The 72089-nt window shown below is 45.4% G+C and overlaps 3 protein-coding genes across 4 annotated transcripts; 2 read left to right on the forward strand and 1 right to left on the reverse strand.

Moving 5' to 3' along the window:
• The first annotated feature begins 6919 nt into the window (after positions 1-6919).
• Positions 6920-12247, forward strand: LOC121009575 (gastrula zinc finger protein XlCGF26.1-like). Its single transcript, XM_040442794.1, has 2 exons — positions 6920-7087; positions 9968-12247. Exon 2 carries the CDS (start codon positions 10117-10119, stop codon positions 11599-11601), a length of 1485 nt encoding a protein of 494 aa, XP_040298728.1. The 5' UTR covers positions 6920-7087; positions 9968-10116; the 3' UTR covers positions 11602-12247.
• A 10305-nt stretch (positions 12248-22552) lies between these two features.
• On the forward strand, positions 22553-38321 carry OVOL3 (ovo like zinc finger 3). The gene is made up of 4 exons (XM_040406343.1): positions 22553-22652; positions 30626-30684; positions 32578-32740; positions 38002-38321. The coding sequence occupies exons 1-4, from the start codon at positions 22553-22555 to the stop codon at positions 38319-38321; spliced, it is 642 nt and encodes a 213-aa protein (XP_040262277.1).
• A 133-nt stretch (positions 38322-38454) lies between these two features.
• POLR2I (RNA polymerase II subunit I) lies at positions 38455-47887 on the reverse strand. Of its 2 annotated transcripts, XM_040405809.1 has the most exons (8): positions 47758-47887; positions 44372-44426; positions 43317-43355; positions 42713-42778; positions 42104-42177; positions 41623-41697; positions 41193-41244; positions 38455-38601 (listed from the first exon to the last, which is right to left on the reverse strand). In XM_040405809.1, exons 1-8 carry the CDS (start codon positions 47841-47843, stop codon positions 38539-38541), a joined length of 510 nt encoding a protein of 169 aa, XP_040261743.1. In that variant the 5' UTR covers positions 47844-47887; the 3' UTR covers positions 38455-38538. The 2 variants fall into 2 exon arrangements, with proteins under 2 accessions (XP_040261743.1, XP_040261744.1); XM_040405810.1 differs by lacking the exons at positions 42713-42778; positions 43317-43355.
• Between the last annotated feature and the right edge of the window lie 24202 nt (positions 47888-72089).

Genomic DNA, 72089 nt, shown 5'->3' on the forward strand with positions numbered 1-72089 from the left:
ACAGTCAGTGATGGTCTGGGGTGCCATATCAGCTGCTGGTGGTGGTCCACTGTGTTTTATCAAGGGCAGGGTCAATGCAGCTAGCTATCAGGAGATTTTGGAGCACTTCATGCTTCCATCTGCTGAAAAGCTTTATAGAGATGAAGATTTCATTTTTCAGCACGACCTGGCACCTGCTCACAGTGCCAAAACCACTGGTAAATGGTTTACTGACCATGGTATTACTGTGCTCAATTGGCCTGCCAACTCTCCTGACCTGAACCCCATAGAGAATCTGTGGGATATTGGGAAGAGAAAGTTGAGAGACGCAAGACCCAACACTCTGGATGAGCTTAAGGCCGCTATCGAAGCATCCTGGGCCTCCATAACACCTCAGCAGTGCCACAGGCTGATTGCCTCCATGCCACGCCACATTGAAGCAGTCATTTCTGCAAAAGGATTCCCGACCAAGTATTGAGTGCATAACTGAACTTAATTATTTGAAGGTTGAGTTTTTTTGTATTAAAAACACTTTTCTTTTATTGGTCGGATGAAATATGCTAATTTTTTGATATAGGAATTTTGGGTTTTCATGAGCTGTATGCCAAAATCATCAATATTAAAACAAGAAAAGGCTTGAACTACTTCAGTTGTGTGTAATGAATCTAAAATATATGAAAGTCTAATGTTTATCAGTACATTACAGAAAATAATGAACTTTATCACAATATGCTAATTTTTTGAGAAGGAACTGTAAATGTTTGTCTACCTCGTTATGGAACTATTTTAACAAAATTGTTACACGGCCCAACACAAAGCAGACAAACATGACTATGCCAACCCCTGGAGTGGAGTAAAAATCGGAATGTTTTTGCGCCTAATTCATGCATAAAAAACACACACCTACATAAATAGGCTGGAAAAAAAAAATGTGAAAAAAAAAAAAGCAGCATAAGGCCTCATGCACATGACCGTTAGGCTGCTGTGGCCGTATTGCGGCCCGAAAACGACGGGTCGGCAATCCATGGCCACTGGCCGTGTGCACTACGCATCATGGATGCGGACCCGTTCACTTAAATGGGTCCGCAATTCCGGAGTGCTTCTGTGGTGTTTCTTTCCGTTGTTCCACACTGCAAAAAAATATGACCTGTCATATTTTTTTGCGGTGTGGACACACCACTGACCCATTCAACTTGAATGGGTCCGGCCCGCTGCTGAAAATTGTCAAACGAGGCACAAATGCCTCCAGAACAGGCGCACTTTCATTAGTAAATGCAGCTAAAAAAATTAGACTAAGGCCTCATGCACACGAACGTATTTTCTTTCAGTGTCCAGTCAGTTTTTTGCGGACTGTATACGGAACTATTTATTTCAATGGGTCCGCAAAAAAAAAACGGAAGTTACTCCATGTGCATTCTGTTTCCATATTTTCTTTTCGCAAAAAAAAAAAAAGATCATGTCCCATTATTGTCTGCATTACGGGCCAGGATAGGACTGTTCTATTAGGGACCAGCTGTTCCGGACTGCAAAATACATAACGTTGTGTGCATGAGGCCTAAGGTTACTTTCACATATGCGCTTCATTTCAGTTTTGAGATCAAAGAAGATTTCACAACCGGGCCAAAACGGTTCCGTTTTGTCCCCACGCATTCTGAATGGAAAGAGATCCGTCCCGTCGGCATTCCGTTTTGTGACTGCAAGCTGCGTTTTTTTCGTCTGGTCATCGAAATGGAACAAAAACATCTGTCACTAAAAACAATGTATGTCAGTGGTGACAGATCAGGTTTTTTAGGATCTATTTCAATTTCACACAACGGCATCCTAACGGAACGGATGCATCCTGATGTGTAATCAAAATGGAACCGTTTTGGTCAGGCTTAGAGATCCTCTGCCGGATCTCAGAACCTCAATCCAAAACGCAGATGTGAAAGTAGCCTAAAACAGGAGCAAAACCCTATTATCAATGACCCCCCATTGTGGCTTATGTATGTTGGTGTGCAGAGTGGCCATGTAACCTGTAGGCAGGCTGTGTGAAGTGGAATTGGGTCCCCCTGCGGCACCACATTTTCCCATAGAAGCAGCGCTCCTAGATGAGAATACCTCCAACTATACAATTCTGCATGACTCTCCATGAGAAGAAACCTGGCGCTACATGGAAAAATAGTATACGCTGTCACACCGTGGGTCCCTGAGCCATAGGCATAAGGCACAGCAGCTCCAATGTCAGATGTCGCACAACTGTTTCAGTCCATTGGAATACCTTTTGAGTTACATGCAAATATGTATTCATCTGTATTGCCGTCCATGTTCTATTTTTTTGTGGTGCGGAGGGATCACAGACCCATTCAATGGGTTGTATCCGTCGCGGCAGCTGCACGTATGTTGTCTGTGTATTGGGAACCGCAAATTGCAGCCCCCAATGCACAGAACGGCCGAACAATGGCTGTGTGCATGAGCCCTAATACAGTACCATTAAATATGGGTTCTTTAAAATCTCATGTACACAGTGCCAACATTTTCGTGTTGTACCGGAGTGGTTAGGGAATGGCAAGTCCTACTGCCAACACCTACCTGCCATTCCATAAAAATCCAGCCATGTTACAATTTGAAAAAGTGCCTTAGCAACCCAGCTTTTCTTCATTCTTTTATCTTACCCATCTGAGCATTTTGGATGAGATATACACCCCCTCCTGTACTTTACCAGCCATCATGTTACAATACCTACAATTAATAGACCATCTGAACAGAACCTTATCCACAAAGCAAAATCTGGGAAACTACCCTGGAATAAAACAGGAGGGAAGTGATGGGGCACAGCAATCTTCTGTGGGCAAAACCCGCTGCCACACGGTACTACTGGACCCATCAGCTCTTCCAGAACCTACGCATGGATTTCTCAGCTGACTGATGACCTCGGAGGTGTCGACATAGATTTTCTCTAGAATTTTTTTTATTAACAGTACAAAAACGTCAGCAAATATTTTTCTTTTGCCACCTGTGGAATTTTTTTTTTTCCGAATAGAGAAAAAATGCCATGAGCTTCAGCATGCTGCATTTCTGAAAAAGAAGCAAGACAAAAAACGCCACTTAATGGACGTCAGGAGGGGGAAAAAAACTAACTTTTTTCCAAACACCTTCAGCTAACAGCTGGAGCTGGCATTTTTTTTTACTGAAAAAAAAAAAAAACATCACAAAAGTGCAAAAGAAAAAAAAAAAGAAAGCAGACATTTTTTTTTTTAAATAATGGCATTTTAAGTCCCTTGGCACTTTATTTTAAATTGCAGCATGCGCTGGGTGTGGTGTTATTTCATACATTTTACTATAGACATCTCTCTCTACACGTATGTCGGAGAAACACAAGTAAAATGTGTGAATAGAAGACACCACCCCAAAAACAAGCTAGTAAAAAAATGCATAAATTTCATGTGCTTTTAAAAGCCAAAAATCTGCCATGAAAAAAGATATAGTGTGGCAGTGTCCTTACCGGTAGCAAAACCCTCTATATTCTCACATGGGTCTTGGACCTGAGGTGCTGCTCATGGTGTATAGTCAGCTTTGTAAGGGCACCTTTATTTTTTTTCTACTCTTCTTCCATAGTGTTTGGCTGCTTTCTAACAATCTCATCCACACATTTTCTGTGTGTCCATTGACCTGTGGTACAGACTTTGGAATCTGCAGCATGTGATGGATTTTCATTGCTGATTTCATCCTGCATAGGAAATACATGCAGATTTTGTAGTTAATGTAGAAATACTTTAAAATGTGCATCCCCATGTGCATTTGTGAGTTTAAAAAAAAAATTAAAAAAAGTTTGCATAATGGCTGTGCTTCTTGGTACAATTATAACTGTGAAGGAACAGGTCTTTTTCAGGGTTCCCTAATGTTTCTTTCAGCCATATTATTCCCTGTTTCAGCTGCGCAGCTAGCTGCATTTCACTCAGAAGCAGGGGGTGTCTCCCTTCTGCCAGCACGGTATGAGGTGACCTCACTTCCCACTTTGTTTTCTTCTAGAGAGTTCAGAAAGCTGATAAGGAGGGAGAAATCACACGTACAGGAGCTTCTCTGCTCTTCAGAAGCAGTTCTTTTACCCGGCTAAGGATCTCAGCTAGCTCTAACACCCCCCCACTTCCTCTCCAGTCTTCTAAGTCTCTTACAAGGGACAACAGGCAGTGGACTGAAACTTAGGCAGACGTGAGACCCCTAGCCTTTTTTCAGGTGGATGCAGGCAAAGTGATTTAGAAATGTGCTCTATTAAATGAAATTGTGTGAAAGTACAGTGACTCTCCATAGGGGTATTCCAGGCTACTACTGGATACCTGATTGGTGGTGATCCTGCCACTGTGGCCCCTATCAGCAGCTGATTGCCCATAGACCCTACAGGGATATTTCCCGGTGGGCAGATGCCCCAGACGGCCACTCAAGTCCTCCTGTCTGCCTCTGACGGGTACATAATGAGCTCTCGGCTGTAATTAACGCTGTGAGAATCAGGTTGTCATGTACCCGGCCAGTGACCACACATGTCCTCTGGAATTCAACTACTGTGACCCTCACCCTCCAAGCCCCCTTCTCCATAGACAACTGGAGGAGGAGGACAGAAGATGGCAGCTATTGATGGTCAACACAGAGGGCTAGCTTTAGGCCTCTTTCACACGACAGTATGTCTTTTTCAGTGTTTTGCGGTCCGTTTTAAACGGATCTGTTGTTCCGTTTTTTGTTTCCGTTGTGTTTCCGTTCAGTTTGTCCGTTCCGTTTTTCCGTATGGCAAATATAGTATACAGTAAAGTCATAGAAAAAATTGGGCTGGGGATAACATTTTCAATAGATGGATCCGCAAAAAACGGAACGGATACGGAAGACATACGGATGCACTTCCGTATGCATTCCGTTTTTTTGCGGACCCATAGACTTTAATGGAGCCACGGAATGTGATTTGCGGCCAAATATAGGACATGTTCTATGTTAAAACGGAACGGAAAAACGGAAACGGAATGCATACGGAGTACATTCCGTTTTTTTTGCGGAACCATTGAAATCAATGGTTCCGTATACGGACCGCAAAAAACGGCCTGCAAAACGGAAAAAAAAAAATGGCCGTGTGAAAGAGGCCTTAGGGACAGTATATTGTACTACACTGTATTTGGATATGCTGGGATGGTATTTTGCGCTATGGTATTGTTGACCCCGCCTACTTGTGTTGCCCCGCCTTTTGTTAATTTGGACCTGCCTACAAAATGGGGCCACTTTTAGGCCCCTTTCACACGAGGGTGACGGATTGGCTCCGGATGCGTTCAGTGAAACTCGCACCATTTTGCAAGCAAGTTTAGTCACATTTGTCTGCGATTGCGTTCAGTTTTTCCGCGCGGGTGCAATGCGTTTTTCACGTGATAAAAAACTGAAGGTTTACAAACAGCATCTCCTAGCAACCATCAGTGAAAAAAGCATTGCACCCACACTTGCTTCCGGATTCAATGCGTTTTTCACTGAAGTCCCATTCACTTCTATAGGGCCAGGGCTGCATGAAAAACGCAGAATATGGCTACATGCACACGACCGTATGTGTTTTGCGGTCCAAAAATTGGGGATCCGCAAAAAAAACCTGATGCCATTTTTTTTTTTATGCGGATCCATTGTAACAATGCCTAAAACGGACAAGAATAGGACATGTTCTATTTTTTTTGCGGGGCTACAGAATGGACATACGGATGCGGATAGCACACAGTGTGCTGTCCGCATTTTTTGTGGACCCATTGAAATGAATGGGTTCTCATCCTATGCGCAAAATAAATAAATAAATACGTTCGTGTGCATGAACTGATGCGTGAAAAACAACGCTCATGTACACAGACCCATTGAAATAAATGGGTCAGGATTCAGTGCGGGTGCTATGGGTTTTTCAGTGCGTGTGAAAGGGGCCTTCGTTTTTTTTTTTTTTTCCCAGGGCCACTTTAAGTTCCCAGTCCGTCCCTGGTCCTGTTCCCCTTTCAAGCACGCCACTCCCTTTATTCTCTATGGGACTGCTGGAGTACAGCCCTTGCCCTTTTTAGGGCTGTCCCATAGAGAATGAGTGAAGCGTCAGGATGGATGCTCTATATTGGGATGGGCCGATAGTACCCCCAGTCTCCGGACTGGTGGAGGTCCCACCACTCAGAACCCCCCCCCCCCATCAGACAACTTGGAGTAACCGGAAAGCATAAATAGCACCTCATGAATATATTACTTTGATTCCAATTTCCCTACATGTGAAGTCCAGACAAGGCGAAAAAAAAACAAGAAAACTTCTGCTGTTAATTTTTCTACAAGGGCAATCATTTAACCTCTCAGGTACCACGGCATCTGAGCCTTGTGATCAAAAAGTCATACACTCTCCAAAGGGGTATCACTGAAAAGGACAGATCGCCCCAGCGAAAAATAAAGTGTCGCACAGCTCCGTAGATAGAAAAAAAAAAAAAAAAAAAAAAGTTCTATGGAGATAAAAAAAAAAAAAAAATTGTTCTGTATAAAAACACAAAAAAAAACTATATCTCCGTAACGGTACTGATTTTTTTTTTTACAGCCTCCCACTACATTGTATGCAATATTAAAGACTTCCATTAAAAAGTACAACTTTTCTCTCAAAATCCACCTCCTCATACAGCTGTATGCATACGGCTCCGGCAAGGCAGGGGGTGAACATAAAAGGGGGTGAGGAGCTGCAGATTTACATGGCAGATAACGGTAGCCTCCCCCCATAATAACATTACACTGAGGAATTGCTATTTATGCATTTCTATCCACGCAGGGAAAGCAGTGACAATGTGGCAGGCACACACAGAGGGAGAGACTTGGTAAGGGCTGGTACAGCGGCGCCCCCCTCACTGGTCAGCAGCAGCGGGGGAACAGGAACCAGGTCACTTGTGTAGGAAGTAGACGCGTCGTCGGGGGGACAACGGGAGACCTCCGCGCATGCGCACTGCGGGCCACCCCCCGCCGCTGTGTGTTTCCCTCCCGCACTACATGACCCATGATCCTCCGCGAGTTGCAGCAGCAGCAGCTGTCTTGTTGTGATGGAAGTTTAGGGAGCGTGGACGGGCAATGGCTCCTGTGCTGGGACCGGTGGTGATGTGTAGATGTGAGTGCTGCTTGTGTGTGCACTGAGGGTGATGGGGACTGGCTATGTGGACGGGGACGGGCACTGCTGCATGGGTGGCTGGCACTGCAGCCAACGGGACCTTGTGTGGAGGAGAGCAGCAGACGCTTGCAGCATTTATTACTCTTTAGAGGGGAATAATCCTGCAGCAAATAGATATATGCATTCAGTTACACCTTTGAAAAGGATATACGTGCGACCGCCCTGTACTATATATATATATATATATATATATATATCATAAGGGGTGTGGCTAAATGCAGGTTACGAGCGTATACATTGCGTCGTTGCACCCATTTTCTGACGGGGCATTCCGGGACAAGGCTTCTTAAAGGGCTCGTCCGAGATAAGGAAATATTTCCCCAAGGCTAGGATTTATGTTAAATTATTAAAAAAATAAAGACCCTATACCGTGGCCTCAGCTGTCTTGGGTGTGTACAGCAGAGACCAGTTATTGGCTGCAGTGGTCACGCAGGGCTATATATACGGCTGTGTCACCGCCGCAGCCATGTGAACACAGGTCGGAAACAGATGAAATGTGTGAGTAGAGGTTCTTTTATTCATTTAGGTCTCACACACACAAACGTATTTTTTTTCCGTTCAGTTTATTTTTTATTTTTACAGATCCGTATGCGGAACCCTTCACGTCAATGGGGCTGGAAAAAAAACAGAACTGACTCCGTGTGCATCCCGTTTCCGTATGTCTGTTCTGCAAAAAAAAAATTGTGGACAAGGACAGGCAGTGTTACAGTGGATCCGCCAAAAAAACAAATGCAATACGGATGTCACACAGATTTTTTATTTTTTTTGGTGGATATGTATTTTGCGGACCACAAAATACATACGGTCGTGTTCATGAGCCCTAAAGCTAGGGCTACACGACACATAGGGTACAGCTACACTGCAGCATGTGTCGCGGGACATTGATGTCGCGCAACAATTTTTTATAATGATAGTCTATGGTGTCCTACTGCGACACGACAGTCACAGAAAAATCCATCTTGTGTGGTTTTTTTGTGACTGTTGTGTCGCAGTATGTCGTAAGTCGCAGTGCGACAAGTACTTGCGTCCCCCATGTAATAACTATTCTGGAACATCTGACTCTGTGTTGTGCTGTTCCTTTATTATTCCTGCTAGAATTTACGAATGCTTTACTAGCAGTTTGCAATAAAGGTCCAGATGGCTGTTACCCATTGGAGGATGTGTCCCTGCACAGTCTGACACTGTCCAAGCATTGCTGCCAGTGTCAGATTGTGCAGGGACACCCAGCTGGACCTTCATTGCAAACAGCTAATATTTTGTTCATAAATTCTAGCAGGAATAATAAAGGAGTGGCACATCATAGTTATAACAACAGATGCCGCACAATTGTTATTGTTACCAAAAAACAGACATGTTAGGAGAGGGGACAGGTCCCAGATCAACAACAAAAATATCAACTTGCCAAGGTCTTGGGGGTCCCAGGGGCTGGACCTGCTCTGATGACATTTTCCAAAGGTTTTCCAGCACTATATGTGACTTACCCATATATATTACTATAACAGAATAACCTCCACTGTCATACCGGAAGTCCTTGCTTCAGTACAGCACTCGCTGTCCGCAGATATAGGAGCAGGCGACCAGACCCGTCAGACTCGTGTTAGTTAAACTGCACAGGACATGAGACCAGCGTGTGCTGATCTACCTACAGATCCCCCATTATTACTGCTAGTACATATTGCTGTATTACTTCCCCATGTAGCTTGTATGGACACCCCTGTGAGTCTGCTGGGCCGTACTGTAATTCCACATGATGCTGCTACAGAAGCACGCTGAGTTTATTCATACGTTAGAAAAAAAAATTAAATCGAAGTGGGTCCTATCTGATGCCGTATTATTTATTTCCGTTACCTATATGGCGCCAGTGTATTCGGCAGTGTATATTACAGAGCTGTTCTCCTCTCGTAGTGTTGCTTTTAGGGACAGGTATCTTAAAAGGGCATCTGTCAGCAGATTTGTCCCTATGACACTGGCTGACCTGTTACATGTGCGCTTGGCAGCTGAAGACATCAGTGTTGGTCCCATGTTCATATGTGCCCGCATTGCTGAGAAAAATGATGTTTTATTATATGCAAATGAGCTTCTAGGAGCAATGGGGGCGTTCCCATTACACCTAGAGGCTCTGCTCTCTCTGTAACTGCCGCGTCCTCTGCACTTTGACGTGATAGGTGTGATGAAGTTCTCACTGCCTGGCCCTGTCAATCAAAGTGCAGAGGACGCAGAAGTTGCAGAGAGAGCTGAGCCTCTAGGTGTAATGGTAACGCCCCCATTGCTCCTACAGGCTCATTTGCATATATTAAAACATCATTTTTCTCAGCAATGCAGACACCTAGGACATGGGACCAACACAGAGGTCTTCAGCTGCCAAGCGCACATGTAACAGGTCAGCCAGTGTCATAGGTACAAATCTGCTGACAGATGCCCCTTAACATACATCACTGGCAGAGCGGAGCCGCAGAGACTACCCATGCCTCCATACATGTGTTTGTATGTGTCCGTCGTGTGCCCCTTTATCTCCCCGTCAGCAGTTTTTCTAGTCATCATAGTAACCCTGGTTTTGTCCAGCTCCGGAGAAGGTAACAAACATGGCACATTTGGGATACACTGGAACAGGGGTCAGCAACCCTTCAGCTGTGAAACTACAACTCCCAGCATGCACACTTGCTTGGCTGCTCTTGTAACTCCTGTAGAAGCGAATGGAGCATGCTGGGAGTTGTAGTTTCAGAAGAGCTGGAGTGCCAGATCCCTGCCCTAGAGTCTCCATACTTATATATACACAACAATATGCTAATTTTACTTTTTTTTGCCTTTTTTCTCTACTAGACTAAAGATGTCGCCGCTGCTTTTCCAGTGGATCCCATTTATCCTATTGCCTGCAAAGGTTTCCATTACAAATGGAGCTCTGATCCCCTGAGCGACTTTGTTGCCATCACCAAGACGTTCAATTAAACAATATTTTGATCCATCAAAAAATGAATGAAAACTTCATCCCGGCCCCCATAAACCTGACATTGCACAAATATCACTGTAGAGAATGTGGTGAGAGCTTCAATAGTGAGTCTGCCCACCTGTCCCATCAACTGGTCCACACCATAAAAACAGAATCAACGTCTCCCACCCACGTACCTAACCATGAGTATTCACCTCTGGCCCTGCCAAAAACAGAACCGGTACAATGTTCGGAATGCGGAGATTATTTTTCATCCATTTTTCAACTTCACGATCATTTTACAACCCACGTAAGGGAGCGACCCTTTCCTTGTACAAAATGTGGGAAAGCTTTCAGCTGGAAGTCGAATCTTAAGAGACATTTGAAGATCCACACGAAGGAAAACTTTGTGATCACAAGATGTGTCAATGGAGATACATGGGAGGAAATCCAGACTGAACTGAGACCCTTCCCTTGCTCTCAGTGTGGAAAGACCTTTACGTGTATTACATCGCTTAAGAAGCACGAGAAGCTCCACTCATCCCAATCGGCGTACGCCTGCCCCGAATGTGGAAAGCAGTTCTCTTCAAGTTCCAAGGTGAAAAGTCACCTGAAAACTCATTCTGGCGAGAAACCATTTCAGTGTATGAAATGCGGTAAACGGTTTGGCTGGAACTCTAATCTCAAGAGACATCAAAGGGTCCACGTTGGAGGAAAAGGATGCAAACCATTTATTGAACCTTCGAGCTCCAGCATGGACACCCAAACCCTCAACGATTGTGCCGAGCTATTCACCAAGAACGTCTACTATGTGAGCAACGATGAGATCCACACGGTGGTCAAGCTGTTCCCGTGTTTAGAGTGCGGAAATTATTTCAACAGTTATTTACAGCTCAAAAAGCACCATCAAGTCCACACCAAGCAGAAGGCTCTCATCTGCGATGAATGTGGAGTAACGTTCACTTGTAAATTTAAGTTCCGCAGCCATCAGAAGGTCCACACGAGGGAGAAGCCATTCCGATGCCTCACGTGCGGAAGATGCTTCGGCTGGAAATCGAACCTTACAAGGCACCTGAAGGTTCACGCCAACGAAAAACCTTTAGTCTGTCAAGAATGCGGTAGGAAATTTCTGTGGAGCTTAAATCTCAGGAGACATCTGAAAATTCATATAGGACAAAGGATTGCTATGTGTCGTCAAAATAAGTCAGTTCTGACCTACAAGAAGATTGGTCCTATTGCCAACAAAATGGTCCAGACAAGATATAGAGAAGTTGCACAGCTTGGCCAGGACTTTTATTATATATCCATGTCTGGAAAGCAACGGAAAGTTCAGCTAGGAACAAAACTGTATGGATGCGTTAAGTGTGGTAGAAGGTTCCGGTCATATTTTAATCTTTTCCTTCACAGAAGGAGTCATGCAAGGTCAAAACTGTTTTCATGTTCTTGGTGCGGCAAAAAGTTTCCAGCTGAAAGACAACTACTTCATCATGAGATATTTCACAGCGGGGAAAGTATTGTCATTTTATGAGGTGGAAAAAAACTGGTTTTAGGCTCTTGGACTTATGGTCTCGTTATGGTCTCCACGTTAGAAAATCTTTAGGTAGAACTTCTGTTGAAAGACCAAAAAACCTACAATAGATGTTATTTGTACGTTAGGTTGATGTATATATGTATTGTTGGCGTGGTGAATTTAATGATTTCAATATGAGACAGTTATATAAGCTAAGAAACGTCCACCCTGTGTCACCACTAGGAAGGACACTCAGAAGTTGAGTTGGTTTTGCAAAAATCTAAATTTGGATTTTATGAGGTGTCTACATTCAGTATTTTATTTTGCATTTGGGTGCAAACAGTTCCACTGTACCAGCAGACCTTAGTCATTGGTCAATCTGTGGCATGCACCATATGTTTGGCCTCTTGAAGTAGTACTGTAGTATTTGGCAGTGTGGCCCCTGAATACCTTTGCCCTATAGCATTTCTTGCGGTATTACATTAAATTGCATCAGTTAGCAGATTTGTACCTGTTGCCTGCGCTCCTGGCCGCTTACAGGGGTATTCCCATCACAATGATCACTGTTAAATCTGTTAATGATTTGACAGTGATCATTTTTTGTAAATACATTTAATTACCCAATTCCCACCCTTTTTGAGAAAATAAGTCCCCTCTCACCTGATCGTTGTCTTTCGTCTCCCCTGGTTACGGCCACCTCTCCTGTCAAATCCCGCCGGGCCGCGCTTGCGCAGAAGACTAAAGATTTTCTCCCGGCCGGGCAATGTCCTGAATGCGCACGCAGCCGCACATGCGCCATGATGACTTCTTCCTGGCCAGTATAGTACAGAGCCGCGAACGCGCACGCCGGCTCTGTACTATACAGGCCAGGAATAAGTCACCATGGCGCATGCGCGGCGGCGTGTGCGTTCAGGACATTGCGCGGCCCGGCAGGTAGAAAGTCTTCTGTGCAAGGCCGGCCGAAGAATCCAGGAAGTGAACGTCGCGCTCAACAAGAGGAAGTATAAAAAGTGAAGATGGGAATACCCCTTTAAGTCATCTGTGTTGGTCAAATGTTCACATGTGCCCGCATTGCTGAGAAAAATAATGTTTTAATATATGCAAATGGACCTCTAGGAGCAACGGGGGCGTTGTCATTACACCTACAGGCTCTGCTTTCTCTGCAACTGCTGCACCCTCTCCACTCTGATGGACAGGGGCAGGCAGTGAAAACCTCATCACATCTAGCCCGTCAGTCAAGTGCAGAGAGTGTAGTAGTTGAAAAGAGAGCAGAGCCTCTAGGTGTAATGGTAACGCCCCCATTGCTCCTAGAGGCTCATTTGCATGTATTAAAACATCATTTTTCTCAGTAATGCGGGCACATATGAACATGGGACCAAACACTGATACCTTCAGCTGCCAAGCGCACATGTAACAGGTCAGCCAGTGTCATAGGTAAGAATCTGCTGACAGATGCCCTTTGACAATTTTTTACCCCATTTTTATGGCATCTAAAATGCAACAAACTTTTCAGATACCTGCTTTTTCGTTGAGAAATTGGGACACGTGTCTGAAGTGTTTTTGGGAGTAGAAATAGTTTACTAAATTAAAGGGATTGTCCCCCATCAATCTTTGCTTCTTGACCCCTCTCAACTCGTATATTTCCAAAATAGCTAAGAAATATTGCATTTTTGCACCAAAATGGCACCATTAAAACCGCCCCCTCATGTATCATCGGTGGGTGATCCGACTTTCTGCATCCCGTCGCAGCTTTTACATACTTTATGACACACTACTAATTTATTTTAATTTAGGTCAATCGTCTTAAACTTTTTTAAAAATATTTTTTAACACTTATTGTCCCTTACTTTGACATAAGGGAGTGCGTTATTTAATATTGTAGATTGCCTTTCGGTAGTCCCAAATTAGGCTAAATTCACCTGCATTCAGGGACCATGTTGAGTTTACATGTGTGAATAGTGCCGCCAAAGTATAACCCAGAGGTAGGCAGTTATATGCCTATACACACCTACTGATTCCCCTTTGTAAAAGTCAAGTGTACCGCCTGGTATATGTTTTTTTTCTCTATGTCATACATTTGAATTTAAAAGCCAACTGTAAGGGTTATACTGGGGTGTATCGTCCAAAGTCTTGTTGGGTGTATACAGTGGGGCAAAAAAGTATTTAGTCAGCCACCAATTGAGCAAGTTCTCCCACTTAAAAAGATGAGAGGCCTGTAACTTTCATCATGGGTATACCTCAACTATGAGAGACATGAGGGGGGAAAAAATCCAGAAAATCACATTATCAGATTTTTATTTTTTTTTAAAGAATTTTTTTGCAAATTATGGTGGAAAATAAGTATTTGGTCAATAACAAAAGTTCATCTCAATGCTTTGTTATATACCCTTTGTTGGCAATGACTGAGGTCAAACGTTTTCTGTAAGTCTTCACAAGGTTTTCACACACTGTTGCTGGTATTTTGGCCCATTCCTCCACGCAGATCTCCTCTAGAGCAGTGATGTTTTGGGGCTGTCGCTGGGCAACACGGACTTTCAACTCCCTCCAAAGGTTTTCTATAGGGTTGAGATCTGGAGACTGGCTAGGCCACTCCAGGACCTTGAAATGCTTCTTACGAAGCCACTCCTTCGTTGCCCGGGCGGTGTGTTTGGGATCATTGTCATGCTGAAAGACCCAGCCACGTTTCATCTTCAATGCCCTTGCTGATGGAAGGAGGTTTTCACTCAAAATCGTCCTGGTCCATTTGCAGAAAAACAGCCCCAAATCATGATGTTTCCACCCCCATGCTTCACAGAAGGCATGGTGTTCTTTGGATGCAACTCAGCATTCTTTCTCCTCCAAACACTGGAGTTGAGTTTTTACTAAAAGTTCTACTTTGGTTTCATCTGACCATATGACATTCTCCCAATCCTCTTCTGGATCATCCAAATGCTCTCTAGGAAACTTCAGACGGGCCCGGACATGTACTGGCTTAAGCAGGGGGACACGTCTGGCACTGCAGGATTTGAGTCCCTGGCGGTGTAGTGTGTTACTGATGGTAGCCTTTGTTACTTTGGTCCCAGCTCTCTGCAGGTCATTCACTAGGTCCCCCCGTGTGGTTCTGGCATTTTTGCTCACCGTTCTTGTGATCATTTTGACCCCACGGGGTGAGATCTTGTGTGGAGCCCCACATCTAGGGAGATTATCAGTGGTCTTGTATGTCTTCCACTTTCTAATAATTGCCCCCACAGTTGATTTCTTCACACCAAGCTGCTTGCCTATTGCAGATTCAGTCTTCCCAGCCTGGTGCAGGTCTACAATTTTGTTTCTGGTGTCCTACGACAGCTCTTTGGTCTTGGCCATAGTGGAGTTTGGAGTGTGACTGTTTGAGGTTGTGGACAGGTGTCTTTTATACTGATAACAAGTTCAAACAGGTGCCATTAATACAGGTAATGAGTGGAGGACAGAGGAGCCTCCTAAAGAAGAAGTTACAGGTCTGTGAGAGCCAGAAATCGTGCTTGTTTGTAGGTGACCAAATACTTATTTTACCAATTAATTCATTAGAAATCCTACAATGTGATTTCCTGTATTCTTTCCCCCCATTCTGTCTCTCATAGTTGAAGTGTACCTATGATGAAAGTTACAGGCCTCTCATCTTTTTAAGTGGGAGAACTTGCACAATTGGTGGCTGACTAAATACTTTTTTGCCCCACTGTACATTGGGAGCATTTCCCAGCATATACTTCAAATGTAAAAGGTTAACCCTATCAGGACATTTATGGCATATCCACCCCTGGGGCCCGCACCATCTTGAGAATGGAACCCTGTCCCGCGCCACTGGGAATGGAGATGTGGCTGTGCATTTACTGGTTTCTCCATTCACTTCTATGGGAGTTTCGAAAATATGCAATTTAAGGGGTTCTGCCATGATTAATGTAAAAAAAATGAAAATCAGACATCATATAGTACATGACGGTCTCTTTCTAATAAAGCAATAACCATCCCTATACCTCACATGGATCCAGGGATCTCCCCATTCACTGCGCTGCTAGATTTATATGAAGATGATCGCTCAAGGGGAGGGTCTTTTCTGCTGCATCTCAGAGGGTGTGTCCTTTCTTCTGCAGCTCTCTCCCTATCACAGCTCAGGGGGCGTGTCCATGCTCTCCCTATCACAGCTCAGGAGGCAGTTGAAGAATGAAACTGAGCATGTGCGGCCTTCTCAGTGAGCCGGACAGAGAAATAAGAAAAAGAACAAACAGCAGGTGGCGCTATACAGATACATTTTTATTGAATAACTAAGTGGCTATAATTTTTTTTTAATTACATGCAATTACAAAAGTATTCAGATCCAGGTGCAGGTTTGAAAACTGTAGCATGTGTTTTGTGGATCAGAAGTAAATGGAGTCACACATGTGCTGCCACCTCTATTTGCAGCAGCGCGAGAAAGGACTAAGTTCTCGATATAGACGAGGGTCCCAGAAGTCGGATTCGCACTCATTGGACATCTATAGCATAGCCTATCAATTCCCCTTTTAAGAGGGCGGTGAGCAGTACAGTATAATTAATATGTTCTGCCTTATTACCGGAAATCTAAAACTGCTTATTACTACATCTGTCTTATTGCTATAAAATGGTTTCAGTCAAAATGTACAAAATAAGATGAAATAAGCCGTGGTTTACGTAAAGTCACGTCTCTTTGCCATTTCTCAATCCAGTAGCAAGTCCCATCGTGATACGAAGGATGAAGTAATATAAGATAGAGGGTCCAGATAAACTGCACCGATCGGCGATCTGGCCCGATGTTCCGCACTCGTTTAGTGCATTTATACAGAGCAGTGATCATGCTTTATGGGGGATGAACGATAGTTTGCATATTTCCAGCAGCACATCCCGTTTACGTGAAGGACGTGCTGTCAACAGATGATGTCCATATAAAAGGTGCCATCGACGACAAATCGGCATTGTAATCAGCTGAACGAACATTTGCTCCGACCAAGAATAGGCCCATGTTAAATGGCCTTAGAAATCCCATGTATAAAGCTGGCCATAAGCAAGACCTCTGGGACCCGCTCCTGTCTCCAGAACGGGGCCCCGGATGTGAAGGGAGTGCAGCCACACATGTGCGGCAACCCTCTGTTCACTGCTATGGGAATTTTGAAAATGGCCAAGCGCTGGCTCAGCTATTTCTGGCAGTCCCATTGTGGTGAACGGCAGGTGGTTGCTGGGCTAGCCAAGGGCGAGAGCAATATGGAGAGGATGCCAGGCAGGCACAATATGCTGTTCCTCACTTCAGGGGCCACGTTCTAGAGGTAGGACCCAAACCTATATGACATTTGTGGCCTGTCCGATATGCCACAAACGCTGAGATGGTAAAATCCCTTTAAGGGTGAACGATCCCACCCGCACTGTGTCAGACTAAAGGCCTCATGCACACGACTGTATTTTGGATCCGCATTTATTTGCTGATCGCACACGGACCCATTAATCTCTATGGGTCCGCAAGAAAACACGTGCTGTCTGCATCCGTATGTCCTACCCACAAATTATAGAACATGTCCTATTGTCCATTTGCTGGACAAGAATAGCCATTTCTATAATGGGGAATGAGGACTTGCCACCCGCGGTTTGTGCATGATGCCTAAACTGGCCAACCTGGGAGTCTATTGACTCCCTGGTCCTTGAGAAAAAAAATAGTACATCGACCCACATTGATCTTGTAGTTTTCAGTAGACAAGTGTTTCCATTAGTCATGGCAAACTGATTTTTTGCACATTTTTAAATGATGGTTTGATAATTTGAGGCGACTTTTGAGCGGTGTACGTGCCCCTGGAGAATGTAGCTCATCCATGAAAGATGGCTCGGCAATAGTGATGGGAACATCCTCGTGGCAGTAGCCCGTCTCATCCTGTATTCCTAAGCAGATATTTGTAAAGGTGAATTATGGCGGAAAACCTCTAAGTATTAATCGAAGCTCCTGACTTCTCATTACGTGCTCTAGGTTGTACGTTGAAGACCTTTTGTAGCGTTTTGCTGGAATGTTTTAATAAAATGACTAGTTGTTTGGATATAATACTTTGTACTTCTATCACTTTTTCCAATGCCAGGTGCCATCTTCTTATAGTCAGCAGACGACCACACTAGGTTTGTGTCCACCATTTTTTTGGAGAATAATGATAAAGCCAAGATACATTTGATTTGCATCAAAATCTTTTCACAAGCTTCTATCATAGACCTGATGCACACAACCGTATGTATTTTGCCCTGATGCACACGACCGTATGTATTTTGCGGTCCGCATATTGCGGATCCAAAAAATACAGATACTGTCTGTGTTGTATCTGCATTTTTTATGGACCCAATTACTTCCATGGGTCTGTTGTCCACATTAGGACATGTTCTGTCTTTCACAGATCCATCTGTTGCTTTCTGAATCCATATATCCCTTCTGCAAAAAGATAGAATCTATCCGTAAAATGCAGACCTCAACAGGTCCGCAAACAAAAAAAAGAGGACTTCGTCTGTATTTTGCGGATCTGCGGTTTGCGGACTGCAAAATGGACATGGTCGGGTGCATGAGGCCTAAAAGGGGTTGTCCCATGACAAACACGTATCCTCTATCCACAGGATAGGAGATAGTTTCTCAGGCCCCCGCTGATCATGCAGCTGGGGTAACTCGTGTGCTGCCACTGTATTCAGAGCGATGGGACTGGCAGAGATAGCTGAAACAGGTATCTCCAGCAGTTCCATAGTCTTCTGCCAGAACAGACTACCAATATGCCTAAACAGAGATGTGACTGTAGCCTTAGGCCTCATACACGTTTTCGTGTTCATTTGATGTCCGTGAAAAAAACGGTGTTTCGTCCATGAAAGATCAGAGTGTGCGTTTTTTTTTGTATGCCACGGACACTGCTCAGCTGTCAATTCATTTTTAGAGCATCTCTTGCCAATAGTCTGAAAAAGGGAACAAACACTGTTACCATCTGTCAGACCTGTAGGCATGTTTGGTACACATCACGGACCAAAGTGGTGCATGTCTCTGATGGGTACGTGTGCTCTCCATGGAAAATGTGGACAGCACATCAGTGAAAAATGGAAATGTGAACAAGGCCTTATTCCCTGTCCTTGGGACAATTCCTTAAACCCCTTCGCTACCAGTGCGATACATGTACGGTGAAGTGCAAACATGAGCCCGGCCAGCAATATGTCGATCGCAGTCATTAAAGCCTTCAGATGCCGTGATCAAGTGTGATCACAGCATCTAAAGGATGAAAAACCCAGAAGCGCTTCTTACCATCATCCTCTGCAGCCAATGAGGATGCTGGTAATTGATTTCAATACCCTGGGTCTCTCTGAAGAGACCCAGGATATTGAAGATGCAATTTTTATTTTGGACAGCAGGTGGCAGGCCAACATAAGAAATGAGCAATTCTAAAAGACCCATAATTGTTCGGAATTAAAAAAAAAAAAAAAAAGGATTTTGCAGGCTCAAATATGAGCTTCAAAAGCATAAAAAGTAAAAAAAAAAAAAAAAAAATTAAAATACATAACATAAAAAAATATTAAAGTTAAAATCACCCCCCTTTCCGTAGAATAAAAAATAAATACATAAATAACAAAAAATATAAACATCATGGGCATCACAGCGACCGAAAACGCCCGTACTATTAAAATATAAGAATATTTTTCCAATACGGCGATTGGCATAACGGAAAAAAGGGTCAAAATGGCCAGTTTGCTATTTTTTCATTGGTTCTCTTACCCAAAAAGATTTAATAAAATGTGATTAAAAAGTCACACACACTCCAAAATGGAATCAATAAAAGCTACAGATTTTTTTTTAAAAGTTCAAATTTATTTTTACACTATTTAGACATAACCTATACATAGGTGGTATTGTTGTAATCGAACTGACCCATAGAATAAAGGGCACATGTCAGTTTTGCCGCAAATGAAACGCTGTGGGAACAAAACTCATATAACGGTGGAGGTATTGTGTTTTTTTTCCAATTCCACCCCATTTGGAATTTTTTTTCCCGCTTCCCACTACCTTGTATGCCATATTAAATGGTGACATTAGAAAGTACAACTTGTCCTGCAAAAAATAAGCCCTCACAAAGCTATGTGTATGAAAAAAAAAAAAAAAGTTATGGCCCAAGGAACATGGGGAAGAAAACTGAAAACTCAAAAACGAAAAAATCTTTGGCATCCTAAGGCCTCTTTTACACGAACGTAAGGGCTCTGTGCCCGTGCTGCGGACCGCAATGCACGGGCACCGATCGTGGGCCAGCCACATGCGGATCGCAGACCAATTCACTTCAATGGGGTCCGCAATCTGTCCGTTCCGCAAAAAGATAGAACAAGTTCTATCTTTTTGCGGAACGGAACACCACAGAAGCACTCCGTTCCGCAACGCATCTCTGGATTTGCGGACCCATTCAAGTGAATGGGTCCACATCCGTGATACGGAATGCACACGGCTGGTGACCCGTGTTTGGCGGAACCTCCGTATGCGGCCAGCAGCACGGGCACGAAGCCCTTACATTTGTGTGAAAGAGGCCTAAGGGTTACAGAGGACCCGTCACCTCTCCTGGCGTCCTAATAACTACTTCCCTGTGTAATAACCAATCTGGAGCATGCTGGGGCACATTTACTAAAGTGTTTGCACCTGTTCATGGTCTAAAAAAATTCTGTTTTATTTTTTAGGACTCATGCACACAAAATGACTCGGTGTGCGCTCCGTATCCGTTTTGCAAAAAAATAGAACGTGTCCTATCCCAGACATTGTTTCAACTGATTATTTTTGCATATCCGTAATTTGCGGACTGCAAAATACATGCGGTCGTGTGCATGAGCCCTATTCGCATTTACTACTGAAAAACTGCCCGTTTTGGGAGCTTTTGCACCTTGTTTGACTATTTTGACTAATTCAGAAGTTTTCTACCTTTTGCAACTTTTTCCCCCAACCTTTTTACGGCCAGTGTCCATATATTGCGGACCCGCTGTTTGCAGTCTGCAATATGGGCATCGGGCACACACGCTTGTGTGCATGAGCCCTAATAACAATATGCCTATTTATCAACGGCTGTGCGACTTTTAATAAACGCTCGGGAAAAGAAAGACAATCAAATGAAATACACCTGTCTGATTTTACACCTAAAAACAGGCGAGCTTGATAAATGAGCCCCACTACATGCGTTAAGTGACATGCTAGAAATGTACACGTTTTCAGTGGTGAATGCAAGTCTTCTACACGAAGATGCAACTTTTTTTTTAATGTGCAAATAAATTAGACCAGTCTTGGTGAATACGAACCCGTCTAACTGAAAAACAACCACCAGAGGTCAGACCAAGGCCTCATGCACACGGCCGTTCTGTGCGTTGGGGACCGCAGTTTGCGGTCCCCGCTGCACGGGCACCATCCGTGTGGCTTCCGCAGATGGATCCAGACCCATTCAAATTGAATGGGTCCGTGATCAGTCCACACCACAAAAAAAAATATAGAACTCTGTAGTGCTTCCGTGGGGTTCTATGCCTCCGTTCTGCACCGCACCTTCCGGATTGCGGACCCATTCAAGTGAATAGGTCCGCATCCATGATTCGGTGTGCACACGGCCGGTGCCCGTATATTGCAGACCTGCTGTTTGCAGGCCGCAATACGGGCAACGGCCGGGCACATGAGGCTTAATAAAAATACTCCTAGCCCAACACAGCAACGGCTGTGCTACTTTTAATAAATGCTCTGCAAAAGAAAGGGCACCTTCACACACGGCAGATTTTGTGGCAGAAAATTCCGCGACTGAAAATCCGTTCCATTCACCTGAATGGGACTTGCAGAAATCCATGTGCTCGCCATTCAAACGAAAGCGAAAGGGACTGATTTTCAGTCTTAGAATATCTGCCACAAAATCGGTGTGTGTGAAGGCACCCTAACACAGCCGAATGAAATGCGCCCAAAACAGGCAAGCTTGATAAATGTGCCCCGCTGTGTTTTTGAAGAGAAGCTCGAATGACCAAAAACAACAGGAGCACAAAAAAAAAAAAAAAGCACTTGTGTGTCCTACATATCATAGTTGAGCTTCTGCTAATATCTGGAACTGCCATTTTTACTGCAAAAAAACAAAAAACACCAAAAAAAGCGCAAAAGTGCAGAAAAACACCATCGGAAACCTACCTATAAAAGCAGCCTAGTAGGGTGGAGATGTCACCTGGAAGAGGTTAACACACAGCAAATCTCAGCTAACTAGGTTTGTTATTCAAATAAGTTACAGGGGCAACGGGGCAGTCAAATGAGCCGACGGCAGCAGCTAATGACATCCCGTTAATTCCACGATTGTGTGTGCTACAATACGAGCAGTGTGAACACACGCCGGGCCAGAGCTCAGAGATGTCAGCGTGAAGAATAGGCACACCTGCGTGGTCGAGGGCGAACTAGTAATACAAAACACTTTTAGGAATGAACTGTCCCATCACAGAGCCCCCGGCCCTCCCTTTCTTGTGTCCGTCTCCCGGTTTTGCATGGGAAGGAAGAGCCGTTTTCTCTATATGTGGGACAAGAGCCACTCAGCTTCATATGCAAACTTCTGGGACATTCAAATCATGCGAAGCCAATAAAAGGACCATGTACGTCCTAATATCTCCCATAGAGAGTCTCGCCCTAGCGGCATCAGACCCGACTGACAACCTTCAGGATTGCTCCTACCAGGTAAGGTTATCCAGGAGGAGATCCCCCCCCCCCAAAAAAAATATGACTTTTTGGTAAAGAAAATACGGCTTTTGTCTTTTCTGCTGCTGGAGAACAACAACTCTCGTGGTGCATGATCCTCCGCGCCATATTCAGTATTCAAGGTCTGTGCCAGGATGGCCACCATATCCAACCCTACCCATCAAATATCGCCATGCTAAGTCTTTTTGCAAAAATGGATTTTTGAATTCTATTGAAGGATTTTTTTTTTTTTTTTTTCATTCTCATTTTTTTACAATCAGGAATATGCCTCGTTCATTCTTGGTAAAGAGACCGCGAATGGTTATGAGGGTCGCAGGATGGGGGCATCTCGTGGACGCTGAAAGAGGGGATCTGTATATCCCAGGTAAGTTTCCAAATGAAAATGGTGTCATGATTGTGAGAAGAAAAAAAAATAAATCGGCTTTTTTCCCCCCTGGAAATAGCGTCAACATGATTGGCGCCATCTCAACAAACAAAGCAGACCATTTCTTAGACATCCCCTTTAAATAAAATAAGATGGAGCCTGGCGGCTTAAACCCCTAAGGGCTCGTGCAAACGACTGTATTTTCTTTCCTTGTCCGTTTCTTTTCTTCTTTTTTTTTTTGCGGACCGTATGCGGAACCATTGATTTCAATGGGTCCGCAGAAAAAACGGAGGTTACTCCGTGTGAATTCCGTTTCAGTATGTCAGTTCCGCAAAAAAGTAGAACATGACCTATTATTGTCTGCATTGCGGACGAAGATAGGACTGTTCTATTAGGGGCCAACTGTTCCCTTACGCAAAATACTGAATGCACACGGGTGTCACCCGTATTTTTTGCAGATCCGTGTTTTGCGGACCACAAAATACATACGGTCGTGTGCATGAGCCCTTTTTGTTACTCCAATTTCTGAGCACTCATCTATTGAGGAAGTGCTTTAGGGGGAATTCACACATGGATTTATGATGGCATTTTTCTGTACTTTTGCATTTTTTGTTGCGTTGCAGTAAAAACACCCAACTCTATGGGAAATAAACGCAGGAGGACTGGCTTTAATGCAGCATTCTGGAGCTGTAGGTGTTTTTTCAGACATGTTAGCATTTCCTTTTCTATAGGCAAAAACACCATGAAAAACCCGCTAGTAGCAAGGCAAACTAGGGGGTCATTTACAAACATTTTGGGCCACTTTTTTGGGCGTAAAAAAGTTGCAAGACCCCTTTTTGTGACAATTTTATGCCCATGGGAGTGGCAGGAACCAGGACATCGGCCTTGGCGAATTTACCAACATTCACCCCTTAAAAAAAAAAAAAATGTTGTAAAAAAAAAAAAAAAGACTACTCCAGTCGGGTGCTGGAGTAGTCTTCACACCAGGCACATGGACTGCCGAAGCATGTGCCTAAGGCCTCAGGCACACGACCGTTCTGTTTTTTGCGTTCCGCAAAAAACGGAAGCCACCCGTGTGTCTTCCCCAATTTGCGGAACGGAACGGACGGCCCATTGTAGACATGCCTATTCTTGTCCGCAAAACGGACAAGAATAGGACATGCTATATTTTTTTTGCTGGGCCTCGGAATGGAGCAACGGATGCGGACAGCACACGGAGTGCTGTCCGCATCTTTTGCAGCCCTATTGAAGTGAATGGGTCCGCATCCAAGCCGCCAAAATGGTGGCTCGGATGTGGACCCAAACAACGGCCGTGTGCATGAGGCCTAATTTATGACAAGGCGCACTCCTCTTCATAAATTAGGCACATGCATTGGCAGCGCAGGGGGGAATCTAAAATGTAAAACGTTGATTTTTGTAAATGACCCCCACTGTGTGCAAAAAATGCTGCAAAAAACAGGTGGCCAAATAAAAACGAAACATGCAGTTATTCTGGTGTTTTTACGGTCCCCTTACCTCCCCCCAAAATTTGTGTGAGTAGGGACCCTCTAGGACATTTCCGTGTCCGTTTGACATCCATGAAAACAATCCATCCATGTTTCATCGGTGAAGGATCCGTGTTTTGTCCATGTGTCCGTTTTTTTTGCTCTCCGTGTGTCATCCATATTCCATGTACACTGCTAGGCTGAAAGTTAATTTCCAGAGCATCTCCTACCAATTGTCAGTCAAAAACGGACCAAACACAGAGGCGATCCTTGATTTGTCACCAAGTCAGTGCATGTCTATCCTGTGAACAAACGGCTAGCACATGTCCGTGAAAACGGAAATGTGAACAAGGCCTTATGTACACGGCCGTACGATGTTAGCAGCCATAATAATAGAATATGCATACCGCTACATCAACTAGAATAGTGAAATCATGCTGCTATTCTTATACTTGTAGTGCATTGTGTAGGAGCCATGATTCTTCCACCCCAAGGAGACAGATGGCCGGGGGGACAATCAATGTTCTGTTACAGTCAAATGAGCTGAAATCCCGGCCATTCACCGTCACAAAAGATCAAACCCTTCCGTGCTTGTCTTTGTTTTATGCGCTGGAGGTTGTATAGAAATAAAGCGCAGTGCACACAGAGGGATTAACAGCGATCAATCAGTGTCTCACTCGCCAGGGCCCTTCCTGCTGTGTAAATCAGATAAATCGGAGTGCTGCGCTCTACTACAGCTATGCAAATGCAGAATGAATGCGGTGTCTACTCCTGCATTTACCCTGGGGGGGCGACTTCCGAAAAATAAACAAATGGCCGACTGTGCTGCCGCTCCAGCCTGAACAGCGGAGCAGGAGGGTAGATGTTAGTGCCCGATTTAGAGGGCATTTATCAGCAGGATCAATCCTATGAAGCTAGGCATAAAGTCTGGCAGGGTTGACCCTGTTGAGTGAAAAGACGCCTTATTTATTGCTTTCCGTTGTACAGAGTCATAGCCGTTTTTGTTAGTTTGCACATTTAGGGTCCATTCACACGTCCACATCCGTTCTGCAACTTTGCGGAACGGGTGCGGAGCCCATTCATTTTCAATGGGGCCGCAAAAGATGCGGACAGCACACCAAAAAAATAGAACATGTCCTATTCTTGTTCGTAAGACAAGAAAAGGCATTTCCATTATAGCGCCGGCCATGTGCGGTCCGCAAAATGTGGAACTGCGTTTTGTGGATCCACAATTTACGGACCGCAAAACACTTGCGGGACGTGTGAATGGACCCTAAAGGGCATCTGTCAGCAGATTTGTATTTGTACCTATGACACTGGCTGACCTGTTACATGTGCGTGTTGCCATTACACCTAGAGGCTCTGCTCTCTCTGCAACTGTCACACCCTCTGCACTTTGATTGACAGGGCCAAGCAGTGCAAACATCATCACGCATGGACCTGTCAATCACAGTGCAGAGGACACAGCAGTTACAGAGAGAGCTGAGCCTCTAGGTGTAATGACAACGCCCCCATTGCTCCTAGAGGCTCATTTGCATATATTAAGACATCATTTTTCTCAGCAATGCAGGCACATATAAACATGGGACCAACACAGATGCCTTCAGCTGCCAAGCGCACATGTAACAGGTCAGACAGTGTCATAGGTACAAAACTGCTGACAGATGCCTTTTAACTTATAGGTGCGCCACCATGCTCCTATGGCCGCTCCAACCTTCCCCTGGCTCTGTAACACTGCTCCGTAGATCACTATATTGGCGCATGCGCAGTACTCATCAGCGAGGTTGAGAAAACGGAAGCAGCTCCTCTGCATGTGCGCAACTATAGGAAACGAAAACAGATGCGAGATTATGTCTCGCCTGGACCTGTCAATGAAGGGGGAAGGTGGGGGTGGCCGTAGGTGCCGGGCAATGTAGATCTGGTGCTACAAGGGGCTCATTTTACTCTGCAGGAGCATTATGCCCCGTTCAATAGGGTTTGATCCTGCTGAGATATGCTCTTGAACCCCTTTGCGATCGCCGCACATGTGGGCACTTTAAAGATAGCAAAGGCCCAGGGGGAATGTATGTGATCAGCTATAAGGCTGATCATATACTTTTAACCCCTCAGATGCTGTCACATGTGGTCCCCGCGCCTGTAACAGCATTCCCTTGCTGAAATCGGGGAAGCTGTTATGTGCCGGTGATGGCTCAGAGCCTCATTCATCCCATACGGAAAACTGCGTAACGGGAAAAAAAATATATAAAAAATGGCCAATTTGCAGGATCAAGCCAATTTTGGCGACAACATTTTGGTTTTCTCTTTTGCGATTTCCAAGAGCCTTGACTTTTTAAAGTTTCTGTCGACAAAGCCGTATGAGGGCTTGTTTGGTGCCATTCCATTTAATGTTCCATATAATGTATTGCCAGGTAGAATAGGGATAAAAGCCTATTCCGCCATTTTTTGTTTCAAAAATAGTCGTCGTCCCCCCACAGTGGGGGAGATTTATCAAACTCGTGTAAAAAGTAGAACTGGCCTAGTTGCCCATAGCAACCAATCAGATTCCACCTTTAATTTCCCAAAGGAGCCCTGTAAAATGAAAGGTGGAATCTGATTGGTTGCAAGGGGCAACTAAGCCAGTTCTACTTTACACCAAAATCTCCCTCACATTTCCCCCCCATCATGGAGGGGATGTGAAAATAGCAAGAGCATTAGACCTCTTTCACACGACCATGTGTCTCCAGTGGCCGTGCTGCGAACTGCAAATTGCGGTCCGTAATGCACGACCACCAACCGTGGGCTAGCTGCATGCGGATCGTGGACCCATTCACTTGAATGGGGTCCGCGATTCGTCCGTTCTGCAAAAAGATAGAACAAGTTCTATCTTTTTGCGGAACGGAACCCCACGAAAGCACTCTGTAGTGCTTCAGTTCCGTTCCACACCGCATCTCCGGATTTGAGGACCCATTCAAGTGAATGGGTCCACATCTGTGATGTGGAATGCACACTGCCGGTGCCCCGTGTATTGTGTACCCGCCGTATGCAGGCCGCAATACGGCGCGGGGACACACGGCCACCTAATAACAAAAGGAAACACTTGTTTTTCCTGAGTTTTATATTTCCCATGGAACTTTAGCTAACATCTGGAGCTGGCGTTATTACCACAAAAAATACAAAATGGCGCTAAAAATGCAGAAGTGCTGACGCCAGCAAACACCTATGTGTGAAAGCAGCCTTAGGGCTCTTTCACACTTGCGTTGTCCGGATCCGGCGTGTACTCCATTTGCCGGAGGTGCCCGCCGGATCCGGAAAATCGCAAGTGAACTGAAAGCATTTGAAGACGGATCCGTCTTCAAAATGCGTTTAGTGTTACTATGGCAGCCAGGACGCTATTAAAGTCCTGGTTGCCATAGTAGTAGTGGGGAGCGGGGGAGCAGTATACTTACAGTCCGTGCGGCTCCCGGGGCGCTCCAGAATGACGTCAGAGCGCCCCATGCGCATGGATGACGTGTCCATGCGATCACGTCATCCATGAGCGTGGGGCGCCCTGACGTCACTCTGAAGCGCCCCGGGAGCCGCACGGACGGTAAGTATGCTGCTCCCCACTACACTTTACCATGGCAAACAGGACTTTAGCGTCTTGGCAGCCATGGTAACCATTCAGAAAAAGCTAAACGTCGGATCCGGCAATGCGCCGAAACGGCGTTTAGCTTAAGGCCGGATCCGGATTAATGCCTTTCAATGGGCATTAATTCCGGATCCGGCCTTGCGGCAAGTGTTCAGGATTTTGGACCAGAGCAAAAAGCGCAGCATGCTGCAGTATTTTCTCCGGCCAAAAAACGTTCCGTACCGGAACTGAAGACATCCTGATGCATCCTGAACGGATTTCTCTCCATTCAGAATGCATTAGGATAATCCTGATCAGGATTCTTCCGGCATAGAGCCCCGACGACGGAACTCTATCCCGGAAGAAAAGAACGCAAGTGTGAAAGGGCCCTTAAAGGGGCTTTCCAGGTTTGCATCAATATCCTTTAAAATAATCATTAGTCATAATTGAATGTATGCCTTCTACCTTAATTGCTCCTATCTTCTGCTCTAGGCTCTTGTCACATGACATGTCCATGCAGCCTTTTCTAATTTCCTGTGCTATGTCCACGGGCGGGGCAGTGATAGGGGAGTGTCTAGGGAACTAGATGGGTGGGAGGAGCTTTAAACTAGCTGGGCGTTGTTAGGGGCGGTGCTGGAGCTGTGGCAGAGGAAGGAGGAGTGCATCCGGGCTGTTTAACACTTTATATGCCGCGGGCAATGGCGCCCACCGTATGTAAAGTGCTGACAGAGGGAGCGGACTTCCTCTGTCTCCCATCGGCACCCCGCAAATGCGATTGTGGGGTGCCGATGTGTATGCAGGCTGCTCCTCTCTGGCGAAGCCTGCTGGTCAATGTCAGAATAGCATTGCCATTTAAATGCAATGCACTATAGGGATAGTGCATTGCATTTTAAAAGCAATCAAAAAGCTGTATGTTATAGTCCACTTGTGGGACTATTAAGTGGTAAAAAAAAAAAACATTTATTCAATAAAAAAATCACGCTTTTTTTTTCCCATTGAAAATACGCTTTTCAATGACAAAAATTGCAAAAAAAAAATATCTTCCCCAGATGTTTGGTATTTTCGTGTTGGTAACCACCCGGACTACATAACTATCAAGTAAAAGTTGAACGTCGTAAAAAAATAAATAAAAAAAAAAGACAGAATTGCTAATTTATTCTTAGTTGCCACTGAAAAAAAACCTAATAACAAGCAATCAAAAAGCGACATTTACTCCAAAGTGATACCAATGAAAAATACAAGTCGTCCTGCAAAAATCAAGCCCTCACACAACTCCGTATAAAGAAAAAGGGGCTTTATTGCAAATAAGTGGTAAAATGTAAAAAAAACTATGTATTTGGTATCACTGTAATTGTACTGACCCAGAGAATAAAGGGATTATGTTATTTATACCGAAAAATTAACGCCGTAAAAACGCAGTGGCAGTATTGCTGTTTTTCCCATCTCCCTCCCAGAAAGAGTTAATAAAAGTTAATCAGAAAGTTATGTGTACCCCAAAATGGCGCATTAAAAACTAAAACTTGTCCCGCAAAAAACAAGCCCTCATAAAGCTATAAAGAGTTATAGCTCTTGGAACGAGACGATGAAAAAAGGAAGAAAAACGCTTGGTCAGTAAGGCCCAAGATAGGTTGGTCACTAAGGGGTTAAGGGGGGTTTCTGAGACTTTTTACTGATGACCTATTCTCTGGACACCTGGGACCTCTGCCAACCAGCTGTTTGAGAAGGTACTGGCAGCCGCCTGACGTCATGTTCATCAATCATGTGGCCTAGGAACAACTCAGCCACATTGAAGTGAATGGGGCTGATACCAAGTACAGCCGCTATACAATGTACAGAGCTGAGAGAAGAAGGCAGCGCCACTGCGAGCACCGATGCCTTCTCAGCTGATGATCGGCGGGGGTCCCGGGTATCGGACCCCAACAGATTAGATACTGATGACCTATCCAGAGGACAGGTCATCTGTATTAAAGTCTCAGAAAACCCTCTAGGAAAAATGTCCAGTTTTAGGCCAGTTTCAGACCAGCTCTATATGGGAGCATGAAGTCCATTAGTGAACTCTGTTCCTTTGCCTAGACGGCATTATGATGATTTATAATGCTGCGTCTGTGCCTGACCTTCAGTACAAATCATCACAGTGGAGGTCGGGCAGAGACACACAGCTCTAGGGCTCATGCACGTGGCCGTATGGCGGGTCCCCAATACACGGGACACCGGCCCTGTGCAGCCGCATCACGGACCCATTCACTTCATTGGGTCCGCAATCCGGGAGATGCGGAGCGCTTCCGTGGTGTTTCTGGCCGTGCCTCCGCACCGCATAAAAGTAGTGGGTGCGGATCGCGGACCCCATTCAAGTGACTAGATTCGTGATCCGCGGCAGATGCCCCACGGCTGGTGCCCGTGCATTGTGGACCGCACGGAGCCCTTACGTTCGTGGGCATGAGCCCTTATAAATCACTATAATGCCGTGTGGTCCGGTAGGAGGAGCGGAGGTCACTACAGGAATTCACCCTCCCATGTGGAGCATCTGAAACTGGCCTCACAACTCATGCACACGAACGTATTTTCATTCCGTGGCCGTTCCATTTTTATTTTTTTTGCAGACCATATACAGAACCATTCATTTCAAAGGGTCTGCCCAAAAAACGGAAGGTACTCTGTGTGCATTCCATTTGTCTGTATTTTCGTTCCGAAAAAAAATTAGAACATGTCCTATTATTGTCCGCATTACGGACAAGGATAGGACTGTTCTATTAGGGGCCGGCTGTTCCGTTCCGCAAAATACAGAATGCACACGGATGTCGTCCGTATTTTTTGCGGACCACAAAATACATACGGTCATGTGCATTAGGCCTGACCCTAAAGTTGCTCCTGGATTTCAATAATTGCTGTTTTCCATTCCATAGACGCCATCCTTAGGCCTCACCTGTCTCCGAGACCGGCATCATCCCCGGAAGCTTCTGAGGTATGTACTGTAGCCGTGCGTTTCTTATACTTTGTATAGTTTTGTTTTTTTTCTTGTCGGATTGTATATTAATCATTGCTCCTTGGACAGAATACCTCTATCAGGGGATGTTCACTCAATGGATTTTGAAAAAGCACAGATTTTCGGATTATTTTTTTTTTTTTTCAGCCTCCCATTCATTTCAGTCAGAGAATCAATGCGGCTTCTTTTTTCCACAGTTTTTTTTTTTTAGCTTGGGGGGAAAAAAAATTAAAAATATTTGGTTCCGACTCCCATTGAAATGAATGGGAGGCTTTTTAGATGCTTTTTTTTAATTTTTTTGTGGCTTCCATGTGAAAAACAGTGCAAGCGGCAAATGAAGCATGATAAACTTACTTACTAATGTATTATTATCCATATTGCCTCCTTTGCTGGCTGGATTCATTTTTCCATTGCTTTATACACTGCTCGTTTCCAGGGGTATCTGCGCTGCAGCCGCTGTGCATGCGTGCTTATGCTCGCTCCCACAGTCCAGACCACCAGAGAGGTCGGTGCTTTTTTCCGTGTAAGCACGTCCACCGCTGCTGGATTGCAGGGTGGTCGTAACCCCTGGAAATGAGCCGTGTAGAAAGTGATGGAAAAATGAATAAAGATGTATTTAGGGCATCTCTAGGGACATAGCAGGTTTGGGCACCTACCACACAGGTGCGTCTCTGGGCTGAGCCAGGACAGGGGACGTCCACTCCCCTTTCCTATATTCCCTCTAGTTGTATAGTAGCTTCTCTGAGGGCTCTTGCACACGAACGATACGGATTAGGTCCGGATGAGTTCAGGAAAACTCGCACCATTTCGCAAGCAGCTTTTTTCCGTGCGGGTGCACGCGAGTTATTAAAAAAAACAAAAAAAAAAACGGAAGGTTTACAAACAACATCTCCTAGCAACCATCAGTGAAAAACGCATTGCATCCGCACTTGCTTCCGGAGGCAATGCGTTTTTCACTTCTATGGGGCCAGGGCTGCGCGAAAAACGCAGAATATAGAACATGCTGTGTTTTTCATGCAACGCAGAAATGATGTGTGAAAAGCAATACGCTCATGTACACAGACCCATTGAAATGAATTGGTCCGGATGCTACGCGTTCACATCCCGCATTGCACCCGCGCGGGAAAACTCGCTCGTGTCAAAGGGGCCTTAAGGTTATTTAAACAATGGCTTGTTCTGAGCTGGTTTTATTCTTTATCTGTGATATAAAAATGTATAAAGCCAGCAAAGGAGGGGGGAGGGGGGAGGGGGGAGGGGGGAGGGTGGACAAACTTGTTCGTTTGGATGGTCTTGGTTTATTAATGCAGGTTTTGAGCCAAAGCCAGGAGTGGATCCAGTAAGAAGTGTCCCTGTACTTTGGAAAAACTTTTGATATTTCATAGCGACGTATCAAAAGTTTTGATCGGAGGGGGGGGGGTCCAAGTGCTGAGACCCCCACTGATCTCTAGAACAGCGATCACATAGCGCGCTTACTGTCATTGAGGGAGACAGAAGCGAGACGTCAATAGAAAGCCTATACATCCATCTTTATTCCTTTTCATGCAGCGAGGAGAGCGCGCGCGCCATGGGAGTGCTTCTCTCCTCATTATAGCACTTGGACCCCCACCGATCAAAACCTTTCATCTGTCACTAGGGGACACGTTTTCCCAACAGAGACACTGCACGATTTTAAATATACCTTTCGACATGTACGTGCCACAGAAAACCGAGGCTGACCTTAGGATTTGTGCCACGTTTGTAGTTTACATGGATTAGCCCCATTCAGTGACGTAAATCCGCACCAATGGTTTCAATGCATGCATTTATTTTTTTAAACGTACGGTATCGTGGCTTCCCACATAACATTCTTAATGTCCGCATCTTTACTCCTAGGGTCCATTCCCCTGCCGGGCTTGCAGGAAGACTTTTCCGCTCCAGCGCATGTTGACCCGTCACCTGAAATGTCACAGCATCCAAAAGAGACATCGCTGCCCCTGCTGTGGGAAAGGCTTTAACGACACATTCGACTTGAAACGCCACATGAGGACACACACAGGTGAGTGTAGGCAGCTCATGAGTGTCTGCCTGTCCTATAAAAGATAGTCAATCCCAAAAAATAGCATTTCAATCTTTTACTTAAATGCATGTTTTTGATTTCACCCTTTATTCACAAATATAAGGAACCAAATTACTCCTTAAAGGCCATGTTCAACTTCGGGGGCAATATATATATATTTTTTTTTTTTTATGATTGCATTTCACTTATTTTCGGGTTAGTCATTTTTTTTTTATTGGTCTTTATTAAAAAATATTCAGCAGCTTTGTCATAAAGGGTTCTCTTCTGCCTCACCGTTGTACTTTCACTAATAGCCCTCATCTCTAAATTAAGTTGGATCTTACAACGCTATTATAAAACTAGCCTTGCTAATAGCTCAAAAACACTAATTTAAGCCACATTCTCATCAGTAAGATAAGGAGTTTAAGATCAGAGATAAGGAAACAGTCAGCTAAGCTGCCTGCCAGAACACAGTAAAAATACAGAGCCTGCTACTAGAGAATCTTAAAGGATAACTGTCACATTTAGACCCTAATTTCAATTTTCGTATATGTAGTTACTAATAACATGATATTCCAGAATCAGTTACTATTAGACTGACTTACCCCATATTTAATACGATTCAGCCCTTAGCAACCAGTCCGCATAAAACTGCAATTTCACTATTCAGTTAAGATGGCCGCCACTGGCCTCACCCTGAGGCTAATCCCGCCTGCCCTCAGTAGCCAGTAACAATAGCCCCCCAAAAGTGTCAGTAACCAGAGCCCTCCCCCTAAAGGGTTAAGCTCCTGCAGCACAAAGGGGTTCTCTTACCACATGTTGCTTTCATTTATACACTGAGCAGACGGCAGATCTCCCTTCCCTGGTCTGCGCTGCTCCAACTCTGCATTCTCCAGCTCTGCTGAGTGAGGGAGCGTCTGCCAAGCGCAGGGACAGGGAGAAGTGCACACAGCCCAGGCACTGTTATCAGCTGCTGGGGAGGACCTGGCTTTAATCATTTACTTACAGTCCCTGGCTGTCAGTAATCTGACCTTGCACGCAGCGTGCTCCGTCCTTCAACAGATAGACGCACCATGCCTAGCAACCCTATTTTAAGCACAGATAAAAGTAAGCAGTACAGGGAACAAAAATGTGGAATTAAGGGGTAATTGAATACACAGTGAAAAGTTGAAATAGGGCCACCAAGGAGATATCACCACAATCCAATACTCCAAAAAAAAAAAGACAGTTATACTTTAAGGCTGTATAGAGAAAGGGCTCAATTTTTAATAAAAGGCCCATTTAACCTGTTCCGGACACATTACGTACTGGTACAGCATGTTGTCCCGGTACTTAAAGGGTTTCTACCACCACATTTTGACCTATTTAGCTGTCACACTAGCGATCTGCTAGTGTCTGCTCTACCTAACCATGCTATTGTAATTCCTTTTTCTGCAGCGGTTACCCTAAAAAAACGTAGTTTTATTGGTATGCTAATGAGCCTCTAGGTGCTATGGGGGCATCTTTTCAGCACCTAGAGGCTCCATCCACTCACCATTTCTGCCGCCCAGCGTGCTCTCCTCTCCTCTAGATTGACAGCCTACTCGCGCCTGCGCCGTGTGCTTCTGTATTCGGCGCAGTGACTGTTGGACTGCGGCGCAGGGAGCAGTCCAACAGTCACTGCGCCTGTGCCAAATACAGAAGCACACGGCGCAGGCGCTAGTAGGCTGTCAATCTAGAGGAGAGGGGCGGGCTGGAGCGCGCTGGGCGGCAGAAATGGTGAGTGGACGGAGCCTCTAGGTGCTGAAAAGACGCCCCCATAGCACCTAGAGGCTCATTAGCATACCAATAAAACTACGTTTTTTAGGGTAACCACTGCAGAGAAAGGAATTACAATAGCATGGTTAGGTAGAGCAGACACTAGCAGATTGCTAGTGTGACAGCTAAATAGGTCAAAATGTGGTGGTAGAAACCCTTTAAGGACACATGACGTACCGGTACGTCATGTATAGTTCCGATCACCGGCGGGCGGTGATCGGAACCCGGTGCCTGCTCAAATCATTAAGCAGGCACCTTGGCTCAATGTGCCGGGAGGGAATCCTGTGACGCCTCCATGTCGGCGATCGCAGCACACCGCAGGTCAATTCAGACCTGCGGTTTGCTGCGTTTACGGGTTAATCGGGTCTCTGGGGACCCGATAACCCGAAACAGGATGGTGATCGGTGGTGTATCACACCACCGATCACCATCCTTAGATCCTGAGAGAAGATGGTGACATCACCTCTCAGGATCGCTCTAATTGGTCGGCGGCAGGAGGTTCAAATTACTGCAGCGCTCCTCTCCTCCTGCAAGGATTTCCAGCCAGCACCCCAACAACTCCATCTGTGCCCCAGCACCCATGTAATTAGGGAAAGGCTAGAGACAAGTTAGATTAGGCAGGGATATTTTAGGGAAAGTTAGTGAGAAGAAAAAAAACAAAAAAAAAACTAATTCTTGATTGCATCACCCTAAATTGGGTGTCTGGGGTCCACAGCACAGCTGTGTGACCCTAGACCCCCTAGGGGTGCTGCAGCTACGTACGCTGACTGTGGCCGGCACTCTTAGCGCATCGCACACCCCACCACTGATCAACTTCAGACGGTTGATCAGCGATTTAGAATTTCTTTTTCCACGTTTTTTTGTGTTAGTCTTTTTTTTTTTTGTCTGTTAGGTTTAGGGTGAGTTAACGAACACCCGTGTCCCCACACCAAATAAAGATTTGCAAACACACACTTCCCTATGGCCCGCTGGATGTTCTCGGCCGAGGAGGCATACGCCCAGCTTGCCTCCGACTCAGAGTCCCAGTGAGGATGACCCCACTTTCCTGTTGTCATCCGCATCCTCATCTAGCGATGATAGAAACATAGAATGTGTCGGCAGATAAGAACCATTTGGCCCATCCAGTCTGCCCAATATACTGAATACTATGGATAGCCCCCGGCCCTTATCTTTTTTATAGAGTAGCCCCCAAGGCAGCGGAGACGCCGCCATGCGGAGCAAGGGGACCGCCATGCTAGGGACCCTGTGGCCCACCCCAGTACGAGCAGCACTGGGGCTCGTACTAGTTTTTCGGCCCACCAGTTAAATCCACCGGAGCCCCCTGCCAGTGAACTTGTCTGGTGTACCCCAGAGCGATACGAGCCTGTGATTCCTGATTTTGTTGGCCAACCATAAATCCAGAATTCCACCGTGGGCTTCACCGAATATGACTTTAGTATTTTTTCCAGTGACCACTTTGTAAATCTGATGGTGGAGCAAACAAACCTGTACGCCCAATAGTTCGTGGCTCAACACCCAGGCGCCTTTTTGGCTAGGCCCGGTTTTGTCACCTTACATAACAAAAATTGTAATAGCAAGCGATCAAAAAGTCATATGCCCCCCAAAATAGTGCCAATAAAACCATCCTCTCTTCCCACAAAATATGAGCCCCTACCTAAGATAATAGGCTAAAAAAAAAAAAAAAAGACTGGAGATGCTAAAATGTTATTTTTTGGTTTATAAAAAGATAGTGTAAAACAAATACATTTAAAAAAAGTACACATTAGGTATTGCCGTGTCCGTAAGAATCTACTCTATAAAAATTTCCCCCCCTTACCCCTCAGTCGAACACTGTAAAAATAAAAATAAGTGCCAAAAAAGCCATTTTTGGGCAAATTTTCCATTTTAATCCGTTTTTTTCCAATAACAAAGCAAGGGTTAGCAGCCAAACAAAACTTATTTATTACCCTCATACTGCAGTTTACAGAAACACCCCATATGTGGTCGTAAACTGCTGTATGACCAAACGGCAGGGCGCAGAAGGAAAGGAAGGCAGATTTTGATGGGCTTTTTTTTGGCACCATGGCCCATTTGAAGCCCCCCTAGAGTAACTCCATAAAAGCGACCCTATCTAAGAAACTACACCCATCAAGGTATTCAAAACTTATTTTACAAACGTCGTTAACCCTTTAGGTGTTCCACAAGAGTTATTGGCAAATGAAGATGAAATTTCAGAATTTCTATTTCTGGTAACCTTGCCTCACAAAAATGTAATATGGATAAACCAAAAATCATATGTACCCTAAAAATAGTCCCAACAAAACAGCCACCTTGTCCCGTAGTTTCCAAATAGGGGTCACTTCTATGGAGTTTCTACTCTAGGGGTGCATCAGGGGGGCTTCAAATGGGACATGGTGTAAAAAAACCAGTCCAGCAAAATCTGCCTTCCAAAAACCATACGGCGCACCTTTCCCTCTATGCCCGTACAGTAGTTTACGGCCACATATGGGGTGTTTCTGCAAACTACAGAATCGGAGCAATAAATATAGCATTTTATTTGTTACTGGAAAAAATTGAAAATTTGCAAAAAAAAAAAAATCTAAATTCTGCAATTTTATCTCCCATTTGCCATTAACTCTTGTGGAACACCTATAGGGTTAAGGACGTTTGTAAAATCAGTTTTGAATACCTTGAGGGGTGTAGTTTCTAAAATGGGGTCATTTTTGGGTGGTTTCTATTGTGCAAGACTCAAAGTGACTTCAGACCTGAACTGGTCCCTAAAAATTGGGTTTTTGAAAATGTAAAAATTTGCTTCTAAACTTCTAAGCCTTGTAACATCCCCTAAAAATTAAATATCATTCCCAAAATGATCCAAACATTAAGTAGACATATGGGGAATGTAAAGTATTTTTGGAGGTATTCCTATGTATTATAGAAGTAGAGAACTTGGAAACGTGCAATTTTACAAATTTTTGGTAAATGTTTTTTTTTATAAATAAAAATGTTTTGTTTTTTTTACTTCATTTTACCAGTTTCATGAAGTACAATATGTGACGAAAAAAAACAATCTCAGAATGGCCTGGATAAGTCAAAGCGTTTTAAAGTTATAAGCACTTAAAGTGACACTGGCTTCTGTCACCCCACTAAAGTAGTTTTTTTTTTTGGGCTCCTTAAAATCCTTATGCTGTACACTTTGGGTAGAGAGGCAGTGTACATGCTCCGCTATCATTACAATCAATGAAAGGACACAGGGTCCTACCAATCAGATACTTGTCCTGTGGATAGATGATAAATTGTCAATATAGGACAACCCATTAAAAAAAAATCATTTGCATTGAGAGACAAAAAATAGTAGGCGCACCATACAGTGGAGGATAGGGTCGCAAGACGAGCTTTGTCACTTTTCATACATTTGGTAAATTCTAAAACTATAATTTTGTGCAATTCTAAAAACAGCTTGTTGAGCAGATCAATTTCACTTACAGGAATAAGACCATACAAGTGTCCGGCCTGTGACAAATCCTTCACTCAGCGCTGCTCACTGGAGTCTCACCTGCGCAAGATCCACGGCATATTACAGAGCTACGCCTACCGCCAGCGTCGCTCCAAGATCTATGTATGTGAGGACTGTGGATTTACATCATCCAGTTCAGAAACCTACACCCTGCATGTTCTCGAGGTCCATCCCGACAACCCAATGCTCTCCAAACACTTACGGAAAAGAGGAGCTGGGATGAGAGGAGAGATGGGAGTGCTGCTCCATCCAACGCCATGTTACCTCCCGAATCTTGTCCCCAACAGATGATGGTCAAGACAGCCTCAAAGACTGCTCGCCATGAATTACTACGGGTTTAAAAGACTTTTCTCTCCGCACTTCCAGTGAACTCCTAACAGTAGATCAGCGCTACACCAAACTCAAAAAAGTACTCTGCAAAATGTTAAGTAAAAAATTTATTTATTTAAAAATAGAAAGCTAAAAAACAAAACAATGAACTTCCAGAAAAAAAAATAAAAAAAAAAAATCACTCTGTCCAGCGATGACCGCAGTGAGGTGCAGTACAAACATAATACAGCCTCATGGCATCCTAGAAGAAGAAAAAAAAAGTACTGTTAACTCGAGCTGCTCTATGGCACAACTGTATTAGTCTTCTATAGATGAGAAACAGTTTTATTTAAAAAGGAACACTAAACATAGAAAATACATAAAAAAACTAACAAAAAACAATTGTCTGAATATTCCAGGAATTACTTCCCTAATCTACTGCTTTTCTTTGAATTTTTTTTTTTTTTTTTTACAATTAAAACTGAGAAATATATAAAGAAATAGTCTGTGTGTCCCAGGAAATTACAAATCCCTCCTCCTCCTTGTCTTAGGTCTGACTGTAAGGCTAGTCTCACATCTCCGGTGGGAAGTCCGTCGGGCTGTTCCTGCAGCATTTGTGTCCAACCGATCCTCCACATTCTCTGCCGAAACGCATACAGATCTCCACTGGACCCCATTATACTTAATGTGGCAGGCGGTCATTCCGTCGGCATCGGACAGCACCGGATCCAGAGAATTCCAGGAGGCTGTTCTCTGCCGGAACTCACACCGTAGGTGTGAAACTAGCCTAAAACTAGCTGAAGCAGGAGCCTCCCCCTCTGGCCTGTAGCTTTTCAGCTGCGCCCATTGACTAAAATCAAAAAGATCAAGAGGAAAATAACCCATGTTCTCTGCAGGATTTCTACAAGGTTGTTTGTCAGTCGGCAGGATTTTCTCAATAGTGAGGGCAACATTTTATAATTCATTTCTAGGTTTAGAGTTTCCTTAAATAAAAAAGGTCTTAAACAACTAAAGGCCCTATTACACCAGAAGATCATCGCTAACAAGCTATGAATGCTCGTTAGAGATGATCTGGCAGTGCAATACTGCCGCCGAACAAGCAAGCGCTCATTCATCGTAATCAGAGTCTTTCAACATGTTTAAAAAGAATGGTTTTCTGGCGGCAGATTGTGCTGTGTAATAGTCAGTATGGGGACGAGTGATGGCATGAGAGATTGCTCCTCCACATACTGTGGAGGAGATCGCTGCACATAATAGCAGCGGTCTTCTCCACCAGCGAGCAGGCAATTACCGGAAGGAATGCTTCCCTCCCGACCATCGCCTGCTTCATCTGTCGGTGTAATACAGATTACCAGTTTGATAATTTAAAATGAATTCTGTCAGTGCCAACATAATAGCCCCTTCCCCCCCATATTCCACATGTAACCTCTAGTTATGAATTATACAGCCCTTCTAAATATATGCCAGGTATGGAAGGCAACAAAGCAGATTAAAGGATGGTTGTGTTCCAAGAATACTGGCAACCTCCATTCTACACTTTCCTTTTATGCTGGGTTCACACCTGAGCGTTTTACAGCGTGTTCCTACGCGCTGTAAAACGCTCAACAGGCAAGAACCAATGATTCCCTATGGTCATGGTTCTCACCTGAGCGTTTTACAGCGCGTACGAACACGCTGTAAAAACGCCCTACGCCCCAAGTAGTACAGGAGCTTCTTTGGGGCGTAGTGTCGCGCGTTCCCGTACATAGACTTCCGGGAACGCGCGACAATGGGCGTTTGCTTGTTTGCCGGCCGCGGAAATAATCGCGCATACAGAGCGCTCGTTCAGTACGCTTAGGTGTGAACCCAGCGTTAAACACAAATATATGGGTGTCAATGAGGGGGAGACTATTACTAGCGTTTGACAAGAGTGGCTCTCCCTCTGAAGGACTCGGCGTGACCATGCATTACAAGGCACTCACCGATTCCACGCCAATGTGTAAATAGCTTTACCGCAGTGTTATAGGGGTGGTCTCACTTCAGCAAATGGCATTTATCATGTAGATTAGGTTAATACAAGTCACTAATGTATTGTGATTGTCCATATTGCCTCCTTTGCTGGCTGGATTCATTTTTTCACCACATTATAAACTGCTCGGATCCATGGTTACAACCACCCTATAATCCAGCAGCAGTGGTCATACTTGCACATAATAGGGAAAAGTGCCAGCCTATGTGCACTCCCAGAGGCCGGTGCTTTTTCCTATATTGTGCAAGCATGACCACCACTGATGGATTGCAGGGTGGTCTGTAACCATGGAAATGAGCAGTGTATAATGTGATGGCAAAATGAATCCAGCCAGCAAAGGAGGCAATATGGACAATCACAATACATTAGTGACTTGTATTAACCTAATCTACATGATAAATGCCATTTGCTGAAGTGAGACAACCCCACTGGATAGGGGATTAATGTTGGATTGGTCAGGATCCAACCACTGATCAAGAAAACAGCCTTGGCTACCAGGTGCAACCAATATAAGCCCCAAATGTCGCTTTGTGTGCAAACTGGTGGCGGATGCAAAATAAAAATCACAGGATAATTCTTTCATTTTCATGCAATAATCTATTACAGTGCCAAACAGGGGTCCCATGTTTAAATGGAGTACTGGTGGACATGCACAACCACTGCTCCGTTCAAACAGGGGACAAGAGACCCCCAACTATTGTGATTGGTGAGGGTCCCCCAACTGATCTAACCCTTGCAGTCAGACGAGACCCACCGATCCACACAGCACAATTTGCAGATCAGTTTAATGATGCAGTATACAAGCAAAAAAATAAAAATAAAAAATGTAAAGTTGTAGAGCGTACCTCAGCTCGCGCACTATGAGACTGGAAGAACACCGCTTCTTTGTGTCCACACCTGTAGCAGAGAAGACACAGGGCTAGAGCATACCAGAGACAAGAACTCACAGCACAGTATGGGAAAACATCAGTCTATGGCTGTATTCCCAAAACACATACACCGGCCGTGTGCTCCCCGCATTGCTGTGCGGACCCATTGACTTTAATAGGTCCACGATCCGCAAGATGCGGCCAAAGATGGGACCACACGGACCATTGTGCTTCCGGATCCATGCCTCTGCACCGCAAAAGATAGGACATGTCTTTGGCTGCATCTTGCAGATTGTGGACCCATTGAGGTAAACTGGTCCGCAACGTGGTGCACATGGCCAGGATCACGGTCCGCAAAACAGACATGGCTGTGTGAATTACACCGTAATTGGATGGCATCGCTTACTTTACGCAGGGATGATCCTCTGTCCGAGGCAGCGTGGGGTCTTGAGACACATCTGCAATGATCTGAGTCAGTTCACTAGGGAACAAAGACATGGAAGTCAGGAATGGAAAAGTGAGACATAAGACCAAAGCTCAAACTGTGGAAAGCAACAACTCAGCACAGCGGTTCATTAACCCATTGACGGAAGGCTAAAGCCTGCTGCAGGGGAAGTGTCTGGCTGGCTGTAGCTACCCATGGGAGCTAGACCAATGGCAACAATCTAATGGATACGAGGAGCGTACGACTCTCCTCAACAGATGTCGGGGGAAAAAGGATTGGGTGCAGAGATAAGACTGCGGCCGAACAGAGCGTGTACATGTGTGGAGGCCTCAGTTAAGCACAACTGAAGACAAGTGTCCGCTAATGTCTTCTACTAGTCGTGAATGGCGGTACAGAACAAGGCGGCAGTGGTGGGTAGAGCAAGCATGTCAGAAATACTCACTCTACTTCATGTGTAATCTTATTCACATATATACAGCTGTTATCCGCCTCTTGCTGGTAGTCACAGTTCCGACACTGATAAGTAAAAAAAAAACAAAAAAAAAAAACAATTAATTAAAATTAAACTGATTAAAGGGTTTAATCCTTCCCTTTAAAGGCTCATGCACACAAAAGTATTTTCTGTCCGTATCCGTTCCTTTTTTGCTGCCCGTAGGCAGAACCCTTCACTGCAACGGATCCGCAAAAAATAAATATGAATGCAATACGGATGCCACACAGACCTCATCCGTATTTTTTGCGGACCGCAAAACACATGTTCGTGTGCATGAGCCCTAAAACCTAGTAGTGGATTCCTGCCTGAAGTTTTTTTATGGAATATTCGGTTCCTAAATGTAACATGAATGAGGACCTGTCATGGGTGTAAACACTGAAAGCCATTTATTATGGTGCCTTATATGAGCCTAACAGCCGGCAGGGTGCCAAGAGGAGGACAACCACATCTCTTCTCCTGAGGTGGAGTCTTCTTCATCGCTCTGACACTGTCAAATCGTCACAGTCAGAGTGGCCTGGTCTAGCAAGATCTAAGCGATGGTATTTCTTGTGCAATCACCTTACTATGCTGGGCCAGGCTGCTCGGATGCCGTCCTCTATAAAGACTGCTCCACCACAGAAGAGATGTGGTTGCTCCCATCTTGGCAAATCACAGTAAGGCCTCATGCACACGGCCGTGCCGGCTTTTGCAGTCCGCAAACCGCGTATCCGCAAAAAAACGGAAGCCACCCATGTTGCCTTCTGCAATTTGCGGAACGGGTGCCAGCAATATAAATGCCTATTCTTGTCCGCAAAGCGGAACGGAGCCATGGATGCGGACAGCACACGGAGTGCTGTCCACATCTTTTGCGGCCCCATTGAAGTGAATGGGCCCGCATCAGAGCCGCCAAAACGGCGGCTTGGATGCGGACCCAAACAACGGTCGTGTGCATGAGGCCTAAATTTGCATGAAGGGAGCCATATCTTGGGAATAGGAGGGAGGGAAGGAGTCGCAGCAACATGAAAAAAGCACAGGAATACTCAGGGGATCGGAGGAAATTATGTAAGGTAAGCAGTTTAAGGTTTACTTTCTATATAGCCTTGTAGCATATGTGTAAATCCTTCACCTAGCTGGTGGGGCAACTGACATGAATCCATCAAAGCTCTGCTACAGTTTCTGATTACTTCCCCTCTCTCTGTCTTTGAAATAGCAGTAGGACGTTCTAGAAAATGAATGTGGAGATGGATTTCAAGGAGGACTTGCTCACACAGTCTGTAGATAGGGAGGAAAGTATACACAAGGCAGGGGGAAGACAGCACCCTGGACACACAGATCTCACATCAGAAAAATCTGAAACTAGGAGCAAGTTGTAAATGAATATCAGGGGGTCTGAAAAGGCATCTGTGTTGGTCCCATGGTCATATGTACCCGCATTGCTGATTTTTTTTTTTAGTTTTAATATATGCAAATGAGCCTCTAGGAGCAACGAGGGAGTTGGCATTACACCTAGAGGCTCTACTCTCTCTGCAACTGCTGAGCTCTCTGTACTTTGATTAAAGGGCAGGTGCGATGACGTTTACACTGCCTGGTCCTGTCAAAGTGCAGAGGGTGTGGGAGTTGCAGAGAGAGCAGAGCCTCTAGGTGTAATGCCAACGCCCCCATCATCTCTCTCAGCAATGCAGATACATATGAACATGGGACCAACACAGATCTCTTCAGCTGCCAAGTGCACATGTAACAGGTCAGCCGGGGTCATAGGGACAAATCTGCTGACAGATGGCCTTTAAAACAGAAGTTTACATCCTGAGAGCGGAGCAGCTGAGGTTGGGAAAAATATATATATATATATTTTAATAAAAATAAAATAAAAAAAGGAGATGGAAGCCAGCATCGGGAATCAGGTAAGTACGCTTCCCTTCACAGGTCTGCCCAAGAGGGGTTGCCAAAACCCACCCCAAAGTTGCACAACCCCTTTAAAACTTCTAAAAAGAATAGCAACTTATACATGTCCTGGAGGGTTTCAGAACTAAAGGTATGTGTGCTCAGAGCTAGGAAACCCCCCTCCATAAGCAGAATACTCCATGCAGAACCCACTGCGAGGGAAGTATCTAGCTGGCTGCGGACCTCCTCTGGGGAGAGGAGAGCTGGATCCATAGTGATCACCTGAGACAATCCCATAAATCCCACCCTGGAGCTGTGGTAGGTGGCATGTTATTATCAGCACATTACAGAACTTACTGCATAGAGGAGAATCCGATTCTCTTTGTCTTCTTTAGGATACAACATGTTGTTGCTTTAAAGACAAATAATACAAATATTAGATTTAATAACACAAATCACTTTATTACGGCAAAAACAAACATAACCTGCAGGAGACTCTAAAGCTGCACAAGAAATCTCAGCCGAAAGGTGTTCCAGGGGGATAAGGGGCGTCCGGCCACCGGCTTCTCTCCGTTCACTACACTTGCTCATATGAGCGCTGCGTTCCCATCACATTTTATCAGATCCGTTAAACCGATGCCAACTGAAGGACTCCAATGTTAAAATTAAAGGGTTTGTCCAGGTTCAGAGCTGAACCCGAACATATCCCCATCTTCACCCCCCTGATATGAGCATGCGCCGATTCTCTCATTTGCCCTGCGCTGTATCGCGCAGCGCAAAGGCAATTTTAGGAGATCCGGTGACGTACCGGGCTCTCCATAGCGACTGCTAGGTGGAGGTTTCCGCCCAGCAGTGATGGCAACGCTGCTGGGCAGACGTGTGCCAAAGTGAACAAAGAAGCGCGTGCCCTGCGCGATACAGCGCATGGAAAGGGAGAGCATTGCAGCATGAAACGCTCATATCAGAGAGGCGAAGATTGGGATATGTCCGGGTTCGGAGCTGAACCCCTTTAAAAAAATTAAAATAAAACCCTCACACATGCACTGCTGGTTGCAACCCAAGGCAGGCATCCCGTGCTGAATATACCGTGCATGATCCTGCAGTCACAGACAAGTAAAAAATACGGCTCTCATCTGCCCCTTCTCTGCTGTGAGCACGGAAAATACCGCACCTGGATGCGGATAACTTGAAATCCAAACAAAAAAGCGAAAGTCCAGCTCAGTCTCACAAAGGTTCAACGGTACTTTTTCTGCACGGTTAAAAATACATCTAGTACAACCAGTCTTTGTCTACGTGTTTCGGGCTACCAGGTATGCAAGCCCCAGTATCTCGGATAACCCCTTTAAGGCCCCATTCACACCACGGTCGGGCAGCAATGCCCATGTTGCAGACCACAAACAGCGGGTCCACAAAACAAGGGCACCGACCGTGCGAACTACGCATGACGCTGTGGACCCATTCAAGTCAGTGCACGCGTTTTTGTGGACCCCGTTGTGTGCAGTCCGCAAAACGGGCTCAGCGGCCCTACGGTCGTGTTATTGCAGCCGAACTGGTAAAGGCAGCGAGGCGCTGATGAGGAGAACTGCCTGACCCGGCACCGTTAAAGCGTTCTTAGGTAGGGCTAATTCTGACGACCGGGAGGTGCCCACAATGGGAGGCCCAACCGCAGTTTTAAGAAAGTGAACTTAAAGGGGTCGTCTCACTTCAGCAAACAGCATTTATCATGTAGAGAAAGCTAACACAAGGCACTTCCTAATGTATCGTCATTGTCCATATTGCTTCCTTTGCTGGCTGGATTCATTTTTCCCATCACAGTATATACTGCTCGTTTCCATGGTTACGACCACCATGTAATCCAGTACTGGCGGTCATGCTTGCACACTATAGGAAAATGCACCAGCCCATTGCGCGTTCCCATGGTCCCAGGCACCAGAAAGGCCGGCACGTTTTCTATAGTGTGCAGGCATGACCACCGCTACTGGACTGCAGGGTGGTCGTAACCATGTGATAGAAAAATTCATGAAGCCGGCAAAGGAAGCAATATGGACAATCACAATACATTAGTAAGTGCCTCGTATTAACTTCCTCTACATGATAAAGGCCACTTGCTGAAGGGAGACGACCCCTATAAAAGGTTTGTCCCATTTCAACAACTTATTCCCTACCCACTGGGTATCTGATCAGGAAGGTAGGGGGATCTAACCGGTGGGGCCCCAAACTGATCCCAACGATGGAGACCTGTCCTCCCAGTCTGAATGGAGCAGCAGATGTGTCCGCCACCACATTCACTGTTTGGGTGACCCTTCACACCGTGTTGAGACACAATTTAAATATTTATTTTTCAAATGGTCATTAAGACCAGTAGTTGTCTCTTGGCTGACACGTGTGATAATTTCAAACTAAAACGTAACATTTATTATTCCTATAAATAAAAAAGAAGAACCACTATAATACGCTAACATTTAAAATTTTCAGCTATGCCTGCTGTATGGATAATGATTATTATTCTTATTGTGGAGCCCTTTAGATAGGTGTGGAGGTGCTACTGACCGCTCTGCTCCCCTGTTTGCTACTAGGCTGCTTTATATTTAGCAGCCTCTGCAGCTGAATGTTAAAGCTAGCTCTGTTCCTGCACAGTGCTAAGTCTTAGCACGGTAGCTTAGCACTCACTCTACACTGTCTGACTATCTAGCTACCACTACTTTATCAATTGTACATTCTAAATCGCAGGCACACACTGTTTAAAAACCATGCTTTACAGCACTCTGCCCCCCGACATGTTTCGCCAACTCCTTTGGCGTCTTCAGGGGTATGGGCAGTCTGAAGACGCCAAAGGAGTTGGCGAAACATGTCGGGGGGCAGAGTGCTGTAAAGCATGGTTTTTAAACAGTGTGTGCCTGCGATTTAGAATGTACAATTGATAAAGTAGTGGTAGCTAGATAGTCAGACAGTGTAGAGTGAGTGCTAAGCTACCGTGCTAAGACTTAGCACTGTGCAGGAACAGAGCTAGCTTTAACATTCAGCTGCAGAGGCTGCTAAATATAAAGCAGCCTAGTAGCAAACAGGGGAGCAGAGCGGTCAGTAGCACCTCCACACCTATCTAAAGGGCTCCACAATAAGAATAATAATCATTATCCATACAGCAGGCATAGCTGAAAATTTTAAATGTTAGCGTATTATAGTGGTTCTTCTTTTTTATTTATAGGAATAATAAATGTTACGTTTTAGTTTGAAATTATCACACGTGTCAGCCAAGAGACAACTACTGGTCTTAATGACCATTTGAAAAATAAATACGCCACCACATTCAACTCTTTGGGATTGCCAGAGATGGGCGAGGAGCAACACACATGGGCGACCATCCGAACGGGGGCGGCTCAGGCTGAGACGTTGGACCCCCTGCCGATCCTTACCCTGTGGATAGAGGATAAGTTGTGGTAATGGGTCACATATGACTACGACGCAGTAAATTTGGGTCACGCACCATAATATAGTCCATACAATTCAGAATGAATTTGCCCCTTTTATTTTGAAGAGGTGACCCCAGAGCAGCATATCCCTCCATGTAATAAACGCTGGAAACATGGGAACAGGATCCAGCTTGTGCGGCTGTCACCTCTCTTAGGCCCTGTTCACACTAGTGTCGCAGGCTCCTGACAGTCACGTGAGCTCTGTTTCACTAGCCCTGACAGCTGAGACTTGTAGTTCTACCCCGGTCATGTGTGACCATCACTTCTCCTCACCATTCCTGACAGAACCGGATCCCCACGAAGCCCTGCTCGTAAGTACCGTCCGCCTCCATCCGCTGATCCGGAAACACTGGAAACATGACTGCCCCGGACGTTGCGCGCGCTCCCGGCCTCGCCAACCACAGCCGAAAGATCCCTCTCAGCACAGTAAACACGCCCAGTTTTAGGTATGCAAATATATACCAATGATCACACGCCCAGTCGGGTGACGTAACGACACGCCCACTTGTGCCTTTGCTGGAAAGTTGGCGAGAATTCTTGAGGCTCTGATTTGTGTCGCCATAACGTAGACTGGGGCGGCCATTTTGTTGGCAGGATGATGTTGTTGGAGGTGTTATGTTTCACAAAATGTCTGGGGGTCTCTTCTGGAGGGACAGTCTTAACTTTTTTGTCTGGAAAATGAATCTATCACCCTCAGTTTTTGTTTTTCCCTATTTGAGAACGGGTTAAATGATTTTCTTAAAGGGAGTCTGTCATCAAAGTTTCACCTTTTTAACCCTTCCCATAGCTTTCTAGCAGCCTTACAGTTAATAAAAACGTTACCTTTATGAGCAATCCTGGAGTTGGTAAGTACGACTATCTGGTTACAACCAACAAGCCTTTCAGAAAAAAAACATGAAAAGGGAGAAGCGTCACCTGGGCGGCTCCCCGCCAGCTTTTTCCCGCCCAGTTGGTTTGATTGACTGGTCTTCCAGCTATAATCTGGCATAGAATTTTGTTATCATTTACTCCGATTTTCTCCGACAGCTCAAGAAGTCTTACAGGCAGTGCACCCTGGGGAAGTGTACGCAAACGAGCTCTCCTCAAGAAGACGGAAAACTGTCTCTCTTTCATTGGATAACACCTTTAAGGCTATGGTCACACGGGAAAAACACACAGCAGGAAACTGACGGATCAGTAGCAAGATCAGAGGTCGAAAACAGGTCGTTTTCGGTTGTGATTTTGTAATTAGGTGGCAATTTTAGAAGAGTTTTTGACAAGCCTTTTAGAAGAGTTTTTGAGTGAGATGTTTCTGCTTCTCCATTGACTTCCATGGTATCCCACAATCCAAACCACTTTCTAGAAGTAAAATGTCACTTCTGTAGCGTCTTCCAAGTCCGCTGCTGGAAAAACCTCTCCCTTCTGTACAAAGTGTTCATTTTGTGGATTTTTTATTTTTTTTTGCATTGAAGTCAAGGGGAAACTGTTGCTGGCATTTTGAATGTGGAATACGCCCATTGAATCAGCGGCAGATTTTGCCCGTGTGAACATACCGTAATCTAATTGTTATTTTGGATTTTTTTCCAAATGTATGCAGGAACCAGAACCCTCCTGTAGGTGGCACTGCAGACTGCGGATGTCCATTGTTTAATTTACCATTTAAATTTTTATTATTGTCATTATATATTTTAAGAGCCATTAATTCCCGGGCGCCTGTAGATATGAAAAGGGGTTTATATCTCTAATATGGTACAAAAACCAGTACTATAACCATGAACTAACTTAGACAGACTGGTACAGAGGCGCAGAGGACCCTGCCCATGTTGGCTTACCATCCACATCTAAATAAAATGTCATCTTTGTATAATAATAATAATAATAATAATAAAAAAGAAAAAAGTTGTGCATTTTCTAAAATACTGCACTTAGTGTTTTGTTTATGTCTACTATTTCTCAGATTGTTGTCAGTGAATGGAAACATTTTGTGCTTAGCTATACTAAAAACACATTGTTAATGTCTGAATTTTGTGGATATATGATGTCCTATCCTCGGATCCGGTTGTATTATCTTTAACATTGAAAGTCAATGGGGGACAAAACCGTTTTCTTTTGTGTCAGAGTTAAATGGATCCGTCCCCATCGACTTGCATTGTGGGTTATGCCGGATCCGTTCAGCTCTGCATCCCATGACGGAAAAAAAAAAAAAAAAAAAACGCAGCATGCTGCGGTTTTCTCTCCAGTCTGGGAACACAACTAAATGGAACGGAATGCATTTTGGAGCGCTCCGTTCTGTTCAGTTCAGTTTTGTCCCCATTGACAATGAATGGGGACAAAACGGAAGTTTTTTTTCCCAGTATTGAGACCCTAGGATGGATCTCAATACCGGAAAATAGAAGCGCTAGTGTGAAAGTAGCCTTACACAGGCAGATATTCTACCCATCAACAAGTGCCAATTGATAATCATTATTAATATTTATTTGAAAGCCTGTTAAATCCACGGCGCTGTACATCAATATAAAATACAATAAACAAGAAACTATTAACAGACTGGTACAGAGAGGAGAGGACCCTGCCTGCCGGACTTTACAATCTAAAAGACGTGTGTGGGGATGAATGATCACAACTGTTGGCGCGATCATTCATCCCCATACAGGTTGCTTATATTATTGGCAGCACATCCGTTTTCGCTGCCATCAGAGGAGCATTTTCATGCTGGCATCAATGATCCAATCTCCCAATAAATGGGCGACTGATCGGTGTGACCCCTCTCGCCTTCCATGACCGCCCACTTGTGGGCGGGGATCACATAAGCCCCACCCATTTTTCAGCCTAGGACAGCCCAAATTGCCGGGACCGTCTCTAAAATTAGAACCAGTCCTTTCAAATTTGGGACCGTTGGCAACTATGCATCATGCAGAACCATTCCTTTAGATGAGTAACGCGTTTTGCATCCTCAGCTTGCCCACTTGTATATGACAGCGCGGAGCACGCCCGCTGCAAAAGTATTAGAATAGGCCAAAGTGCTCTCTTATCCTTCATATCCAACCGCGTATAATTTTCTGATTTCCACATTCTAGTAAATTGCCTGATGAACTGACATCCCAGTTGCAGTCGTTCTTACATTGCAGCACTCAGGAGGGGAGATCCTAAAGGAGAGATCGGGAGGCTCTGCTGCATACGGCAGGTCATACACGTCTAGGCAGGGGCGTACACAGATCCCGTAGCAAAGCTGAGTATGGACCACCCTGCCCCACCCAGTATGCATGCATCAGTCAGTCAATTCTAAAGAATTCACTCTTTTCTTAATGAAGTGGAAGATATTTTAATTGAATACAAACTAATAAAAATGCCTTTGACCCTAACCCCGTTATGTGGGTAACATGTGCTTCAAAATGATGGCGCTCATTCTGAACAACTGGCAAAAATACATTGATGAATTTCCTGCTTCTATTACAAAGTCGGTTGCCTGTAGCCACCACTAGGGGGAGCTCTGTGCATAGGAATTTATGCCATTACCCTGGAAGCTGTAATCATTTCTTTGCAATGAGCTCCCCCTAGTGGCTGATGCTGTGTTTTCATGCTGGGAAGAGGAGAACAAGTTGCTGGTGCTGGGCTTGGGTGTGTGTATTTTGCAATGCAAGTGTATCTAAAAAATGATTCATAAGGCTGTTGACTAGGATGAGGCATTAAAGGGGTTTCCCGGGCTTCGACTAAATTGTAGCTTGCAGACAACATGTTGAAGGAAGATCGTTTCACCACTACTTACCTTTTGGTTGCACTGCCAATTCCACAATCTGGGCTATGCTCATGTGGCCGCCTGACTAGCTGTCCTCCGGGGTCTTCCTGTTCAGCTGCATAATCTCCATGTATGAAAAGGAGGATAAAGGAGCAGATACAGAGCTGGCAGCCAGAGTGAGGTGGCCACGTGACCACAGCCCGTTATCCAATCAGTGCTGCTAGTTTCAGACTGTGCAGGGACACATCCCCAACTGGTAACAGCCATCTGGACCTTTATAGCAAACTTAACTTCCTGCAGGAATAATAGAGGAATTCGTGTAAATGCTCCTAAATTGTTATTACATGGGGAATGCAAGTAGTGTCAGGAGAGATGAGAGGTCCTCTTTAAATGGGTTAGAATGGACACTATATTCGCAAGGGAGGTAAAAAAAAATCTGATTTAATTGATGCTTACTTTACTATTTGGACTTTTCCCTCATTAAACGTATCTATTGTGCAGTGACTCGGCTGTAATCGGCTTTATCCTATTAATTGCACAACATGATAGAAAATCCCTCCAGGATAAGGCATGGCAGCTCACCGCTTCTGTCATCTGGACGCCGATCTATGGTCCATTATGATCAAATCGATGTACATCAACTAGCTCACAAGTTAGGCCTCTTGCACACGACCGTATGTATTTTGCGGTCCGCCAAAAATACGCATGACATCCGTGCGCATTCCGTATTTTGCGGAACGGAACAGCTGGCCCCTAATAGAACAGTCCTATCCTTGTTTTTAATGCGGACAATAATAGGACATGTTTTATTTTTTTTGTAACATAGTACATAAGGCCGAAAAAAGACATTTGTCCATCCAGTTCGGCCTGTTATCCTGCAAGTTGATCCAGAGGAAGGCAAAAAAAAAACAGTGAAGTAGAAGCCAATTTTCCCCACTTTAGGGGAATAAAAAATTCCTTCCCGACTCCAATCAGACAATCAGAATAACTCTCTGGATCAACGACCCCTCTCTAGTAGCTATAGCCTGTAATATTATTACACTCCAGAAATACATCCAGGCCCCTCTTGAATTCCTTTATTGTACTCACCATCACCACCTCCTCAGACAGAGAGTTCCATAGTCCCACTGCTCTTACCGTAAAGAATCCTCTTCTATGTTTGTGTACAAACCTTCTTTCCTCCAGACGCAGAGGATGTCCCCTCGTCACAGTCCTGGGAATAAACAGATGATGGGAGTGATCTCTGTACTGACCCCTGATATATTTATACATAGTTATTAGATCTCCCCTCAGTCGTCTTTTTTCTAAAGTGAATAACTTTAATGTTGATCATCCTTCAGGGTACTGTAGTCCCTCCATTCCAGTTATTACTTTAGTTGCCCTCCTCTGGACCGTCTCCAGCTCTGCTATGTCTGCCTTGTTCACAGGAGCCCAGAACTGTACACAGTACTCCATGTGTGGTCTGACTACCGATATGTAAAGTGGTAGGACTATGTTCTCATCACGGTCATCTATGCCCCTTTTGATGCAACCCATTATCTTATTGGCCTTGGCAGCAGCTGCCTGACACTGGATTTTACTGCTTAGTTTGCTGTTTATTAAAATTCCTAGATCCTTTTCCATGTCAGTGTTACCAAGTGTTTTACCATTTAGTATGTACGGGTGACTTGCATTATTCCTTCCCATGTGCATAACCTTACATTTGTGCTCGGATCGGCTCATGTAAGAACACACCCTACCTAACTCTACCTACTAGCAGCAGGATTATGCCGGAACTGCTGTAGAAGGGCAGCCTAAAGGGGGCAACCCTAATATGAAGTGCCCTGAGAAAAGGGGGGGGGGGGGTTTGGGAGGGATGTAACGCCGACGTACCGCACCTGTGGCTGTGTGCCTGCAGGTATAAATAGGCTGTAGGGCCCCGCCTCCCCTCTCTCACAAACACGGCAATTTACATTGCCTAACACTTGTGCTCGGATCGGCTCATGTAAGAACACACCCTACCTAACTCAACCGACTAGCAGCAGGATTATGCCGGAACTGCTGTAGAAGGGCAGCCTAAAGGGGCCAAAAATAACAGACCATAGATATAGCAAAATGTATATCCATGACACATAATTACATGACTAAAACACGAAAGGCAAGTGACAGTTCACTGTGAGGATCTGGAACATAACAAGTATAGCGAGCAGAATTCCATCAACCCAGTTTTTTTTTTTAAATCAGATCATTTTTTATTAAACATTTTACAATATAAATACACGTTTTAACATATCCCATACAAAAAACCCAGTTTTTTAAATGACATGAACCGGTACGCTATGTTCAGAAGAATCCGAAGCTGCGCCGATACGAAACGAATGACCTGCAATTAACAAAAGGTTAGTTCCTGAATTGGCCAGCAATATGCGGATAAACCACAGGAACGTTTGAATATTCAAAGGTGCAGCCCCCAACCTAAACAAGAAGGAAACCTCCGGCTCAGCCTCGATAAACTACAACCATTCATGCAATACCTTCACCGTGCGCCACTTATTACCGGTGGTAAAATACTAGACCCCTACCGGTTCCCCCGGCCGGGGCGTCGTGCAAGCTTCTAAGGTAAGGATATAGCAAGAGCTACTGCAGCGCGACTGACTCTTCCGAAAGTAATTTATAGATGTAGTGGCAAAGGTAAACTCACCCGGCCTGAGGAACCCATAGAAAGCCAAGTACATGGCTGTTTTAATTAGTAAGCTATGCCGACCAAATGGTTTATTCTGCAACATGACTGATAAAGACCTAACCATGCTGCCAGAAAAGGCTGCCGAGTGGGTCGTTTTTTAACAGACTCCTTCTGAATACCCTTCAATAACACCATAACGGGATGGGCTGAGAACAGAGACGGTTGATCAGGATACTGTTGAATACCAGCGAGGTACAGTTTAATAGTGCTACGGGCCAAGTGTAGATGAGAGTGGCAAAAGGCAACAAATGCGAGTAGGTAAGTTATTGGCCCTTGTGCCGCAGGCGGGTAGGTATGCTTAATTACTAAACAAGTGCCAGACCGTCTTATATGTCCTAAGGGTATTAGTGGACAATGATTTAAAGGGTTTCTACCACCAGAAATACCGTTATGTAGCTGACTGATATAGCGATGCGCTAATGTCAGCACTACATAACAGTATGTTTCTAACATTAGTCCCTGCAGACATTTTTGCTAAAAAAGCACTTTTATTATATGCTAATGAGCCTCTAGGTGCTATGTGGGCGTAAAATCAGCACCTAGAGGCAGCCTCCATCTACTCACCCTTTATTCCGCCCAGGTCCCCTGTTCTGCCCGCCCGCTCCTCTTGATTGATGTGACGGTTCGCAGCAGTGTTGACAAAATCCCGCGCCTGCGCCGTTCACTTCTGTCTTTGGCGCAGGCGCAGTGAGTGAAGGCCGCTCTCCTGATGCCGGCTTCCTCACTGTGACGTAGTCAGCGCAGGCGCAGTGAGGAATCCGGCACCAGGATCGCATCATTCACTCACTGCGCCGAAGACAGAAGTGAACGGCATAGGCGCGGGATTTCGGCAGCGATGCGGCGGACCGTGCCATCAATCAAGAGGAGCTGGGCGGGCACAACACTGGACCTGGGCAGGATAATGGGTGAGTGGACGGAGCCTCTAGGTGCTGATTTTACGCCCACATAGCACCTAGAGGCTCATTAGCATATAATAAAAGTGCTTTTTTAGCAAAAACGGCTGCAGGGACTAACGTTAGAAACATACTGTTATGTAGTGCTGACATTGGCGCATCGCTATATCAGTCAGCTACATAACGGTATTTCTGGTGGTAGAAAGCCTTTAACGATAAGGATTCAGGCTACACCGAGATGTGCCACTAATCCATCAGCAACTGGAAATGACGAGGAGTTGGTGTCGGCAAACGATCTGCGCCCGGAAAACCTGAAAAGAGAGTTGAAGATTATGCCGGGATAGAGCATCCGCTGCGACATAACACTGCCCACTAATACGTGTGAAAATGAAGTGAAAATTATGTTATAAAGACAGCCAAACGAACCTCCTCACAAAGGACATCTGTTTCGAACTAGATCTACCCTACATAAGGATGTCAGCCACTTTTTTTTTATTTATTTTTATTTTATTCTTCGTTTTTATATTTAACTGACTTTACCCAGGGCCTACTTGTGACCTCTTTAAAGAACCCGTGCTGGGGGGCGGAGCTTGCCGATGGCGGAGTGAGCAGCACACGGCCTGCGCTCCTGACCACCACCGACTCAATAATTCCCACCATAGCGCAAAGCTGAACGCTGATCCTAACATGGTCCGCAGGAGAGGTCCCTCTTCCACCCCAGCACCTGTGGCACATGAGCCGGGCGATATATCGCGCTTCTTCGGTCCCTCCAGCCAGTCGGGGGCCTCAGGCGCGGGATCCGCAACTTCCATGATGGCGGAGGCAGTACAAGATTCCGGCGCCTCGCCACCGGTGACCAGAGGGAAGTCGGCAGTCTCCAGCGCACATGTCCAAGAGGACACATACACCGGAGGACTCCCTGTCACCTATGCAGCAGCGGTGAGCCCAGCATTTATGGCGGCATCCTCCACCTTATCTAGAAGCCCTGCTGAGTCTCCGGTTCCACAGCGCAGCCTACGTGGCTCCCCAGCCCTGTCGGCCTCCTCAGGCAGATCTCTCCCTCTGCCAACCCAGCTGGATGACTGGGACCGGAAACAGCACCTTAAATCTCTCCCTACCGCCGCTGAAGTGGGGGCCCTGTTAAGCAAAATGGAGGCATCCCATAAGCAGGTGTAGTGTACGGGGACTGTAATGCCCGTCACTAGAAAAGTGTCACTTGGTGTGCTGTCGTCCCCCCTTAATTATGGGGAAGTTGGTATATGTCATCTTTATAAAATGTCATGTAATGCAATGCTATGTAATTCCCTGTTACTGTGAAACCTGCATGTACAGGCCTGCTAGGGGTGTCATTCCAGCTCTTAGTCAGTAGAGGGAGCTAGAGAGCCCTAGTTTATATAAGGCCCAGTCAGGGAAGTGAAAGGCAGACGGAGTCTAGTGTCTGTAATCTACAGTTGGAGATTAGACAATGTCAGAAACCAGTCCAGGCCTGAAGCCTGCGGTCCAGGAGAAGATTTCCTCCTGAATTCCCATATGCAGAAACAGGAATATCTTAGCTAAAGAGCCTGAGGAAGCAGAGAGAGAGACAGAGGCAAAAACTCAAGAAAGCAAGAGGTACTCAAGATAACAGAGGAGGTACTTTATGAAGCTAGAACCAAGGATATATGCCAGAGCTAGGCTATTGGGCCTTGGGGAAGATATGCTACATTCCAGGATCAGTCAGAAATAGAGTGCAAGCTCCTGTACTGCAAGTCCTGTGTTTAACACTCTGTAATCACCTTGCTCAATCTGTATTGCCTGCATCAACCGTATTGCAAAATCGACTGTATGCCAAGGAACTGCGATTCCATTATTGTCTCTGCATGAAAACTACTAAAGTTGGAGTTCTTTTTTAATACCACGTGTTCCTCAAGTTATTCCTGCTATCAGCAAACGGCGTGCCACCGTTTAACTGGCACTGGCGTCACGAACAATTTGCTACCATCACCTGCCATTGCAGAGAGTCAGCCGTCTCAGGTTAGTGTCATTGCACTACTACACCCAGAAACACTATTAAACACAACTTGAGTACGCTGCACCTCTCTTTTGGCATCACGAACAGGATACGCACGCTTTATAGTGCAAGAAGCGTGAACTTTGTGCCTTATACAGTTGCCCTGTGACCAAAGTGACAAATTGCCTGTTTATTTAAAGTGGACTTTGTGGACTGAAAATCTGTGTTGCGCTACCAAGAGGAAGAAAATCGCCACATTGGAGTGTGGTTTTGTGGACTTTTTACATTCCTGCTTGCTGTCAGTGAATAGACAGCGTTTATACCCAAAGATGGCTGCTGGGCTTGCTGAAATAGCTGCTGCGTCATCTTCATCCCGAAAAGGCGGGAAAAATTGGCGCCTTTCTGAGGAAATAGCGGGAAGGAGTTCAAGGTCAGGCGCCACTGCTTATCTGGACATTTGCATGTCTGCCAGCATGGACACCGCCTTCCATATACTGGAATACCTGGGGGGGGCGGCCTCCCAGTGCAATGGGAGGAGCTGGCTGCTTTAATTGACGCGACCCTATCGCTCTCCTCAGAAGGATCGAGCATGTTGGAAAGTGAACAGAGCGTTGCTGCAATGTCCGCACCTGAAATTGCAAAGATGTCTGATGTTGGTGTAGAGCCAGAGGAGGCTCCACCGGCCTACTCTCCGGGACCGGAGCAACCCGCCTGCCGCCCAAGGGAGAAAGAACCCGAGCCCTACTATGGCTCGTGGAGAGACTTTTTTTAACCCTCGTTCAAATGGTCCTCACTAATGGCGGAGATCCGGGAGGCCGCCATAAAGCGGAATACAAAGACCAAAATCTTTTATGAGGAATTAACCAAGACCATTCATGAAAAGCACACTCACACCCAACCCCGCCTGGAAAGGAGAAAGGGAGTGGTGGTGTCATTTGACAAAACCCGTGGCTATGGGTTTATCCAAGACTATCTGACTGGCAGAGACCTATACGTGAATAGAAGGTCTGTCAAAAGAGACTACCTCCCGTCTTATCAGCACAGCCTCCGTGAGGAAGAGGAAGTGGAGTACACCCCTGCCGAGAGCCTACGAGGCCCTTATGCGACTGCCGTGACCCGTCCCAAGCGAGCACCTGAGGACTGGGAGGCAGAAGAAGGAGAAGACTACTCTGGCTGCGAGCGGGAACCTGAACGCTCTCCAGAGCCGGCCCATCACGCCTTCCAGGAGCGGAGCTCCTTCATTGGGCCTAACGTCTTCTGGCAGCCAACCGTGTTGGAGAAATGGGTGAGCCCCTATCCTTCCCCCGAGCTGCCTCGTCGGGAGAAGACCATGCACGAGATGGAGCATTTAAAAGGACTTCAAAATACCTTCAAGAACATCCGGATGGGTCGGAGACCAGACGCATCGCCAGAACCTGCAGAGGCCGAGTCCGCACCATCGGTGACTGTACCTGCGCCGGCGGCGCCAGCAGATGACAGCGACTCTGACACGGGGAGCATCGGTGAGCAGATTGTCCGGCTGGAGGAGAAGTTGCGGGAGCTGCGCAAGATCGCGACCGCCAGGATCCAGACGCCGCCAAAGAAGGACGAGGTAAGGGTGCCTGTCACCACCCGTAGACCACCTTCTGCTGCCACCACTCCGTCAGTGCCCCAAAGGAGACCTCCGGTTGCTGTGAATAGCTGCGCAGAGCCCACCGGACCGCTTGAGGCGGCGGTAACCACTCCATTCCATCCCACAATTATTGTGCCGGGACCGGTACGGTCCACCCAAGGGTTTACCCCTAGGCCCATGGGGCCAATACCTATTAGGGGTCCCTTCACCTTGCAGCTACCCCCTAATACAGTTATGTGGGCCCATCCTCCTGTAGAGGACTACTACAGGCCGTACTTGCCGGCAGAGCCAAGTGGTTATGATATGCCACTGTGAATCAGCCTGCTAGGCCTTTGATTTATTTCGCCGAAGAAATATGGTGTTAATCCTTCCAGGACAGGAGTCCTATGTTTCTGGTCCTTTGTTGCGGCTGCCAGTTTGTCCACGGCTCAGTGGTAGGTGTTGACCACTGAAGTAATAAAGCTAACAAAGCCAAGTTGTGTCCAGGACCTCCTGCCTGCTTTTGCTACCCCACGCCAAGTTGTGCCTGTTCCTTAGTTGCACCTTTTACCCTTCACCCCCTTTTCAGGTTGATCAGGGGTATTACAGCACTTGTTTTATATTCTACAATTTTATTGTGCAACTTGATACTAAGGAACCGTGCCCGGAGACAGACTCAAAAGGACCTGAGCCTCTGAGATTTTTGCTCTTTTAAAAGGAAATGTGCCCAGAGATGGACTCCACCGCATGAGAGCCTCTGTGATTTAATAGGAAAATAACCTGGGTACGGACTCATGTTTGTTCTTTGAGCCTCCAAGAACTTTTATACTGTTTTATCCATTTTGCTGTTCTATTATGGACTTATTCATTGTCATGGACTATCCTGGTTATAATGTTACGCTGTGCCAGGTCAGCGCCCCAGTTCCATCCACTATCCTGAGAGAAGAGAACGATGCCCCTTGTCACCACCCTTCATCTTTGCCAATTGGACCTGATATGAATATAAATGCAGATGAATTACATGTGTGTATGCCTGCATGTGTCTCTTTTTTCTGTTTCAGGTAGAGATTCCAGTTGGGCGAGCCCTGATGGAGTACGAGGTCGTACTCAGCTTAAAGCAGTGGGGTATGTAGTGTACGGGGACTGTAATGCCCGTCACTACAAAAGTGTCACTTGGTGTGCTGTCGTCCCCCCTTAATTATGGGGAAGTTGGTATATGTCATCTTTATAAAATGTCATGTAATGCAATGCTATGTAATTCCCTGTTACTGTGAAACTTGCATGTACAGGCCTGCTAGGGGTGTCATTCCAGCTCTTAGTCAGTAGAGGGAGCTAGGGAGCCCTAGTTTATATAAGGCCCAGTCAGGGAAGTGAAAGGCAGACGGAGTCTAGTGTCTGTAATCTACAGTTGGAGATTAGACAATGTCAGAGACAAGTCCAGGCCTGAGGCCTGCGGTCCAGGAGAAGATTTCCTCCTGAATTCCCATATGCAGAAACAGGAATATCTTAGCTAAAGAGCCTGAGGAAGCAGAGAGAGAGACAGAGGCAAAAACTCAAGAAAGCAAGAGGTACTCAAGATAACAGAGGAGGTACTTTATGAAGCTAGAACCAAGGATATATGCCAGAGCTAGGCTATTGGGCCTTGGGGAAGATATGCTACATTCCAGGATCAGTCAGAAATAGAGTGCAAGCTCCTGTACTGCAAGTCCTGTGTTTAACACTCTGTAATCACCTTGCTCAATCTGTATTGCCTGCATCAACCGTATTGCAAAATCGACTGTATGCCAAGGAACTGCGATTCCATTATTGTCTCTGCATGAAAACTACTAAAGTTGGAGTTCTTTTTTAATACCACGTGTTCCTCAAGTTATTCCTGCTATCAGCAAACGGCGTGCCACCGTTTAACTGGCACTGGCGTCACGAACAATTTGCTACCATCACCTGCCATTGCAGAGAGTCAGCCGTCTCAGGTTAGTGTCATTGCACTACTACACCCAGAAACACTATTAAACACAACTTGAGTACGCTGCACAGGACATGGCGGTTTTACATCAGGATATCAAACATGTAGGGCAGAGAGTAGAGGACATTGAAAACAAGCAAGAACAGATCCTCACCTCCCTGGACTGCCATTCTCAGATCATAAACGCGCACGCTGCTCAGTTGCAGGACATTTTGGCCCATATTGATGACATAGAAAATAGGAACCGGCGGAATAACCTCCGCATCAGAGGGCTACCTAAAACCGTCGTCGATCTGGCCGTTTGGGCTCAGACCCATTTTTCAGCGCTCCTACACACGGATCCTTCCATTACAATTGAAATTGATCGCATTCATAGGGCGCTTGGTCCAAAGTCGTTGAACCCGAATCATCCTAGAGACGTCATATGCCGTATCCATTTTTATAGGGAAAAAGAATCCATCCTTAAAGCAGTTCGTGAGGCAGCTGGCACTGAAATGGATCCTAACCCTATCCAGATCCTTCCAGACCTCGCCAGGCGCACTGTACAACTTAGGAAGGCCCTGAAACCCCTTCTGTCCATGCTAAGGGACAACGCCATTATATATAGATGGGGCTTTCCTTTCCAACTCACCGCAAGGAAAGATGGGAAGTCAGCTACCTTCAGATCAATGGACGATCTCTCCAAGTTCCTGGCCACGTTTGACCTGCCCAATGTGGATCTCCCGGACTGGCACAAACCCCTGCTAGTTCCTCCCCCAGGGAACCGTGAAGAGTGGCAGACAATGGCGCCGAAACCCCAGAGACCCTTCAGGCGCCATCCGAGACTGACTGCCTAAACCAGTTTAGCTGACTTGGGATCTCCTCCTCTTCTATGCGTTCAGCAATTGTTCTCTTATTTGTTCATGTGTTACACGCTATGTGTGTTTTATTATTCTCAGTCTGTTTCTGTGTCGGGGGTCAGTAAGGTTGCCGCTATCGTCCTCGACTTCTCCACTCCCCCCATAGGGATTGCGACACTTAGTGTCGATAGTGATTGTTGTCACACTTTAGTCTACTATTGAGCCGGCTCTTCTGGCTCTCTCCTTTAGGAGTTTACTTGTGTTTGTTTGTTAACTGTTTGTTTGTCTTGTCCCGTGTCTTACCTATTCCCTCCTGTTCTTACCCTTCTTGCTCCTACCCAATCCCTTATACAGATAAAGGTTTCACTTCTCGCACGTGATGACCTCTCTGTCTTTCTGTACCTACAATGCTAGAGGCCTTAACAAACCTGAAAAGCGTAGCCAGATTCTATATCGCATTCACAAGAAACGTGTCATGCTGGCCATGTTCCAGGAAACTCATTTCAAAGCATCCTCAGTTCCTAAGTGTGATCGTGGGTATTACTCCACTTGGTTCCACAGCCCCCACCCGGACAAAAAAAGCTGGTGGTGTGTCTATAGCCTTTCACAAAGCCTTTCACCCCACTGTTCTATCTTCAGGGACCGACACTAGGGGGCGTTATATCTTTTTTAAGCTATCAGAGGGCCAAAACATTTTCACAATTGCTAATGTCTATTTTCCCAACCAGGGGCAGATACCTTTCGCTTCCAAGATCCTGAGGAATTTGGCCCACTTTGCGGACGGCTCTTCCATCATACTGGGTGGTGACTTCAACATGGTGATGGATCCCACTGTAGACTCTTCGACTGGTAAGTCCTCTATCTCCCCGGCATCCCAACACCGATTCAGAAAAGACCTTTCCTCCCTTTGCCTAGTTGATCTTTGGAGGGTACTGCATCCAGGAGTCAGGGACTTCAGCTTTCATTCCCTGGCCCACAACAGCTACGCTAGGTTAGATTATCTCTTTGTTTCCCACAATTTGTTAGATCTTGATTCCCATTGCTCGATGGATGGGTTTCTCTGGTCCGACCACTCTCCAGTTTATGGCTGCCTCCGAAACCGTCCACCCAATTTTCTGTCTTATTACAGGGCGTCTATAGCAAATTGTATACTAGACCTAATCCACAACCGGGCATCAAAGTTGTGGGTTGACATTGAGCATACCCTGGCTCCACATCTCCTACCCGGGATCTTTTGGCTCCCTAGCGGCGCAAGTGGTACTGTCATGCAGACCCTGCAGTCACCATTACTCCAAACATTAGTGAATTCCTGGGGGAGATTTGCTTCTAAAACCGCCTCAGCAACGGTACCAGGCCCTCTCACGGTTATTGCCATACACCCTGGACTACCTTCTTATATTGGGTCCTTACCGGCCTTCCAGGCTTCCTCCCCTTCACAGACCTTAATTAAAGACATATTCAGGGATTCAGCCCTTTTACCCTTTGGTGATCTATCGCATATCTCTCCCGACTCCCCAGGTCGCTGGTTCAGATACCTCCAACTCCGCAATTTCATAAGCTCCCTGGCTCCTGGATCGCAACTATCCGCCCCTCTGACTGACTTTGGAAAACTCTGAACAGCAGCGTCAGGCACTTGTCATGGCATATCCCTGATCTACGGTCTGATTGGTGCCGGGGAGGTAGGGGATGGCACGTTAACCGAACAGCTAAAGGACGTGGGGTTTGTGTCTGGTTGGGAGGGGGACTTGGCGGTTACCATTTCCGCTGAACAATGGAATCGCTCCCTTCTGTTCACTCATAAGTCGACGGTATCTTGCCGCCTACAAGAGTTGAACTATAAAATCCTTACACGGTGGTATAGGACTCCGGTCAAGCTACATCAGTTTTATCCCTCTGTTCCCAACACATGCTGGCGATGCCATGCTGCAGTGGGCTCCATGCTCCACATCTGGTGGGACTGTCCTGGGGTTGCCCCCCTGTGGCAGGATGTTTTTGCTCTCTATAACGCTCTGTACCGGACTTCTATATCACCGTCTCCTCAGATAGCTCTGCTTTCTATCTATTCGGGTAGAATTCAACATGTCAAGAAAGGAGCCCTTAGGCTACTTGTACAGGCTGTGAGACAGATCATACCGCGCCAGTGGAAATCTCAGATAGCCTGCAGAGACTTACTTGGGTCCACGCGCTGGACACCCTGGTCCGGATGGAGGAGCTGAGAGCTGAGGCCCACAATCAGACGTGTTCCTACTCGCAAACATGGGACCCTTGGCTGCAATTCAGGAGCTCTCCCCGATTTCACACTTGGCTAGACACAGGTAGTTGTACCTGGTGAAGTTCAGGTTTCTTTTTACATATCCCCTCCCCCCCTCCCGTATTTCCTCCCCCCGTTTTCCAGCCCCATGTCTTGGTCTTATATGTTCAGACTCATCACACTTATTTGCATGCATATAATAGCCATGTTTCCTTTATAATTGGCACAGGTTATATTGTCCTTTTCCTCACTTGCTTTGTGATTATGTATCTTATTTTCATCTTTGCCTTAATAAAATATGATTGAACCATAAAGAACCCGTGCTACCTAAAGCCTGTAACGTGACCAGCTACCACAACCGTGCCAGTAGCCGTGACGTGGATATCGTAACTGTGCCTATAACCTGCACCAATCAACGAATAACCATGGCTATAGTCCTGTCAGGACCAACATTGCTGCTGCGTTGCATGTTGTAATCGGACCGCTGAGACCACACTGCCTGTGGCCATCACCGGCTTACTAGCCTTGTACCTGTCGTAGTAACAGGGTTCGTAATCTCGCGCCTGTCGTGACAGGACTTATGATCATGCCTGTTGTCATGACAAGACTTATGATCGTGCCTGTAGTCGTGACAGGACTCGTAACCTCATGTCTGTAGTCGTGACAGACTTCGTAATATCGTGCCTGCCGTCGTGATAGGACTCATAACCTCGTGTCTGTAGTGGTGCCGGACTTCGTAATATCGTGCCTGTAGGCGTGACAAGACTCGTGCACTCGTATGGAGATTGAGGGAGGCCGAGCATACCTGTAGGAAAACCATTAACTAAGCCGTTGAGCACGAACTGTACCCAAGCTGGGTCTGGATGAGCGGCTAAGTGACAACTAAGGAGTTCCACATTCACTCGTGGGTGGGCCCTAAAGCATTAGCACACAAATGCAACAATCTACACTGGCTGTAGTGGCACGCAGAATAATTGAAATTGTTACAACTTTGTGGTTTACCTAAATATTTAATTGGCCGACCCAACTTATCCACCCCAGAGACTACCCTGCTAACTGACGGGCCCGGAACAGCGCTAGACTGGGAATGGTTCCATTGTGTAGTTAATATTAGAACACCACCCAGCAGTATGGCGTAGGAGTTACAAACCGTACAGGTTGGGACTTTGAGTCCCACAAAATGGCGACAAAATAGCTCAGCATCAATAATAGACCAATCAACGGTATGCTGACACTGAGCAAGAGCAGCTGCTGCACAAGCCGAAAATGAGCGGTGATAGTCGTAGAATGCAGTACCACCATATTTGTATCCCAAGTCTACCACTTAAAACATATAGAGGTCTAAGTCCTCCCTCCTAAGTGGGCTAAGCGTACAACCCACGTCCCCAAACAAGCTAAAGGCCAACACCAACTATGCAATATTGAGCTTTCTATTCAATCTAGCGTCACCAGGAGCATAAACTGTAAAAAAGTGGCCACCGTCGGTGTCTGCCCCATCAAGCCAGAAGCAGCAGTACTGGCTAGGACTGTGTCCAGTCTAGACAGAATGTCAGACATTGAAGAAGCCATCGTATAAATGACAGCGCGTAGCTGCGTAAGTGAAGTCTGGATGGTATTTATAGATACCTCTACTTGGCTTGATGCAGCTGAATCCGTAGAGAAGACGGTAAAGTACTGCCTTTCTAGCTGAGGCTGAGAACGGATTCCTCTTTTAACTAATTCTGCAGTCAATTAGGGGAAGGTCCATGACCTCAACGATGATACAGCACCTTGTACTGACTGCAGATCACCACTGTCGCGAGTGGAGGATGAGCCCTCAGCGAGAAACTCTTGAGACATCTCCCTACTAAAAGAGATAAATAAATCAAGAGACCAAACTAGCACCCTAATTGACAAGCACCGTGCAGACCCTGAATAACAATATACCTACACCTTAGTATGAATGATGTAAAGACAACCGCCACGTACAACCAAGACTAAATACACGTGAACTATAGTCGTGAACCACTATACCCCGATCCTGTAGACGTGACAGGACTAATGACCGTGGACTTGGACTACAGTCGTGGTAGAGCTTACCATGCTGAGCCTGTAGTTGCGACGGAACTAGAAATCGAGTCTGAAGATGTGACAGACATATCAATGCTGCTCCTGTAGTCGTGACAGGACTAAAAATCGAGTCTGTAGTCGAGACAGACATTGGAGTGTTGCCTGTAGTCGTGACAGGACTTCACATTGAGTCTGTCGTCGTGACAGACATTGCCCTGTTGCCTGTAGTCGTGACCGGACTAGTAAACGAGTCTGTAGTCATGACAGACATAGCCCTGTTGCTGTAATTGTGACAGGACTAGTAATCGAGTCTGTAGTCGTGACAGACATAGCCCTGTTGCCTGTAATCGTGACAGGACTAGTAATCGAGTCTGTAGTCGTGACAGACATAGCCCCGTTGCCTGAAATCGTGACAGAACTTGAAATCGAGTCTGTAGTCGAGACAGGACTTGAAATCGAGTCTGTAGTCGTGACAGACATTGCACCATTGCCTGTAGTCGTGACCGGACTAGTAAACGAGTCTGTAGTCATGACAGACATAGCCCTGTTGCTGTAATTGTGACAGGACTAGTAATCGAGTCTGTAGTCGTGACAGACATAGCCCTGTTGCCTGTAATCGTGACAGGACTAGTAATCGAGTCTGTAGTCGTGACAGACATAGCCCCGTTGCCTGAAATCGTGACAGAACTTGAAATCGAGTCTGTAGTCGAGACAGGACTTGAAATCGAGTCTGTAGTCGTGACAGACATTGCACCATTGCCTGTAGTCGTGACAGCACTTAAAACCGAGTCTGTAGTCGTGACAGACCTTGCGTATAAAAATATAAATATATTATTACAGGACTTGAACCAGATGGATTGAGTATCAGAATGTGTCAGAGTAAATAAGATGTCGGGATCCATCTGGTTCAAAAAAGTGTGAAATAGCTCAAGAGATGTGGAGTCACCATGCCAAATAAGGAAGACATCGTCTATGTACCGCCACCACCCCAGTACTATAGTGTTTATATTTATCTTTTATACAAATGGATAAGGGGGCACACCTACATCTGGATTCACATAAAACACTAGCCAATATATTAAAAAGTTTATTTAATATAACAAATTAGGTACCTGATTAATCGCACTAAAATAACATAAAGTACAATGGTTAAAATAATATCACATAAAACCACACTAAGGGTTTAGTTTGTAACTGGATCGCAAATTTCAATCTTAAGTTCAATGTCTGGTTCAAAGTTTTTGAATTTCAACCAATAATTTGGTGAGTGCGGTCTCTTTAATGATCTGCGGTATATCTGCGGTTTATTCAGTATGAAGGATTCCACTATTTTTAGGGATTACTCAATAAATATAGCAGCTTCTTGGTTTGCGGTATGTAGTTTCTCACTGCTTTGACTTTAATTTAACAGTTACAACTTTGCTGTGATTAATTGCATCAAATTACTCACTGTTTAGCAGCGAGTGTTGTTCAAAAATAGTTTTTTAACTCACTTTAAAGCCGATCGGAAGTAAGACCGCATGTGCTGATAATACGTGGGACGCCACGTTAAGCACAGAAAGACGAACACTCCATTGCTGCTAAACAGTGAGTAATTTGATGCAATTAATCACAGCAAAGTTGTAACTGTTAAATTAAAGTCAAAGCAGTGAGAAACTACATACCGCAAACCAAGAAGCTGCTATATTTATTGAGTAATCCCTAAAAATAGTGGAATCCTTCATACTGAATAAACCGCAGATATACCGCAGATCATTAAAGAGACCGCACTCACCAAATTATTGGTTGAAATTCAAAAACTTTGAACCAGACATTGAACTTAAGATTGAAATTTGCGATCCAGTTACAAACTAAACCCTTAGTGTGGTTTTATGTGATATTATTTTAACCATTGTACTTTATGTTATTTTAGTGCGATTAATCAGGTACCTAATTTGTTATATTAAATAAACTTTTTAATATATTGGCTAGTGTTTTATGTGAATCCAGATGTAGGTGTGCCCCCTTATCCATTTGTATAATTTAATTCTCCTAAAGGTTGGGGTTACCTTTTTTAAGGGGAGCACCCATTCCCTGCAATTCTGGGTATACACTCACCTAAAGAATTATTAGGAACACCTGTTCTATTTCTCATTAATGCAATTATCTAGCCAACCAATCACATGGCAGTTGCTTCAATGCATTTAGGGGGGTGCTCCTGGTCAAGACAATCTCCTGAGCTCCAAACTGAATGTCAGAATGGGAAAGAAAGGTGATTTAAGCAATTTTGAGCGTGGCATGGTTGTTGGTGCCAGACGGGCCGGTCTGAGTATTTCACAATCTGCTCAGTTACTGGGATTTTCACGCACAACCATTTCTAGGGTTTACAAAGAATGGTGTGAAAATCGGAAAAACATCCAGTATGCGGCAGTCCTGTGGGCGAAAATGCCTTGTGGATGCTAGAGGTCAGAGGAGAATGGGCCGACTGATTCAAGCTGATAGAAGAGCAACGTTGACTGAAATAACCACTCGTTACAACCGAGGTATGCAGCAAAGCATTTGTGAAGCCACAACACGCACAACCTTGAGGCGGATGGGCTACAACAGCAGAAGACCCCACCAGGTACCACTCATCTCCACTACAAATAGGAAAAAGAGGCTACAATTTGCACGAGCTCACTAAAATTGGACTGTTGAAGACTGGAAAAATGTTGCCTGGTCTGATGAGTCTCGATTTCTGTTGAGACATTCAAATGGTAGAGTCCGAATTTGGCGTAAACAGAATGAGAACATGTATCCATCATGCCTTGTTACCACTGTGCAGGCTGGTGGTGGTGGTGTAATGGAGTGGGGGATGTTTTCTGGGCACACTTTAGGCCCCTTAGTGCCAATTGGGCATCGTTTAAATGCCACGGGCTACCTGAGCATTGTTTCTGACCATGTCCATCCCTTCATGACCACCATGTATCCATCCTCTGATGGCTACTTCCAGCAGGATAATGCACCATGTCACAAAGCTTGAATCATTTCAAATTGGTTTCTTGAACATGACAATGAGTTCACTGTACTAAAATGGCCCCCACAGTCACCAGATCTCAACCCAATAGAGCATCTTTGGGATGTGGTGGAACAGGAGCTTCGTGCCCTGGATGTGCATCCCTCAAATCTCCATCAACTGCAAGATGCTATCCTATCAATATGGGCCAACATTTCTAAAGAATGCTATCAGCACCTTGTTGAATCAATGCCACGTAGAATTAAGGCAGTTCTGAAGGCAAAAGGGGGTCCAACACCGTATTAGTATGGTGTTCCTAATAATTCTTTAGGTGAGTGTATATACCCCTGTGAGACACCATGTTTTATGCTTGATAAAGACTGCATTGAGCGGTTGAAACGTTGCAGAGGGGTTAATAAAGGGTCCATCGTTTTTCACTTTACATTTGGAGTGCTGCCTCATCTTTTGAATATATACCTATCCATTAGCCGTTGAGCCTGCGGCTGGGAGGACTTTGCACCCGTGCTATTGGACTAGTGCTGCTGTGGTACTTTTTGTTTGCTGGCTACCTTTGAATACAGGTAGACAAGATAACGATAGGACTGCAGCGCACACCTAGTGTAGCTGACTGTACTACTGAAATGAAGGAAAATCAACTTACTATGTGAAAGTAGTAGTAAAGTAACCCCCCCCATGATAACCAACCAGAAAATGCACCATTATAATATAACAATTATTAATTGCATAGCTTTATTTTCTTTTCTCCTTTTTCTTTTTTTTTTTCAGTATTAAAACAGACTCCCCCGCCCAGACCCACCAGCAACAAACAGCTAAACACATAGACCATAACGAGCAGCACTTAGATGTGCTGGCGAAGCTGCAGAGCTGCGCAGCGAAAAATGACCAGCAGATGGCGCCCGCACACCCCGACTGCTGCAACACGCACTGGGAAGGGCCGAGCACGCCGGCTGTGAGGCCGGTGCGCGGCGCTCGAGACAGGAACGAAACTGAAAGTAAGCACCGCCAACCCTGCCCCCCGGATAACAGCTATGATCGTAACATGTCCCAGGCTGCCAGCAAGCCCCAGCAGCCTTCGTCCTTGTAGCAGCGCCTGCTGTGGAAAAACGCCTCACCGCTGAACCACCGAACCACCAGTAGCGCACACAGAACCTGATGGTAACCCAGCCGAACTGGAAGTGCCGGTAACGCCGATGTACCGCACCTGTGGCTGGGTGCCTGCAGGTATAAAAAGGCTGTAGGGCGCCGCCTCCCCTCTCAAAACACGGCAATTTACATTGCCTAACACTTGTCAGTGTTACACCTCATCTGCCACTTATCTGCCCAAGCCTGCAATCTATCCAGATCCCTTTGTAGTAGTATACTGTCCTCTTCAGTGTTAATTACTTTACACAGTTTAGTGTCATCTGCAAAAATTGATACTTTACTATGCAAGCCTTCTACAAGATCATTAATAAATATATTGAAGAGAATAGGGCCCAATACTGACCGCTGAGGTACCCCACTAGTGACAGTGACCCAATCTGAGTGTGTACCGTTAATAACCACCCTCTGTTTTCTATCATTGAGCCAGTTACTTACCCACTTACAGACGTTTTCTCCCAGTCCGAGCATTCTCTTGCGGAACGGAAATTACGGAAACGGAATGCATACGGAGTAACTTCAGTTTTTTTTTGCGGACCCATTGAAATTAATAGTTCTATATATGGTCCGCAAAAAAAGGGAACGGAAACGGAATGAAAATATCATTGTATGCAAGAGGCCTAACACTGCTGTGATAGAGGAAGGGGAGCATCTAGCCTTTCTGCTGCCTGAGGCGAAAACTGAAATGACGCCCCCCCCTCCCCAATCCAAATTCTCAACCTAACCCCTTCCCTCCAGCCTTACTGTTAAAGGCACACTTGAAAAACATTACATATAGTGCTACAAAACATACTCGCTAATATAGCGATACAGTTGAATATGCAGAGATGAACGCTTCCACAATGAAAGCACTCATTGCCCAAGGCCTTTCTGCTGTCCCCCCTCACTTGTCCCTATCTGGTGCTACCCGAGGCAATCGCCTCACCTCGCCTCATTGGCGGTGAACCCTTGGATAGAGGTGGCTTTCATCTGGCAGCTACAGTGGTGCTTGAAAGTTTCTGAACCCTTCAGAATTTTCTATATTTCTGCATAAATTTGACCTAAAACTACATCAGATTTTTAGACAAGTCTTAAAAGTAGATAAAGATAACCAAATCAAACAAATGAGACCTGGTCATTTATTTATTGAGGAAAATGATCCAATATCACATCTCTGTGAGTGGCAGTAGTATGTGAGCCTTTGCTTTCAGTATCAGGTGTGACCTCTTGTGTAGAAATTACAGCAACGAAAGGGCGCATTCACACACGGCAGATTTTGTGGCAGAAAATTCCGCAACTGAAAATCAGTTCCATTAATTTGAATGGGGCAGCGAGCACATGGATTTCTGCAAGCCCCATTAAGGTAAATGGAACTGAGTTTCAGTCACAGAGTTTTGTACTACAAAATCTGCCGTGTGTGAAGACGCCCAAACATTTCTGGTAATTGTTGATCAGTCCTGCACATTGGCTTGGGGGAATTTTAGCCCATTCCTCTCTACAAAAAAACCTTCAACTCTGTTACGTTGGGGGTGTTTCCTCTCATGAACTTCCTTCTTCAGGTCATTCCACAACATTAATATTAAAGGGGTTCTGCACTTTGTTTAAACTGATGATCTATCCTCAGGATAGATCATCAGCATCTGACCGGCAGGGGTCCGACACCCGGGACCCCCACCGATCAGCTGTTTGAGAAGGCAGCGGAGCTCCAGCAGTGCCGCGGCCTTCTCACTGTTTACTGCAGGCCCAGTGACGTCATGACTAGTATCAACTGGCCTGGGCACGGCTAAGCTCCATTCAAGTGAACAGAGCTTAGCCACGCCCAGGCCATAGATACAAGTCGTGACGTCACTGGGCCGGCAGTAAACAGTGAGAAGGCCGCGGCGCTGCAGGAGCACTGCTGCCTTCTCAAACAGCTGATCGGCGGGGGTCCCGGGTGTCGCACCCCTGCCGGTCAGGTGCTGATGATCTATCCAGAGGATAGATCATTTGTTTAAACAAACTGCAGAACCCCTTTAAGGTCAGAACTTTGACTTGGCCATTCCAAAACTTCAGCTTTAATCTTCTTTAACCATTCATTGGTAGAACGACTTGTGTGCCTATGGTTGTGGTCTTGCTGCATGAACCATATTCTCTTGAGATTCATCTCACAGACAGATTTCCTAACGTTTTCCTTTACGATTTTCTGGTATAATAAAAAATTCATTGTTCCATCAATGATGGAATGCTGCCCTGGCCCAGATCCAGCAAAACAGGCCCAAACCATGATACTACCACCTCCATATTTCACAGATGAGATGAGGTTTTTATGATGGAAGTTAGTGTTTTCCCTTCTCCAAACATAACGCTTTTGATTTAAACCAAAAAGTTCATTTTGGTCTCATCCTTCCACAAAGCATTGTTCAATAGGCCTTCTGGCTTGTCCAGGAGATCTTTAGCAAAATGCAGATGGGTAGCAATGTTCTTTTTCAAGACCAGCGT

Source organism: Bufo bufo, chromosome 8 (genome assembly GCF_905171765.1).
Source record: "Bufo bufo chromosome 8, aBufBuf1.1, whole genome shotgun sequence".
NCBI lineage: Eukaryota > Metazoa > Chordata > Amphibia > Anura > Bufonidae > Bufo > Bufo bufo.

Coding starts and splice junctions, on each gene's coding strand:
- OVOL3 (XM_040406343.1), top strand. CDS start 22,553: ATGCCTCGTTCATTCTTGGTAAAGAGACCGCGAATGGTTATGAGGGTC. Junction 22,653..30,625: donor AGGGGATCTGTATATCCCAG/GTAAGTTTCCAA, acceptor TCCATTCCATAG/ACGCCATCCTTAGGCCTCAC. Junction 32,741..38,001: donor CCACATGAGGACACACACAG/GTGAGTGTAGGC, acceptor TTTCACTTACAG/GAATAAGACCATACAAGTGT.
- POLR2I (XM_040405809.1), bottom strand. CDS start 47,843: ATGTTTCCAGTGTTTCCGGATCAGCGGATGGAGGCGGACGGTACTTAC. Junction 42,779..43,316: donor AAAGACAGAGAGAGGGGAAG/TAATCAGAAACT, acceptor GGAGCAACCACA/TCTCTTCTGTGGTGGAGCAG. Junction 42,178..42,712: donor GCCTGGCCCAGCATAGTAAG/GTGATTGCACAA, acceptor TTTACTTATCAG/TGTCGGAACTGTGACTACCA.
- LOC121009575 (XM_040442794.1), top strand. CDS start 10,117: ATGAATGAAAACTTCATCCCGGCCCCCATAAACCTGACATTGCACAAA.